Genomic DNA, 60,948 nt, shown 5'->3' with positions numbered 1-60,948 from the left:
ACATTTTTCCTAGCATCATTCTAGCATAAGAATAGCACTCACCAAATTTTACCTTTACTGGATCTATAGAAAAATTATGAAAATTCCCACAAGATCCATCCATGCAAACAAGAGAATTTCCTAACTCCTACATACAGTGTCCAAAATATATGAAAATTTAACTACATGCTATTCATGTTATGAGCAGTGCACCATAAAAATTTCATGCTATTTGGAGCTACATAGAAAAAGATATAATTACCCCTATTTCCTTCATGATTAAAAGAGATAATTAGCAACTCCATTTTTCATAACAGAACAAGGCATAAATTATATTTTTAATATAAACTAGACATTATCATGAACTCAACAAAATTGGAACCACATCATTTGGATCTATCAATTAAGAGATACACATTTTTGAATATGTACTCAAATCTATGAAAAAGAATAAAACAAAACAAATTTGAAACCCTAACCCTACTGCTGGGCCGGCTCGAAAGAACACGGCGGCCCACAACGCATGTGCCCGCAAACGCTAGCGTAGCCTAGAAGCGGCGCGGCCCACGCCGGTTCCCGCCTGAGCTCAGCGACTGACGCGCGGGTCCCGCATGACAGAGAGACAGACAGGGGAGGGAGAAGGGACGATGGCGTAACACGTCGCCGGTGGCAGCTCCGGTGAGGCCATCGGTGCTAATGTGTTCGCCTCACCCATGCGCACCTAGTTGTACCCTCAATTGAAGCTATTTCCGTGGCTAAAGGAAGTGGCGACGGCCATGGCGGTGCACGGCCACGGGTTGGCCGGCTCTGGCGAGGCGACGGCGTTACGGCCCTAGTGGCCTACTCTTCGAGCATCTATAGCACTCATAGGACCTAGCGCAAGGGAGAGAGGGGATGGTAAGAGGCTCAAGCTTGGCCAGCGGCGATCATGGCGACCCGATGGAGCCGTCTTCACGGTGAGCTCTACCTGAGGCGAAAATGGGATGACGGTGGGGTCAAGGACGTGGAGGAGCTCACGGTGGTGCTGTGGCTCAGAGGAATCGGTCAATGGTGCTCGGTTGAGGGGGATTTTGGCTCGGCGGCTACCACGGCATCTCGATCACCGCGCTCGCGGAGGAAGGAGATGGCAGAGAGTGAACTAGCGAGATGAAGAGCGAGTGGCAAGGCGCTGGCTTTCATCAGGAGCACGGACACGCGACGTGGAGACGCTGGCAGAGCATGCGCACCACGCGGTGATCAGCTCCTGAGCCGGTCGGCCACGGCGTGCTCTATCGGTTTTCTGAAACGGCCTGAATCGACGCCCGATGACATGACTGACAGCATGATTTCGACAATCCATAACTCCTAAACGGTGGTGATCTGGTTCATGGTATAGTTAACAAAATTGAAGATCTAAGTGAGTACAACAACTTTGTCAATTGGAGCTCGAGTTGGTTCGGCCTAGTTAGGGAGATACAAGGCTCCAAACAATGACACACGAAATTGAAAATCGTCTCAAGGACTTAGAAAAATTCTAAGTGTAGAATTCAACCCCAAATTTGACTTGTGGGCCATGTTTGAGACTGTTCCACACATTTTCATGAGTTGGTCATAAAACCACTTTTGTTCCTTGATAAATTGGCTACAACTTTGGTAAAGGGTGCACAGCCATGCAAGGTCTCTAGGTTGGTCTTTTGAATCAGTCAAATAGTGGCACTCTATAGATCATTCTAAGTCAAACCTCCACTAGAGGGCATTTTTGTCATTTTGATCCACATGAACAATGTCCCATCAATTACCCTAAGCGTAGTTAAGGTGTATTAGACCCTAATTAACCACTCTACACAAGTGCTACACCAACTTCTAATGATCACATGTGATGAAGCAACAAAACAATCAATTTTACTCTAATGTTGCAATTCCATGTTTCACATGTTTCATGACTTTTGTTGAAATTTTAAACTTGTCATATCACTACCTTGTTGCCATGTTTCAAGGTATGAGCAACTCATGTTTCAATCACATGTTTCATTACTACCATTCACAAGCAATCAAGTATGAAACAAACATAATTGCGAATGTTGCATATGCATGTTTCAGTGACAATGGCATGATGATATAGATGATGCACATGTTTATGAAATGAAATGCACATTTTGTGGAAGCCAAACACCTAGGGTGTTACATTTATGGGATCGTATATAATTTTAAATTGAAAAGTCATTAAAAAGAAAGTTGTAGAACTAATCGAGATCTACAACTTTTGTTTTGCTCATTCTATCCAAGTTTGTTTGAATAATTCAAATTTGAATTTCAAAATATAAGAACTTCAAATACAATCTTGGGACAGTAAATGATTTCAAATAAAAAAGTCATCAGCTATAAAGTTGTATAAATCATCTATATATACAACTTTTATTTTGGTCATTTCTTCATCCAAATTTGTTTAGAAAATTCAAATTTCAAAATTCAAAATTTGAGAACTCTGAACAGAATTTTAGGAGAGTAAGTGATTTCAAATGAAAAGTCATCAACAACAAAGTTATAGAACTAATCGAGATCTAAAACTTTTCTTTTGGTCATTTCTCCATCTGACTTTGTTTGAACAATCTGAAATTTAAATTTCAAAATATGAGAACTTCGAACTAAATTTTGGAATAGTAAATGATTTCAAATGGAAAAGTCGTCAACTAGAAATTTATAGACCTCATCAAAATTGACAACTTTGATTTTGGTCATTTCTTCGTCCAAGTTCAATTGAAGAATTCAAAATTTTGAATTTCAAATTATGAGAACTACAAACACAATCTTGGGATAGTAATTGATTTTAAATGAAAAGAGTCGTCAACTACAAATTTTTAGACCTCATCGAGATCTATAACTTTTGTTTTATTCGTTTATTCATTCGTGTCTAATGGAAAAGTCATCAACTAAAAATTATATGGACACGCTGGCCACATGGCGCCAACGTAGCAAACATATTTAAAAAAATGCAACAAAAGTTTTTGTGACATACATTTTTTATCACAGGCTCAGCTAACGTGGCAAGGAAATTTTAAATAATAAAATAAAATGTTTTGTGACATATAATGGGTGTCGTAGGTTTATGACATTGCAAATTAACCGCTATGGCATAGCAAGTATTGTCATAAGAGCCTGGCGACATGCATCATGACATTTTTTGTGTCAATAATTTTTTCTACATCATTAAGTAGAAAGGCCAGAAGGTTAATGTCATAAACTAGATGATTTAATGTTGTTCTCACTCTTTGTCATGGTGAAAATGTCAAAATGATCGGTTTGTTGTAGTGTAGTTACACATGGACACGCATCTATCATGGGTTGGCAGATGACCATTCAGCTGTGCCATGTCTCGGTAAGAGCAACTCTAAGAGCATAGGTAAATTTGGATAGGTAAACTGGCTCTCCAAAACAACTTAGCTTGTCGAAGTATGAAAGTTCTGCAGCAGCTTTTCTAAAACCAGCTCGTTATTTGTTTTCTAACCTATCGCTAGTCATCAGGCCTACATTGAAGTGCAACGGCATCACTTTGGAGCACACCGTCGAACACCTTCATGGCATGCCTTGCTTCTCGTCGAAGCGTCATGCCTCACTACGAGAATAGGCCGCCGCCGCAGTGTGCTTGTGCGGGTCGAGCGTGAGCAGATCGATGACGTTTGTGTTCGCGACGGCGATAGATCCATGTTTGCGACGCCATCTGCCTCCAGCTTCTCTACGCCACTACGGACGAGATGGCCAGCCATCGAGCACCTCGTCACAGACCATCTTCCAAAGCCTGAGGCCTGAGCTAAAACGTTGTGGAAGCACCAGAGCTCCACTCGAACATGTGCACTTCCTTGGGACCGTGTTGCTTGGCGGCAGCTGATGTAGTACGCACTGCTTGCTCGTCGAAGCTCGATGTGGCCACAGAGTCGATTGTGGGGTGCAAAGAAAAGAGATCCGCCGCCCTGACATGCACACGGGCGCGCTATGCAGTAGCGCGGCGCCGGCGGCATAGAGATGAAGTCGGCATGTGCGAAGCTGGATGCATTGGCGGATCCGCGGGGGGGGGGGGGGGGGGGGGGGGACGGGGCTAGGGGGGCTGCAGCCCCGTGAGAGTGATTTTGCTTTATATTTACGGTAGAAAAAAACGTGATTTCACCATTAATCTTTGACATTTATTCTAAATCTCTATTGATCAGCCCCCCGAGGTGCTCGTCTTGGCTCCGCCCCTGGCTGGATGCCTGGATCCCTAGGGGTGGCATTATGTGATGATGACGAGGTGCATCCTGTCCTACCCATCTGCCCATAGGCCCTGTTCGGTTTACCCTATATTCGGTTTGTTCGGCTTCTTTTTTCAGCTGGAACAGTGTTTTTCTCTCACAACAATTCAGCCGGAACAGTGTTTTCTAGCTAGTTTCAGCCAAGTTGCAGACCAGCGAACGGGGCCTATGACGAGCGAGACTCAAGGAATAGCTCGTGGCTATTTTTACAAAGCGAGATAGATAATCTGTTGGAGGCTTGTTTTACACCAAATTATCTAAATGGGACTATACATGACCGGATGACAAATCTCTTGGAGTTGCTCTAACTACTTGAGAGCGATTGTTGTGCCAAATTTAAGACTTGCATAAGGTCAAGTTGTAATACTAGGCCAAATTTACCTAGACAAGCCCGCATTGACTCCAAGAAGGAGACACCGTCCACGTCGCTCCAATTGATTTCGGCCGTTCGATCTATCATCGTGTGCCTGTGATCGTTCGGAGCGGATTCGGCCGGAAGCGGCTTCTTCTTCTCCTCCGTCGCTTCCGTCCGCTTTCCCTCTGCTTCTCTCGGTGTCGTGCAGCTTATGCTCCGGAGCTAGGCCACACAATATATACAGGGCTTCCGATTCTGATCCTTCCGGCAAAAAAAAGGCCTCTTCCTTATCTCTTCCCCGTCCTCCTCCGCTCCTCCCGCAGGTCGCCACGACGCCGCCGCGGGTGCCGCCTCCGCATGCGCCTCCCTTCCTCTTCCTCTACTCTCTCCTTCCTCTCTCCATCCCCGCGCTCTCTCTTCCTCTCGACGAGCGCAGGGCGACGGCGCCCGCTGCGCCGCACCGGCTAGGGTGGGTCCCGCCGCTGCCCGCCAGTGTGCAGCCCGCCGGCGCAGGCAAGTCTACACACGGAGGCTGCCGGCGCCCCGCCGCGAGCAAGCCCCACGCGTTGCCGCAGGTACGGGCGCCCGGCGACGAATCTGGCGCCACTAGCCCCAGGTGAACGTGGCCTGTCTTCCTTGCTCCTCCTCTCTTTCACCTGTGCAGCCTTACCCGCTGATTTCATGTGCCACAGGTTTCTGTTAGTTAGGTTTAGGAAAAACTAATTCTTAAATATCTTTATAATGCAACAGTCATGTTCTTAATAGCATATTTCTTCAAATGAGTCCCTGCTCAAGTGCTCAATGACCAGACGGACCATCCAGTGTTGTGGATTAGAGTGGTGTACTTAACTGAGCCATACAAATTTGCATTAAATAAGTTTACATGAAGTTGGGTTCTATGATATGATTTTTCATTATAAATTTGTTTCAATATTATATACACTATTATTGTCCAAAAGCAGCAGATGGAGCGATGATCCTCGAGATTGTATGGTCAAATTGAGTCGTGCTTCAACTAATCCTTTTTTTTATCTCGTGCTTCAACTAATCCTGATATCAGACAAATGGTATGCCTTGATCTATGCCACATTGGTTGTATAGCATTACTGGATTTTCCATATTTGTGATGTGTGGCTTTTTTCTATTTCTTGCAGTTTGATTATTGGTATGTATATGCAATGAGTGGGTTTGGAGTGGTTTCTTATAAGAGTTGCAGTAATAGTTGTGGTCATGACTCCAATTTGGGTATGCATGTTTGAGGTTATATATCTACGGATGTTGGCTTACCAGTTTCTTTCTGAAGGTTTTGGTTCAGCAATCGTTATTTTTTGGTCCAAGGAGCTGTTGCATGTTGGCCTTGCTTTCAGCAATCGTTATTTTTTTACTGTGGATTTGCATCTGATTGCCCTGCATATTTGCATGAGTAGGCTACAGAAAGTGCAAGGATTGCTGGAGCGTCCAGGATAATTGGTGTTGATCTGAACCCAAAAAGACTGAGTATGTTCAGGTACGCCGTCTTTGTCATTATAGTCTGACACTGCCTGCAATTCTGAAATTATTTTTCCCGGGTTCAATCTGCTATAGTACAGGAATTTGTAAACCTCATTTGCCTTCCTGATTATTTAGTGGATGTTTTTTTTCCCAGTATAATATGGAAATCACTATGCTAATACACTTGGTAAACTGCGCTGTTATGATCTATCCTTTTCCTTCAGCTCAGTCTAGGGACATATTTGGTTTCCCTTCTGTTTTTTTTTGTTCTCATTGCCATTGTGATTCGCCCGTTTATACATGGAATTATTCAGTTCAAGGGACATGGTTGCTTCAATCCTCGCCTCATTCCGGTTTACATAAAGCCTTAACTATACCTATAGTAATATATGTAATTTTGTCTTCTCATATTATGTGCGCTTCCTGATTCATTAGACCTCCACCTGGTTACTTATGCATGGTTGTCTCAGTGACCATAGAAATTTATACATTATTTTGCCTTATGCAGGTGGCAGGTGTTTCATTGCAGCGAGTAGGGGCAAGGCAGCCGGGCCAATGGCGCGAGCGGCGCTAAACTTTCAAAGGTAAATAAGAAAAAAAAAACTTGGTCCTAGCATTAAATTTCCAGTGTGTACCTTCATGACGACTCAGCAACAGGCTTACCATGACAATTGTGTTGCCTTTGGATCGATGCAAGTGCCAACTGTCTGATTGCAGCAAGTAGGGACAAAGCAGGCAGGGCAATGGACCAAGCGGTACTGCCTGCAGTGATCTGCAGAGTAGTAAAGCCAGTTGGGCTTCCTAGCAAGGTAATTTATTACTTGGTACCACTGCAAAATGAGAGTATTTCTATTTTTTTTTCTTTAGATTTCTGAACTGAAGCTATGCATCCTTCTATGATTCGTACTCTATACCTACTACACTGAGTATAGCTTTGCTATCTGAAATGTGACTTTCCTTTTACCTAATATGAACTTTGCCGTGCAATCTGGAGTATAGCTTTGCAACCTGTAAGATAACTTTGCAATATGGATATTTATATTCTGTTTCCCCTTGCGATAAACTGAACTCATATTTCTTCTGCGGTAAAATGAAATTCATTGTACCTCGTCAGTGCTAAATGGTACCATGTACACTCTCTAGAAGTTGTAGTTAGGTAAATAGTTTGAAAACTACAGTTACAGTTCAGTAATCCAATTGCTGGTGATCATAGTTTAAGGCACATACATTTTTCATGGTTAAATCAAATTTGCCTAAACATTTGATCTCATTGTATTTTTTTAACCGTGCAATAGTTTCAGTTTGGAATGCAGGTACGCTCTAAACTCCATAAGATAAACTGGGAGTTAGCGGAGTCACGAGAAATCAACGTTCATCTGCTAGGTTGGCTTAAACTTCACTGAAAAGGTTGGCTTTCTGCTCCTAGGGCACTGATATGTTTACTGTTATTTTTGCTACTTTTCCATTTGTGCATTTGGGCTGCACAGAGAGATCTACTTTTGCTACCACCAGCTTCTGTTGTTCGGCAGAGATTAATAGTCTGGGTGGCTCCAATGGCCGCCTATGTTTGAGCTTCCTATGGATCCAACTTCTATCTTTGTTTTCTCCTTAGGTATGCGTTTTGGTTCCGTCCTCCTGGTCCATCTGCTTCGGTGGGTGATTTTCTTTGCCAACGATAAGAAGAAAAAGCATTGCCTCAAAATTTACATGCCATATGAATTTTGATGTAATGCAACCCGCATATTTCCTAATTGACTACTTCAAATAGGTGACGAAAAATCAAACATTCTCTAAATGATCTTCTGTTAGGATTGTCTTCTCATCTCTGCCGACAAACATAACAAGAAAAATCATTGCTTCAGGATTTACATGTCATATATTTCCTGATTAACAATTTCAAATATTGCCATACGGATCTAAAATCACATATATGTTTGATTCTAGCGAATCTGAAACTGAAATTGACATTGCTGTATTTCCCTCAAACTACCCCATTATTGCCTATAAAAAATCAAACCAACAATTATGCAATTATAGGGCCGATGATATAATCCCACATTCTCTTGATTATTTATTTGATTGGACAGTTTCTAATTTCTCTAATTGAAGATGCTAAGAAGTTTTGCCAGTTCAAACTATGCCTATTTAGCTATTGTGCAGTACATACCCCTTCCTGCTGCCCCACCACTATGGTCAATGAAGCAGCTGTGTTGTTTCGCATCATTTCTGCGAAATGGAAAGGGTTACATTTGCACGTCAGAGACCTTGATCATCGCCTTACAATCTCAAGCCTGTGCATATAACGACTCATCAGAAAAAACGGCGCCCTTTGTGAAATTTTCCAAAAAAAAAACAATTCAGTGTCTGTAGATTATGTCATGACTGACCAGTTCTATGCCAAATGATTCTACGCATATGTTGACACATTGTCTCTTATATACTATACTGAATCTTTATCTATGTATTTGGATACCACTTTTATCTGATCTTCAGACCATGAACCAAACATATATTTTTCCCCTATATAACAGCCATACTTTGTTCACCCACGCGCGCGATGGCGCGTGCTTTGTACTATGCATATATGTGTTCTGTTACCATCTTTTTATTCTATATAGATGTTCTGGGTACCATTGCTTCGATTGACAACCCCAAGACTGTGCCTCTCAAGGACAAAGAGTGGCTACAATTAGAGAGGAGATGATAAAAAATCTAAGGTACGCTGTCCTAAACATACTCTGTGCCTGTTACTGGATTTACATGTGCTGTACATTCTCGTCTGAATTCACCGGCTTCGTTAGACTAACAACATTGCGTTGCTGATGTCTGATGCCTCTTCATCATCTAGAAGTTGCTGGTCTGGCCAGTGTCACGAAGCATCTAAAAATTCCAGGCAAATTGTGAATGTGAAGGTACATTTTTGCTGCAGGTCATCTCTTGGTTCTCCGACAAAAGTGTAAATCATAATTGTAAATGTTCAAAATTGTCAAAACAAAAGCTTTAGGTCTGCCTGGTGTAGCACTAACCCATTTAATAATGTCCGTTCCTGTTGCTGAAATCCATGGCCATCTACAGCTTTGTTAGCCTATATTTAGATGTCTTGCGGGCTAGAATAAGGTAGCTCATTGCTAAATTCTAGAGCTAAATATTAATTGTTAAATCCTAAAGTTAAATAATTGTATATCGTGTGCATGGCCATGTAGCCCAGTGCCTCGTAGATACTTTCCATGGACATATGGTATTTCATTAGAAATAGGTTAACAAGATGCTACCTGTAGCATTCAAAGCCTCAAGCCTTACGTTTGAGCCAGCTATGTTGGAGTCCGAAAAAAAATATGTTTTTGTGTTTGAGCAGTTTTCCACGTTCCAGGACTCCATGATTTGCAAAGTTAAGAGTTTGCTTCTTTAGTTCACAAAATTAATTTCTTCATACAAACATGTCGTTCTAATATGCTCCAAATGGAACCACTCCTGTCATACATGCTTGTGGTTACATCTACAGAAATATAAGTACAACAAACATTCTAGCTCGTGTATGAGTACTTATCTATTATTCAATTTACCAAATGCACTATGAATCCAACTTTCTCTGTCATTATACGTCTATTCTGATGCCTTCATACTCCAGCATCTTCATCAAATCATGATTTATATCTTTCTAAGGCCTCTAAAATTTTAAAAGGTTTCCTTTTCTACTCTTCTTTTCCTATGATCTGGTTCCTTCTAATCAAGTTGGCGCTGCCTAAATCTGTGTTGGGTTTAGCTGTTTTATACTATTTGTTTTCCTCACTTCACCTTTGAATCAGTTTGGCCTCGCCTACATCTGTATTGGGTTCTTTCTCCAGGGAATATTGAGCCTCCAGTTTTTATTATGAATTTTTGTCATCTAATTTTGCAGACATATGCTTGCGTCCTTATACTATGATTTTATACAGGTATGGATTCACAGAACCAAACAACTGAGTCCACCTCCACATGTCAAACCTATGCATCTATAATTCTATATATAACGCCGCCTCGAGGACAGAAAATGACAACATGTTTATGGACTTTTACAACTTCTTAGTACTATGTATACTACATGCTTATCTGCACGCTTCCAAATACTGCTCAAATCCTGCCTATTTTCTCTTTTTATCAGAAAATTAAGTACAGATCTTTCCACTCAAATATTGCTTCAATCCGTTGTGCTCTGTGTTACTATTTATCGTGTAATGGCGATGATAACCATGAACTCAAAACATATAGGACCACCTTACTTCGCCTTGTTTACATTCGGTCGCAATTCCAAATACAAATCCAGTAGTACCTTCTTTCTGTGTGGTTATTACACGCTGTGATTCTGAATGGAAATTAGACCATGCTACTTATGAAAACCTACAGCTGTTTATTACAGTCTATATACTCCATATTCTAGATCTTCTCTACACCTGCCTACGCGCGCAATGGCGCGCGCCTTCCACTAGTGCATGAACAAAGCCCAAAAGGGCCGGCCAAATTTGTTTGCTCCGTTAGACCACACGCCAACGCCCTCATGATCTATGTCTAGAATTAGTATTTTTATTTATTTATATATTTTGCTAATTCATGCTCAAATAAAATCTAAGGTTTGTTTTTTTAACATGGAAGTAATCTCCATTAGGCAATAATTGATGCCCAATCTTTGGCCACCAGATCCTGAATACAAGCTAGAATATTATCTCGGTCTGAGGCAGTATCCGGACTCAGACTTGCCCCTAGGGCTGCTAGACTATGAACAACCAGATTACATGAGCGAGGATTATAAGCCACTGCTCTCGAAACATTATTACACAAAAGTAGGTCTTTTAGTTCCTAGATTAGACCACTTGCCAAGCAACAATCGTAGTCTCATGATGTTGTTGCCTCAACCACCAGCATGACATCTATCTCTAGCATGACCTTTTGAATCCCAAGCTCAGCAGCTCTCTGCAAGCCTACAGACAGGCAATAATCTCTGCGTGAAATGACTCCAAGGCTTTCCCAGCCTATGATCGCCTGAGCTAATGACAACTCCACCACCACGCAGCACAAAGCCTCACCCCCTAGAACGATCACAATGTTTAAAGGCTCCATCGCAATTGAGCTTCACAAAGCCTTCAGGTGGCCTACACCATACTACTACTTTGGTCAGGGTGGTGCAGGCTCCATACCATTCTGTTTCAGAGATGACCATTCCTCCGCATAAGACCTGATTAGTTGTGCACTGCTTCTCGACCCTTGTCCTTCACGAACTCCACACCTCTCCGCCACCAGAGGTACATGATAATGATCACCAGCTTGGCGTTATGTTTCTTCCTTTAGTTTTAGTATATCATCCACCACTCCTTTGGCTGAGAGCATGGATGACATATGTGCTCTGGCATGTTCTACCTACAACTCACTCCACAGGCTGCATACATTCTTGCACTTGAAGAACAAATGTCTACCATCTTCATCAAATCTGCCACACATGATACATCCGGTATCTAAGGTTTGTTAGGGGGTGTTTGGTTCCTCCTCGTAAGCTTTAGTCGCTGTCCCATCGGATGTTTGGACACATGTATGGAGTATTAAATATAGACTAATTACTGAAACTAATTCAATGGGCATGAAGACCACAGTATAAAAACTATCTATCTTCGATTAGTCGATCCTTTAGTTTTATGATGCATCGCACACTAAATCTCTAGTTTTATGATACCATGGCATGCTTAAATTATAGGAGTATATTATATATATATATAACTAACCTTGGCTAGCCTAAGCAAATGACTAGGTGGGAAAGATGGCTGTCTTGGACGACCTCTATCCTTATTTATAAGGCTATTACACAACCCAAGAATACCTCTAGATATTTTCCCTCAACCACTTAACCATAGGGCCGAAATGGTCCAAGTTGAGTTCCTTGCATCGACGACTGAAAGCATCTAGGTCCTTAGTTGGGTTTTCGGTGATTAATGACAATACATGATTACTATGAGTAACGTGTGTTTTACAGAGGCAATTAAGTTAGGTCATGGTAATGGAGATCGATTGGGCTATCATGGTGGTCATGCCCCTACGATGGAAATTGTTTTGGTTTTCAAAGGATGAACGATAAGGTTAAGGATGGACTAGTTCTAAGTGTCGATTGGAGTTGAAGAGACACTTAGAGTAGTTTAGGACTTTGTTTTTCCTTTAGCCATACTATTAAGGGGGGTATGGACGGGTAGCTTGACCTAGGTGAGTCTAGTGGGTTAGGTGTGGTGCACACTTGCTAAACCTAGCACTAGGTAGCTCCTAAAAAGCCCTTAGATCTATTGGAGCAAACTTCATTCACGTATGATCGAAAGTTGGAAGTGAATGGAGGGTCAAATGCTGACCGGACGCTAGCTTCGGTGTGACCAGACGCTGGCGTAGAGTCCGATTAGTTCATTTGATCAAGGTGAAGTCGTCTAGAAGTGACTGGACGCTGAGAGGTGAAGTGACCGGACATTGAGGGCCAGCGTCCGGTCGACTCCAGTAAGGTTCCAGAGAGAGAAAATCTCGACCGAACGCATCTAGTCAGTGCTGACCGGACACTGGCCAGCGTCCTGGTCACACTATAAACACTAGAGTTCGGGGTGAACTGACCAGTACGTTCGATCAACATTACCGGAGCGTCCGGTCATCCCGCAGAGGCACATAACGGTTCATTTTTCAGCCCATGTTATAAATACCTCCTCCATTCGTGTGTGGGCGTACTTTTGCTTATTTCAACAGCTGAGAAACATCCTTGAGAGTGCCAAGAAGAGTAAGGTCCTAGTGAGGTGATTGAGATTTAAGAATCCCAAAGAGAGCCCTTATTATGAGATCAAGAGTAGCAAAGTGTGCATCCACCCTTCTTATTAGGCTTGTCAGTGGTCAAGTGAGAGTTAGTGCTTGTTACTCTTGGTGATCACCATCACCTAGATGGCTTGGATGGTGATTAGGGAGATTGGTGATCATCCGACGGAGCTTGTGGATGACCCGACTCAAGTTGTGAGCGGTTGTGGGTGATTCACTGCGACGGAGTGTCGAAGAATTAACCCGTAGAGAGCACTTGATCCTTGCACGGATCAAGGGGGAGCTACACCCTTGTGCGGATGCTCCAACGAGGACTAGTGGGGAGTGGCGACTCTCCGATACCTCGGCAAAACATCGTCGTGTTCCTCCTTCTCTCTTTACTTTGAGCATTTACTTTGAGCAATTCAATTCTTATCATTTACATTCCTAGAATTGCCATGCTAGAGTAGGATTGGAACTTAGGGTGCTAAACTTTTGTGCGTTAGATCAATGAAACACTTTCTAGGCACAAGGGGTTAATTGGGCTAACCGTAGAGTTTAATTATTGTAAAGAAATTTAGAATTAGCCCAATTCACCCCCCCCCCTCTTGGGCATCTTGATCCTTTCAACGACCACCATCCCTCCATGAAGAAGCTTCGTCTCGACACAACCTCTCCGATGATGCCACATGCCACCTCCCCCCCCCCTCGAGATCCTCGCCGGGTTTTGAGGCCCAAACTCGGCAAACCCATCGCCCGTGGTTTTGAGGCCCGAACCACCAAACCCACTTGGAGTCACGTAGCCACTATGCCTCCTCCAAGATCATGACACATGTCCTGCTCATCCTTGACCGTCCCATCACCAAATGCTCATGGCCTCGCCACGACTTGGTCAATCGCCGTATTGACTTCAGGCAACTCCGTCTATGCTTTCATCCTCGCATGTATACTTGGTTGTCGACGTTGCTAAGTGCTAGCTGTCCATGGTTCATCCTCCACCCATCGGTCCCTCGGTCAAACCTCCACGTCCATCCTTCACCGCTCCTAGTCCATCGACATGAACTCACTTGACCTTCTCCATTGCCATTGACCGGTCTCTTCGCTCAACACCTACACATCACAAGACAAGAGACATGTTGCACACACCACTACTCATGCCAAGGTTAGTGTCAACAAACTAAACCAAAGCTCGATCATCTCTTGACAATCACTCATCCACGTGGGCACATATCCATCATGTGTTCGCAGTAGTTTATGGTTTATTGAATTAGTTTTTATAATAATTTATATTGATATTTAGGCAATAGGTTTGGATGATATTTTAATTTATTTTTATAGCTACAAAGGTAGGTTCCTTAAATACATATCCAAGATTCCATTTTTATTATCTTTTTATTATGATATATATGGATATTTGTAAAAAAAACAATTTATGGTTACTTTGTATTATCTTTAATGAGTAGAGGTGAGTAACTATAGATACAAATAATACATTGTATTACTTTATGTGTTTTCATAATAGCATACGCGGATTTTTTTTAAACATGGTAGATCCAATAGCTACTATTATAAAATTGAAGGCCAAATATTTTTTTATATTTGTAAAACATGTGTTGAATTGTTTTTTATTAGCGTGTCTCATACGAATAGATGCCTGTTTGAATTAGTAATATTAATATAAACACGTTGAAGATAGTGTAAAATAAGCATGACTAACACCACGTGATGATGGTGCAATGCAAAGTGGGCGTTAGTTTATGAAATTGTGGTGAAAAAGTACATGGAGCAATTGGTAATAATTAAAGTATATCATACTGGATAAGATATGAAATTAAAGCATCAAACTGAAGTATCGTGTTTGAGGCCCATACTCTTTTTTCCTATATACTAGGAAACAATCCAAATCAAAGAATTTTCTTCTTGCTTGATCCTGTCGGTGATTTGATTTTGATTGAACTGAAATGGCACGTCTTGTTGCGTTTGTTGCCATCAGATAACCCAGAATCAAGATGTTCCAAATCGATCACTAACGACTACTCCGTACGTAGCTCGCTAGCTGCTAGGAGTCTGTTGGATGATAACTGTGTCTAGTCCTTTTTCTCCTTTCTCCTTACGGTTGTGAATTGTGACCGAGCTCCAAGTGATGATATATGATATAGCCACCAATCGATTAAATCCTCCATGGCTAGCTTTACCACACGCGGCACCGTGTAGGCCCTCTGAATATGCAACCATGCGTATATCTGATTATAGATGTTTATATGGCGAGCCATTGCATATGAAAATTTGCTTGGATCGGAGAGTTCTCACACAGTTGATGTTTTATTTAAAATAAAATAGCCTCCTCATCACAAAAGCAGAGATTAGCCGCTCAACTCTGAAGCCGGTATCTGTCGCCCCGATGTAGGGGTATTGTATCCAAGTTGTAAGGGTGCACATATGGTCGTTGTACTGGTTAGAGAATTAGGCATTTTTATGGTTAATTTAATCTAAAAATATAACATCAGCAGTTTTAGTGACGATATATATGTGTATGTGTATATCACTAACGAACGCTACAGCATGCAGACATGACATACAGATCGATACACTAAGAACGCAAAGTGCGGTAATCACAGAGATAAGATTGTACCCAGCGGAGGGTCCCATGCCGAGGGCATCGGAGGCTCCATTCGTACTAGTCGATATAGTGCGTTGCTCGAAATCGTGGACCACAGTCGATGTAGGACGGTATTCGCAGTGCAGTCCCACGAACGGATCACCAGGAAGAAGACGGGTTCCGTGAGTAATCACCAGGAAGAAGATGTCGAACGAGCAGTCGCGGAATCGCTCCTAAAAAAACTAATCGCCGCACACCCCGTGCAAGGTTCGTAGGTGGACGAGGGTTCCGGAGGCACCTGCTCTCCCGCTGCTCCGTGCGCGCAGAGGTACGGGACGGGGAAAGCCCAAGGGCGGCTGAGATGTGATCTCTCGGAAGCGAAGTGGAAGTGGAGAAGACTGACGGAGGATTTCAGATTTATGGCTGGGACGGGAAGGGAGAAAGGCTACGGAGGATCCGAGGAGACGGAGACAGCGGAGAGACGATAACTGGCGCAATCAGTTTGCCTCCACCATAAAGGAGAGAAACTCCCGTGATTATGTGGATTAAGTGGCAAAACCTGGCCACGCCCGCTCGCTCGCCGCCCACCTGCTGGCCTCGGCCTCACCCCGGCCCACTGGCCCGGCCCGACCGTCGGGGGTGGCGGTGCGCGCGTGCGTGTGGCACTCCTTTGTCCTTTTCTTAGCTTCTCAATTGAGATGGATAATTTCCAACCAAATAAGTTGAGTGAACGTTCAGTCAAAATCACATACGGTATTAAATCATACAACGCTTAATGTTACGTACCATAGAGTTTTATTTGATTTATTAAATATTATACAGGCCAAGCCCATAATATATCCAATAGTACTAAGAGAGATTCTATTCTATGAGTGGTTTAAGAGCTCGTTGAAGTAGGTCCATGACGGTCAGTGGCGTATGCAGAACATGACTGAAGAGGAGTTGGTCTCTTCTTCTTCCTCTCTCTCTCCATTTTTCTTCTTTCCTCTATCTCTTCTTCTCCCTCACCCTCCTCATATTTCCATTGATGCACCAGCTGTAGGGGGCTGCCCCCAGCCCCCCTGTAGATCCGCCCCTGATGATGGTTATGCACATGGAACGAGGGCAAAGCATGAAACGGGTCGCATTTGAGGCCCATGCTCTTATTTTCATTTGGTATATATGTAAACTCGGAAACAAATCCAAGTCAAAGAAGTTGCTTCTTGCGTCATCCTGTCGGTGATCTGATTGAGATTTTTTTTAGCAAGATCTGATTATGATGCAACCTGTTCGGCAGGACTTATTGTTGTTATGGTTGATTTGTAGAGCTGAATTATCATGAGGAAAAAAATACTATTCCCATAGCTGAAAAGTAGAGCTGATTTCTGGCCCGTAAACCCGCATCTATGACGACCCCAAAGCACTGCACACTGCACTGCCAGGCGACAACAACTTTTCCATGGCTTGGACGTACTCCCTCCATACTGGTATTAGATGTCGTTCTGGCGTCCGCAGAAATTGAATCAAAGGAAGTCGTTCTGGGGTCCGAGTGAAGAATTGGACGCTGCTGCCCCTCGCGCTTCGGCTCCCGTGCCGCGCGTTAATAGCCTGCAGTCGATCTCGTTTCCCCGGCCGCGCGTTAATAGGCCACTGCAGCCGCACGCCGCTCCCTTTATTAAATCGCGTTCCTCTCGTAGTTCGTCGCACGCCGCTCCTGCTCGCTCACGCCGCCGTTCGCCGTTCGCCGCACGCTGCTCGTGCTCGGCATTCGCTGCTACACCATGGATGCCTCGCTGGACTCCAAGATGGAGATGGAGATGGTGCCGGACTACAAGATGAAGATCGCGCCGGACTCGGAGGAGGTCGTCGCGGATGACGTCGTGCCGGACTCGGAGGAGGTCGCCGCGGACGACGTCGGGCTGGACTCGGAGGAGGTCGCCGCGGACTCCGTCGACCTGCTGTTGTCCATGGAGGGGCTGGACTCCGTCGACCCGCTGCAGTCCATCGAGGCACTGGACTCTGTCATCGTGCAGGACTCCATCGAGATGGTGCCAGGACTCCATGGAGTCGGCTATGCTGTCCTCGGAGATGGAGGAGGTCGCGGACTCCATGGCCGCGGACTCGAAGGTCGTCGCGCCGGAGTCGGAGGAGGTCGTCGCGCCGGAGTCCGAGGAGATCGTCGCGCCGGAGTCCGAGGAGATCGTGGCGCCGAATTCTTTGCCGTCGGGCGCTTTTATTTGCCGCCGCTGTCAAGTCATTCATCTTAACCGCGAAGCATGGGATCGTGTGCACACTAGGCGCTATCCATGCTCTCACTGCGGATCTCAAGCACAGCAGACTACTTGATCTTCGCTGTTATTCATGGCTTCTACGAATTCGAGTGCGAGTTTTTCATTCCAGATGTCGACAATATCGTGTTCGATGGTGATCAAATCGTGCTGCCTCTAGACGTGCTCAAGACGGTCGAAGAGGAGGCTAAGGAGAGGCGCAAGCGTAAGCTCACTGCCAAGAAGGCTATGGAGGACGCCAAAGCAGCGGTAAGATCATTAACATTGAGTTCTAACTAACTGATACAGCAAGAGTAATTAACAAGATTTGTCTCCATTACTAAAGCTAACAACCATCAATCTACTTGTTTCATGCAGCAAGAGTAGCCTCGGCTTCATCTAGTAAAGATGGATCACAAGGGATACAAGATGGCAGCCGACCTTGTCTTTCCAATGTTCTTTTTTCATGTGAGGTATCTTGAAGTTGTTGCAACCTTTCTTCTTCATAGCTTCCATCAAAACACCTTGTAGTGTTAGAAACATTCGGTTTGCAAGGTGTGGTGAGTACTCCATGAATGCCTACATAACAAGTGTGAACAATTGTTGTGGAAGTTTAATTCGGTTTGCAAATTGTTGTGGAAGAAAACATCGAAACATGTGTGAACAATTGTTGAGCAAATTACCTCTTGCACGGCTGGAAGTAGAGCCTCCATTGTTTTTGCATTCTTCTGATATTGAATTGCTTGTATAGCTCGAAAAAAACCCAAGTCAAGAATGTTGAAATCTGGAGAGTTTGGTGACTGACATATTAGGTGAATATCAAATCCTCCTAGCTTAGCGGACTCACAAAATTGTGGGTCATCCAATTTCAAGTGGGAAGGTGCATTGTCCTGTTGAATGAATATTGGTCTACCCACATCTTCTCTTGGCCACTTAGCTCTAATGGCGGGCAACACTTGGTTGATCATAAAACCTCTAATCACTTCTCTAGTGATCGAAGTTATGGGCTTCATAACCAAGTCTCCACGGACACGACCGGTCCTCTCATTTCCTCTTTGAGCTGCTTCATATTGAACAAGTGGAAAACAACCAATCCTACCATCAAAAATACAATTTCCATCCCTAAACCTTGGCCGAGCGCAAACACACAAGAACATGAGCCTAGGGATGTAGTTCTTATTCTTACAAGTCCGATGGGGTTCATCTTCTTCGGATAGCAAATAATATCTTTCAGATTTTTTGATGTAGGTAGAACCATTTCTCATCAATGAACACAAAGTCATACAACTCCTTAAACCTTGGATCATCAAGCAACTCCCTATTAACCATGTCAACACACCATTGTAACCTAGACTCCTTGTTAGGTTGAGTGAGATATGGTTTGATGCTACTAGAGTGGCGTCCTAATCAATCCTTTTTTCAAATACCTTTGAACCCTCCATTTGCTCATGTTTAGTTTGGCGCACACATCCTCTATAGTCATTCTTTCCTTTAGAGGAATGTTTCGCAATGCTTCCAAATCAAAAGGTATTGCTTTACGTCCAACTCTACCCTTCTTTAGACTAGAAACCACAACCGGAACAGAGCTAGAAAGTTGTGTTTTACCTTGGTTCCAAACACGCTGAGCTGTCCGTTTATGAATGTCAAATTGAGCAGCAACAAATGCAGTGTCTTCCTTGTGTAGTGTACCATTGTTGCTTCTAGCCAACAAAGCTTGGTAAACTTGTTTTCGGACCTCTTCACTCATTTCTTTCCTTCGGTTGCGTGGTTGAACTTGTTCTTCCACGGTTGGGTTGTCCACATCATGTTCTGTTAAAAGAAAACAAGCATTCATATTGTTCTGCATGTTCTAGCTTTCATAGGAGAAAAAAAAGCTTGGCCACGGCATGTTCTATTTATAGGGAAAAAAACACAAAGACATTCCTCCTATGTCATGTTGTATTTTTAAGATAAAAAGAAACACATTCACGGCATGTTCTATTTATAGGGGGAAAAACAAACACTTTCATGCAATACTTATTCACGGCATGTTCTAATTATAGGGGGGAAAACAAACACTTTCATGGAGTAGCATCATGAGCATGGATCTAGTACAAGAATGTGATTGTGACAAAAAAAATTACCAGCAAGATTTTGTACAAAGTCCAAATCAACTGCACCGAACTCATCTAGTGGTAGGTTTAAATCCAGTACTGTAAAAAACAATAATGAGATCTGAAATAATATGAACAAGCAACGAACGGATAGATCAAAGTGATGCATTTACCGTCGTCTTGTTGCCCTTGGAGATCAAACACGTCGTCGGCATCATTGGCGCCGTCGTATTCTGGCTCGTTGAAATCAAACACATCATTCGGGTTGGGGCCGTCATCTTCTTATGCCGGAAAGTTGAGATCACCTCACGTTAATGCAGTGAATATCAAAAAAAAATGAAAGAAAAATGAGTAAGAATGAGCACGTTACCATTGTTGTTGTGGTCCTCCAGTATAGGCTCGTTGAGATTGAAGAATGAGCCGTCGTCATCTTCCTCCATACGAACGTTCAGATCGAAGCCATGGAGGACATGGCTGGATGAACAAGACATGGCTGGATGAACAAGCAAGTGAAGAGAAGAAGCTAAGCCATGGCTGGATGAACAAGCAAGTGAAGAACAGGCAAGGCAAGGCAGTAGTACCGGCGTTTTAATGCAGCAGGCAGGCGAGCCTGTCGGACCAGCTGGCTGTGAGCGCGCTCCAAACGAACGAAAATGTCGCGCCTAAACGCGCCCAAGCGAAACAAACCAGCGAACGAAAAAATTCAACCAGCGAACGAAATATTCGCGCGGCCACGCGCCATCGGCAAAAATTTGTGCGGCATAGGGTTCACAGACACGCCTAAACGCGAGCCAGCCTAGCCAGCGTGCACGCGAGAGCAAGCAGCGACGTGCACAGGGCCATGCAAATTCCCCATGCAAAATCCACGTAGAGGTCAAAAATATAATGGCCGCATGGAGTTCGATCCCTGGACTCGGGCCGTGGAGAGCTTACCAGTCGGGCTATTAAGAATTGTTGTATAGGAGACACCCGCAGGCCTATTTAATAAGGGCAAAGAAGAAAAACTCCATTCTAATTGATCACTCTTTGACACTCCTTGGTATGCGCAATCATGTCCTAAACGACTTCTAATACCAGTATGGAGGGAGTATATATACAGAGCAGTCTCTTTTCAGTTGTAGCCTGATCTCGATTGCAGTTGAGAGAGACACAGAGTCTGGACCCGCCACCCGGCCACATGAATCTTATCGTCGTCGCTGTCTCCTTCCTTCTCATCTCATCTCTTATTTGTTTTGTCGTCTTCCACGCCAACTAAGCCTGTCTGTGCAGTACTGCAGTGTGACTCTATCTCCATGACTCCATGCCATTTTTTGTGGGCCGACGACGTCTCAAATGGCCAGATCGAGATACAGCTGCGGGCCGCGTTGCCGACACATGAGTTCTCATCTCATGTACGGAGTAGCTACTAGTAATTAAGTTAGCTATGCTATGCTTGCGTCGTGTTCAGAGGCTAGCAAATACTCCACAGGCTTACTTTGTGCTTGTTGAACTTGCATGCGAAACAGCTAGCTAGCTAGCTGTCAGACGCGAAAGGCTTGTGTGTGCACAGGACCGCAACGACGACATGCATGCATGCTCCATGCATCGGTGCAGTATGTAGCACGACGAGAGGCGGCCGCGCGTGGCGTTCGATCGATCTCACGAGCGCGATAGACCGCGCGCGCGCTGACTTGATCCTGCAGACGTCCGCGAGCTACCAATTGTCTACTACAGTTCGTTCGCCGCCTAACAACTCAGAGAGAGAGAGAGAGAGTAGTACGTGTTTTCCTGCTTCGGAGTTCGGACTAATATTTGGAACTCTCAATATATGACTCAATGCAACAAATTGAGTGGAAGTCCATCGATTGCAACGATTTTTGTGAGTAGCTACCTAGCGCTGCTGGAATGCATGGAAGACTCGTACGCGCCGATCGTTTATGCATGCACTAGTGGAAGGCGCGCGCCCTCGCGCGCAGGGTAGCTATAGGGCAGTTTATACATAAAGGATTGCACAATAGCATAGGGTGAAGCCATATTTAATTTCATAAGACACATTCAGGCTGACAATGCACTTCGAAGTTGGCATCATAAGAAGCAGTTGTAGGTTTCATGAGCAGCATGTCATAATTTGCATCTAAAATCACGGGCTGTATTAAGCACGGACCAAATGTAAACAAGACGGAACAAGGTGGGCCTGTATGTTTTCAGATCATGGTCATCATCGCGATCAAATGATAGACAGTAACACGGGGCATGATGGATTAAAGCAATACCTGAGTAAAAGATCCGTACTTGCATTTACGATACAAATGCAGGTCTTCAGGTATTTTCAAAGTTACGTTCATGTACAACTATTATGTCTTAGAATCATGAATCGAATGAGTTCTTACAGTTTAATCTCACACAAATCCAACCTATTGGTGTTTGATCAAACACCTTGGACACAATAATGATGAGATCTATGAGCTGGAGATCACACCGCTGGGCAGCACCTATTCTGGTACGAAACAGAAGCATAGAATGGGGGATTAGAGGAGGAAGTAAATCTCTAGAGTAAATTTGATGCTCTTAAGCATTGTCTCTTGGGTATCTAAAAAGCAGGAAATCTAAGAAACAATCATTCTCTGATAACCTACACCACACTCCCTTCAATAAAACCATTCTTTGGAATTGCACTTTGTAAAAATAATAATAATTTTACAGGCTTCCTCAAGCAGAAATAATACGACAATTGAGAAGGGTGGTAGTAGATCTATGTATAGGAAACTAAACAGCGATGCAAGGTGGACATAATAAGATTGGAAACTAAGTATTTACTCATTTCATCAAACGCCCATAGCTATACCACACTATTGGCATTGACTCACTTATATTGTCATAAATACCACAGCAAAGTGCAGTGCAGTGCTTGGGTTTTTTATGGTGATACCTAATGCCTCCATGTAGACATTTTATTGAACACCTTGAGGGCCGTTCACTAAACATACGACTTGCAGATCAATGCATATCAGTAGGAATGAAATGCATTTAGTGCAGGAGGGGATGAACCACAGATGAAGAATCAATATTGTAATGAGTGGAAATGCGCGCAAATAAGTGTACAAAAAAATATTAAGGATCAATGGTGCAATTCAACTGTAATTGACATATTCAACATATGAAACAGAGATCAACTCAGAAATTATCTACCTGCATCTATAATGAGCCAAATCCACCTTCTGAATCTAGAATACTTATCAAACCTTCTTATCCACCCATGATAGACGCAATAAGGGACTCCACATAAGAGATAGAATCTCTGGCAATTTTGTTAACCTACATTAGAGACAAAGATAGATTCACTAATTAATATGCCAAACACGGAAGAGAAGTGCAACTCTATAGACTTCCATGTTTAGGCTTACTGTGGTAAGATGTTGATGATAAAAGTAGAGTTTTTTAAGGCTTCCATGTTTGGAGAGTTGGCTCTCAAGCTCATCCACACATCTGCAGAATATGTTAACTGTAGTCAGATTGAAATGATTCTTAAAGAATTTTGATTCAAATTCAAGTATTTGAGTTCTTGCCAAAAGCACAATAACAGAGAACAAGAGCTACGCAGATGGATGCACGATAAACAACTACTTTAGTTACTCTACTTTATCAACTGTATTTGTAGCAGTGTAAAATATAGGGATAAGGGACATGCAACTAATGGCACGAAGATGATATGAAACAAGGTGTAGTTTTAGGAGCATCAAACAGGATTATTTATTTATGTTGGGCCAATTATGCTAAGCACTAGTGAAAAGGAGGAAAGCATAAAAGATTTCATGAGCTTCTGAACAAAAAGCACAAGGACTACTTTAACCTTGACTTCATCATATGCTCCACCTGTAGATGTTATTAGCATAATAATTGCGATTGCTGAAACTACCATGTACCTTTTCATTCACAATTACAAGGTTGACATTAATTCTGCCATGAAACCCAAACATATATTGTGGCATGTCTAACATGAGGATGCAAGTGTGGGGAGATGGAACGGTATCTTGAAAATCCACCAAGATAGCACGTTGAGTAAATATAGGAGTATATAATAGCGAGAATTCATGAGCAAGTGGTAATCCGTAATTTCTGAAATAACAAAATTGAAATAAGTGTACCAAAACAAATAAGTCATCCAGGTGACCTATTGTTTTATCCATCATAATATGATATTTTAATATTTTTTAGATAACTATGCACATATGGTATGAAATTAGCACAATAGTGTAGTACAGCAAAGAAATGTGTACTAATATATTCTTGTTTTTTCTATGAAATCAACATAACCAACATAACTACCTGAATGTAAATAGGGTGTTTCTCGGTACATCAAAACCTGAAAATTACAAAGAACTTCATACTATTTGCATTTTTTGTATCGATATATAGGGTTGCATGCCCAATAGATCTGTTGGTGCAATAACCTAGTGAACAATGGACAATAACAAAATATACAGTTTGAATCTTTCTCATGGAAAACAGGAAGAGTGCCAGGTTTCTCAAAAGAACTTTTGTGATATAATGTTGGGAGGACTATTATTTTGAATAATAAAATCACTTCTGTGCAACAAAAAATTGTAATGGCCTATCAACACACACTATAGTTTGCAAGAAGTACTTGCAGTTATGAACTATTTTGTGTGGCTTCATACACTAAACAGAGTAGAAGTTGAAGATTTGTAGAAAAAAGGTTTATTTTCAAACTGTCTGATTCTGAAGTATCTAGCATGAGCACCAGGCAGCATCCTGTTCATCACAAGAGAAATAGGAAGGCTGATCTATATAAGAAAGTTTGGGACGAATTAGCAACTCTAGAGCTATGGTTGGCAAGTACATGTAAAGCGTACATAATTGACAAATAATTTTGCTCGATATATTAGCAATTGCAAAAGTAGCCTGTAAGTAATATCTGTGACATTTTGCATGAGGGTTAAAACAGAAATGCACCATCCACTCACTTTTGAATCATGGAAGACAGCATCCACATCATCCAATGGTATGTCATATTTCTGGTCAAACTCCAGGTGCTTGTAGGCCTTTCTGAACCAGCCATCGTCTAGTATTCCAGGGATTGTTATTCTCTGTCACTATTTCTGGGGGAAAAAAAGAGCAGCAATCAATTAGGCCTGATGAATCCGACCAAACTATATGCATCGAGCCATTAAAAAAACAAGGCACCCAACGCTATAGTCAACATTAGCCTGAAGAAAGTTAGGGTCCGACGGAAATGAGCAAATAGGTGGCGCCATAAAGTAATCAGCAAAATAGGCCCCGCTCATATCGGTATTCATAAGAGTTTGGTAACCATCTGTTCCACCCCAAACTATATAGCTTTCGCCATCTAGGAACTGAGTGACCTGTAAGGAGATAAAGTCAAAAAAAATGTGAAAATGAAGGAAGACCAATGATGAGGATCACAGATAATCGACCTGAAAAGCTTTGCTGATTTGGCTAGGTGCATAAGCATATACTCTAATATCTGGTCTGCAACATTAATGAAGTGTGCTGTTAATTTCTACCCATACTGTGAGTCCATAACTCTATGTATATCTATTATAACACACAAAGCTCATAATCCAAGATAGCAAATAATGAACCAACACTAAATCCATCATCCCTGCAATGTAGGAACTATACCAAATAGCTAGAGCATCAGGCGACGAATCCGACAACACAAATAGGGATAAAGTATCATGAGATACCTGATCGTGAACAACCAATCCCAATAAATAGATCGTGTCGAACAGAGATCGAAAGCATAGGACTTTATCAGAAACATAAGCAGATCATGTCCAATATAACACGTAGCAATTATTAGGCAGGTAAGAACCATCTATACAGCGGCTCTTGCAAAGGTAATGTAACCATCAGTGAGGCAGAAGACTTTAAGTATTGAAGCGAGATACAAAGCAACAGTATGAACAATAGAGACTATAAGTATAGCAGTGAGATATAAAGCAACACTATCGATAATAGTAAATCCTAGAACGCTAATCATGCAAAACCTAGATCCACACAACAAAGATAGAGAGAACGAGGGCAGGAGAGAGAGAGATAGAGAGAGAGAGAGAGAGAGAGAGAGAGAGAGAGAGAGGAGATGGGAGTTTACCCCGTCATCGACGCAGTCTCCAGAAGGACATCGACCTGGTGGCCGCCGGTACTGTCGCCGGCGGGAGCGTTAAAAGAGTCAAGGTTGCCATGGCCTGAGCTGTGATGGTTATTTTTTTCTAATGCATGAGTGCCATGTAAAAAAAATATCATTTTCCCTATGGGAATGAGGTAAAAAATTTAAGCAACAAAGTGAAACTCGGTGGCCTGCCATCCAGTCTGAGTTCCATACGATACTTTTGGGAACAGGAGAGGCTCAACCATTAGCTCCAAGCAAGCGATCTTTACATAACTTTTAGAGACAGAGGTACAGCAAAACGAAATAACTAATGTGGTCCACAGGTGGCCTTCATGTATTTGGTGAACATTAATATGTTGGCTGCTCTATGTAGATGCTTACTTGTAGATGGGAAAATACTACCAAGAAGCGAAAGAAGAGAGAAAGATCTGTGAACACCCATGGCAGGTTTAGAGAGGAGCAAGTATGAGACTGGTCCAACACGCACTGGGACTGTATCATTGCAAAGCTGCATGAGGGGGCAAAAAAGGTGTGCAGCCATTTTTTTCATAAAAGAAATTAGCATGTCCCTTCCTTTACATGTTGAAAATCACCAACATATAAGAAAAAAGAGCACTGCAGGGGATCCTATCATATTGCTATTAAACTTACGCAGTCATAACTAGCATAACTACAAAGAAATAAAAGCAGCATTAGTTGATGGGCAAATAATTTTGCAAGCAGCCAAATTAGCATTAGTATGCACAAAAAAATTAACAGCCATGTAACAAAGGTTCTGAACATGCTGAATCGTATCCCAGAAGGATGCATGAATACACGAACCTCTTGTCGACTGGCCATGCTTGACAGAGCGTACCAAATCAGGAACCTGCAATAAACAAATCGAGGTACATCTAAAAAAATACACAGGCATAAAATCGAAATACAGCCATAGGAGGACCTCAGCTAGCTGCACACGCCACAGTGAGAGAAAGGAGCTAGGGGTGGGTTCGGCGTGCGAGAGAGAGAGAGAGAGGAGTCGGGGGCGAGGTTCGGCGCTAGGAGCTCCCGGCCTAGGGTTTCCTGTAGCACATGAACGCCCGCGGGCTAGAGGAGGATGCGGCGCCGGGGGGCAGCCACCAGCAGGGCCCGGCCACGTTGCGCCGTGGCCGGAGACAGCCATCGCCACCGGCGACGCGCGTTGGCGCGGCAGAGGCCGGGGAGCGGCGGCGCGGCCTGGCAACGCGGTGAGCCAGCGACACTTGCCCGGCCTGCACGCCGTGGGCAGGTGGATGAGGAGGACGAGGGCGACCACAGCCGCGCAGCGCTGCTGGCGCCGTTGGCCGCCCTGGTCGCGCGTCGGGAGAGATCGGGAGAGGGAGGGAGCAGACGAGAGAGAGCGAGGAAGGGGGATCAGGAGAGGGAGGGAGCGGACGAGAGAGAGCGAGGAAGGGGAAGGAGAAGCAGAAGTCTTGGGAAGGGAAATCCGAAGCTGGGTATCATATTCGTTTCGCTGGATTCTGAGAAGAAGTCGTATAAGGTAAATAAGAGTGCGAAGAATTCGAAGAAGCTGGAGAGGACGACGGGAAGCTGCTCCGGAAGAGAATCAGCTTCAAGAGACCTAGGCCATCGATTCGAAAATCCGACGGAGGAAAAAAATTCGAGCGACGTGGCCGGTGTCTCCTTCTTGGAGTCCTTGCGGGCTTGTCTAGGTACTAGTGGAAGGCGCGCGCCCTTGCGCGCGGGTAGCTACAGGGCAGTTTATACATAAAGGATTGCACAATAGCATAGGGTGAAGCCATATTTAATTTCATAAGACACATCAGGCTGACAATGCACTTCGAAGTTGGCATCATAAGAAGCAGTTGTAGGTTTCATGAGCAGCATGTCCTAATTTGCATCTAAAATCACGGGCTGTAATAAGCACGGACCAAATGTACACAAGACGGAACAAGGTGGGCCTGTATGTTTTCAGATCATGGTCATCATCGCGATCAAATGATTGACAGTAACACGGGGCATGATGGATTAAAGCAATACCTGAGTAAAAGATCCGTACTTGCATTTACGATTCAAATGCAGGTGTCTCAGGTATTTTCAAAGTTACGTTCATGTACAACTATTATGTCTTAGAATCATGAATCGAATGAGTTCTTACAGTTTAATCTCACACAAATCCAACCTATTGGTGCTTGATCAAACACCTTGGACACAATAATGATGAGATCTATGAGCTGGAGACCACACCGCTGGGCAGCACCTATTCTGGTACGAAACAGAAGCATAGAATGGGGGATTAGAGGAGGAAGTAAATCTCTAGAGTAAATTTGATGCTCTTAAGCATTGTCTCTTGGGTATCTAAAAAGCAGGAAATCTAAGAAACAATCATTCTCCTGATAACCTACACCACACTCCCTTCAATAAAACCATTCTTTGGAATTGCACTTTGCAAAAATAATAATAATTTTATAGGCTTCCTCAAGCAGAAATAATACAACAATTGAGAAGAGTGGTAGTAGATCTATGTATAGGAAACTAAACAGCGATGCAAGGTGGACATAATAAGATTGGAAACTAAGTATTTACTCATTTCATCAAACGCCCATAGCTATACCACACTATTGGCATTGACTCACTTATATTGTCATAAATACCACAGCAAAGTGCAGTGCAGTGCTTGGATTTTTTATGGTGACACCTAATGCCTCCATGTAGACATTTTATTAAACACCTTGAGGGCCGTTCACTAAACATACTGACCTGCAGATACAAAAAAATATTAAGGATCAATGGTGCAATTCAACTGTAATTGACATATTCAGCATATGAAACAGAGATCAACTCAGAAATTATCTACATGCATCTGTAATGAGCCAAATCCACCTTCTGAATCTAGAATACTTATCAAACCTTCTTATCCACCCATGATAGACGCAATAAGGGACTCCACATAAGAGATAGAATCTCTGGCAATTTTGTTAACCTACATTAGAGACAAAGATAGATTCACTAATTAATATGCCAAACACAGAAGAGAAGTGCAACTCTATAGACTTCATGTTTCAGGCTTACTATGGTAAGATGCTTGATGATAAAAGTAGAGTTTTTTAAGGCTTCCATGTTTGGAGAGTTGGCTCTCAAGCTCATCCACACATCTGCTAGAATATGTTAACTGTAGTCAGATTGAAATGATTCTTAAAGAATTTTGATTCAAATTCAAGTATTTGAGTTCTTGCCAAAAGCACAATAACAGAGAACAAGAGCTACGCAGATGGATGCACGATAAACAACTACTTTAGTTACTCTACTTTATCAACTGTATTTGTAGCAGTGTAAAATATAGGGATAAGGGACATGCAACTAATGGCACGAAGATGGTATGAAACAAGGTGTAGTTTTAGGAGCATCAAATAGGATTATTTATTTATGTTGGGCCAATTATGCTAAGCACTAGTGAAAAGGAGGAAAGCATAAAAGATTTCATGAGCTTCTGAACAAAAAGCACAAGGACTACTTTAACCTTGACTTCATCATATGCTCCACCTGTAGATGTTATTAGCATAATAATTGCGATTGCTGAAACTACCATGTACCTTTTCATTCACAATTACAAGGTTGACATTAATTCTGCCATGAAACCCAAACATATATTGTGGCATGTCTAACATGAGGATGCAGTGTGGGGAGATGGAACGGTATCTTGAAAATCCACCAAGATAGCACGTTGAGTAAATATAGGAGTATATAATAGCGAGAATTCATGAGCAAGTGGTAATCCGTAATTTCTGAAATAACAAAATTGAAATAAGTGTACCAAAACAAATAAGTCATCCAGGTGACCTATTGTTTTATCCATCATAATATGATATTTTAATATTTTTTAGATAACTATGCACATATGGTATGAAATTAGCACAATAGTGTAGTACAGCAAAGAAAGGTGTACTTGATATATTCTTGTTTTTTCTATGAAATCAACATAACCAACATAACTACCTGAATGTAAATAGGGTGTTTCTCGGTACATCAAAACCTGAAAATTACAAAGAACTTCATACTATTTGCATTTTTTGTATCAATATATAGGGTTGCATGCCCAATAGATCTGTTGGTGCAATAACCTAGTGAATAATGGACAATAACAAAATATACAGTTTGAATCTTTCTCATGGAAAACAGGAAGAGTGCCAGGTTTCTCAAAAGAACTTTTGTGATATAATGTTGGGAGGACTATTATTTTGAACAATAAAATCACTTCTGTGCAACAAAAAATTGTAATGGCCTATCAACACACACTATAGTTTGCAAGAAGTACTTGCAGTTATGAACTGTTTTGTGTGGCTTCATACACTAAACAGAGTAGAAGTTGAAGATTTGTAGAGAAAAGGTTTATTTCCAAACTGTCTGATTCTGAAGTATCTAGCATGAGCACCAGGCAGCATCCTGTTCACCACAAGAGAAATAGGAAGGCTGATCTATATAAGAAAGTTTGGGACGAATTAGCAACTCTAGAGCTATGGTTGGCAAGTACATGTAAAGGGTACATAATTGACAAATAATTTTGCTCGATATATTAGCAATTGCAAAAGTAGCCTGTAAGTAATATCTGTGACATTTTGCATGAGGGTTAAAACGGAAATGCACCATCCACTCACTTTGGAATCATGGAAGACATCATCCACATCATCCAATGGTATGTCATATTTCTGGTCAAACTCCAGGTGCTTGTAGGCCTTTCTGAACCAGCCATCGTCTAGTATTCTAGGGATTGTTATTCTCTGTCACTATTTCTGGGAAAAAAAAGAGCAGCAATCAATTAGGCCTGATGAATCCGATCAAACTATATGCATCGAGCCATTAAAAAACAAGGCACCCAACGCTATAGTCAACATTAGCCTGAAGAAAGTTAGGGTCCTGACGGAAATGAGCAAATAGGTGGGCGCCATAAAGTAATCAGCAAAATAGGCCCCGCTCATATCGGTATTCATAAGAGTTTGGTAACCATCTGTTCCACCCCAAACTATATAGCTTTCGCCATCTAGGAACTGAGTGACCTGTAAGGAGATAAAGTAAAAAAAATGCGAAAAATGAAGGAAGACCAATGATGAGGATCACAGATAACCAACCTGAAAAGCTTTGCTGATTTGGCTAGGTGCATAAGCATATACTCTAATATCTGGTCTGCAACATTAACGAAGTGTGCTGTTAATTTCTACCCATACTGTGAGTCCATAACTCTATGTATATCTATTATAACACACAAAGCTCATAATCCAAGATAGCAAATAATGAACCAACACTAAATTCATCATCCCTGCAATGTAGGAACTATACCAAATAGCTAGAGCATCAGGCGACGAATCCAACAACACAAATAGGGATAAAGTATCATGAGATACCTGATCGTGAACAACCAATCCCAATAAACAGATCCTGTCGAACAGAGATCGAAAGCATAGGACTTTATCAGAAACATAAGTAGATCATCTCCAATATAACACGTAGCAATTATTAGGACAGGTAAGAACCATCTATACAGTGGCTCTTGCAAAGGTAATGTAACCATTAGTGAGGCAGAAGACTTTAAGTATTGAAGCGAGATACAAAGCAACAGTATGAACAATAGAGACTTTAAGTATAGCAGTGAGATATAAAGCAACACTATCGATAATAGTAAATCCTAGAACGCTAATCATGCAGTACCTAGATCCACACAACAAAGATAGAGAGAGCGAGGGCGGGAGAGAGAGAGAGAGAGAGAGAGAGAGAGAGAGAGAGAGAGAGAGAGATGGGAATTTACCCCGTCATCGACGCAGTCTCCAGAAGGACATCGACCTGGTGGCCGCCGGTACTGTCGCCGGCGGGAGCGTTAAAAGAGTCAAGGTTGCCATGGCCTGAGCTGCGATGGTTATTTTTTTCTAATGCATGAGTACCATGTAAAAAATATCATTTTCCCTATGGGAATGAGGTAAAAAATTTAAGCAACAAAGTGAAACTCGGTGGCCTGCCATCCAGTCTGAGTTCCATACGATACTTTGGGGAGGGGAGGCTCAACCATTAGCTCCAAGCAAGCGATCTTTACATAACTTTTAGGGACAGAGGTACAGCCAAACGAAATAACTAATGTGGTCCACAGGTGGCCTTCATGTATTTGGTGAATATTAATATGTTGGCTGCTCTGTGTAGATGCTTACTTGTAGATGGGAAAATACTACCAAGAAGTAAAAGAAGAAAGAAAGATATGTGAACACCCATGGCAGGTTTAGAGAGGAGCAAGTATGAGACTGGTCCAACACGCACTGGGACTGTATCATTGCAAAGCTGCATGAGGGGCAAAAAAAAAAGGTGTGCAGCCATTATTTTTCATAAAAGAAATTAGCGTGCCCCTTCCTTTACATGTTGAAAATCACCAACATATAAGAAAAAAAGAGCACTGCAGGGGATCCTATCATATTGCTATTAAACTTACGCAGTCATAACCAGCATAACTACAAAGAAATGAAAGCAGCATTAGTTGACGGACAAATAATTTTACAGACAGCCAAATTAGCATTAGTATGCACAAAAAAAAATTAACAGCCATGTAACAAAGGTTCTGAACATGCTGAATCGTATCCCAGAAGGATGCATGAATACACGAACCTCTTGTCGACTGGCCATGTTTGACAGAGCGTACCAAATCAGGAACCTGCAACAAACAAATAGAGGTACATCTAAAAAAATACACAGGCATAAAATCGAAATACAGCCATAGGAGGACCTCAGCTAGCTGCACACGCCACAGGGAGAGAAAGGAGCCGGGGGCGGGTTCGGCGTGCGAGAGAGAGAGAGAGAGAGAGAGAGGAGTCGGGGGCGGGGTTCGGCGCTAGGAGCTCCCGACCTAGGGTTTGCTGTAGCACATGAACGCCCGCGGGCTAAAGGAGGATGCGGCGCCGGGGGGCAGCCACCGGCAGGGCCCGGTCACGTTGCGCCGTGGCCGGAGACAGCCACCGCCGCCGGCGACGCGCTGGTGCCGCGGCAGAGGCCGGGGAGCGGCGGCGCGGCCTGGCAACGCGGTGAGCCAGCGGCACTTGCCCGGCCGGCACGCCGTGGGGAGGTGGAGGAGGAGGACGAGGGCGACCGCAGCCGCGCCGCGCTGCTAGCGCCGGTGGCCGCCCTGGCCGCGCGTCGGGAGAGATCGGGAGAGGGAGGGAGCGGACGAGAGAGAGCGAGGAAGGGGGATCGGAAGAGGGAGGGAGCGGACGAGAGAGAGCGAGGAAGGGGAAGGAGAAGCAGAAGTCTTGGGAAGGGAAATCCGAAGCTGGGTATTATATTCGTTTCGCTGGATTCTGGGAAGAAGCCGTATAAGGTAAATAAGAGTGCGAAGAATTCGAAGAAGCCTGGAGAGGACGACGGGAAGCTGCTCTGGACGAGAATCAGCTTTAAGAGATCTAGGCCATCGATTCGAGAATCCCATGGAGGAAAAAAATTAGAACGACGTGGCCGGTGTCTCCTTCTTGGAGTCCTTGCGGGCTTGTCTAGGTAAAAATGCCAAACTCTACTGTATGTGTAACCCGATCGAATTGTTGTCTGTCCAAGACGCAACAATAGTAGGATCAGCGGGGAATTTAGGGATTTTTTTGTCATTTTGTATCAAAGGTAGAAAAACGCTTCAAGCGATCGAGTACAGAAACCAACCAAAGGCCACACTCAAGATCCAACTTTGAGCTACGGTTGCAAGCCAGTTTTATTGTTTATCTTCGAATGCATTTGACTCGGTCCGTATGCCCAGCCCGGGCCCGACGGAGGCATGGCCCACCGGGCTCTGCCGGCCCAAGCAGCATACAAAGAAGAAAAGAATCCATTTTTCAGAAAGAAAAAAAAATCGAAACATTGCGCTGGCTGTGGGAGCTTGGAGGCCACTTCACCGACGGTCGCGCGCAGGATAGGGGTCGCTGCGCGCTAGCCTAGGGTGGCGTCAATATTTTGCGCTAGCCTAGATGAGAGAGAGAGAGAGAGGAGTCGAGTCAATATTTTGCATCGACCCATCAACCGCAATCAACTATAAAAATTTGGTTTGTTGCTTTGTAAATAAAGTTACGTGATGAGTCGATGTGGGTTTAGAATCATTGGAGAAACAATGAATCGGTTTGAGAAAAGCGACTCCTACGCATGCACATTAGTTTTTTTAGACAATGGATCGACTCAGGTGCCCTACTTGTACAAGCTAGCAAGGATGCTTCTATTATGTATGTACTATGAATCCTGACCATACAGGAGACGTTTAATTTGCACTTACAATAAGTGGAGCCACAACGCATTGAAGAATGAATAAGATCAGGAATGAACGAAAGGAGCCGGTATGGAGAGATGAGCTTGTTGACAGATCGAGAGGGACCAAGCACCAACCACACTGTGCACTTGTAGCTCTGTATACTTCGTGCAACTATTCTTGTGCACATGCTTCTTGTCATGTTTGGCGCTGTCAGATAGTACTATACTACTATGAGTTCACCTCCCTATTTCATTTCTTGGTTGCCCAGGCATTTCAGTAATAGGCTACAAGCCGACAACTGCTGCTTATTTGTCACCAAATATACCTAGTTTAGAAAACATTTATTATTAGCATCTGACTACACCTACTTTCCTTCAACCAGGTTCGATCTAACTTTTGAAATTCTGGTCATCAGTAAAACAAAACTATTTTAAAATGTGAAAACATAAAACCATGCATGTGATTATTTTTATTTATTTTAAAAAAAAATCTTCCATGAATAGTAAAAGGTAACTAAATCTTATAAAAATGCTATAATAAAACATCTTTTAAATTAAAAGCAACATATAATATTAGAGACATTATCATTGTTCTGTTTGGATCTGGTTTACTACCATGGAAAAACCAGATAATAGTGTTAATTGTGTAGTTTGGTGGTAGGTAAAACATTAGCTGGTTCATTAACTGAGGAAACAAACGTGATCTTAGCTAATTTTTAGCAGCTAACTATTAGGGCCTGTTTGGCAGGGCTCTGGCTCCTCTGAAAATGGCTCCGGCTCTGGCTCCTCTGAAGGAGCAGCTTCTCTGGAGGAGCTGAAGCCGTTCTGAAAAACGTTTGGCAAAACGGCTCCTTCGCACTAGACGACATGAACCCACAGCAAGGAGCCGCGTGAAGCTCGTTTTTTAGGCTTCTCTTGCGCAGGAAAAAAATGGCTCCGGCTCTTGACCGGCTCCCCATGCGGAGCCCTTTCCAAAACAGGCGTTTGGCACAGCTCTTGTAAAAGCCGGAGTTGAAGCCCCTGCAGGAGCCCTACCAAAGAGGCTCTTAGTTGTATGGAGTTGAAACAGACCCTGTGCCCATGACCGGAAGGAATATATTGCGACTGAATGAAATGATTTATTAGTGCTAATTAGTGACATGTGCAAAAGCACCAATTGAAGAAATCAATTATTGACCAAGTTTACACAAATTGATTGGCCTATGTACGTCGGTTGAAGATAATGACGCATACCTATGCTATGCATCCATAAAGAAGTATGCATATGCTGTATTACAAATATTTTCTCTGCGTGCTATAGCTTATACGATACCAATTAGCAGCAATGAATTCGACACCATTTTTCTGAACCCTGGAAGACTTGAATTAATCCACGCGCTCCAACCTAATTGACGTGTCAAGTAAAGCTGGCATTGTACTAGGCAGAACTAGACTGGAAGATGCACGGCTGCAGGTGCCAAAATGGCGCACGTCGTCTGCCAGCAGAAGCTGAAACTGACGCTAGCGGCCGTTCGGCAGCGACCGCGCCGCCCTGTCCCTGTGCGACGATTCGATCGTCTCTCTCGGCAAGTCCTTATAACCCCGGCCCGACGCAAGAGTGAGACAAATGCCGGCCACAACGACCTAGCTAGCTCGTTCGATCGCGTCCGTTCCACACCGACCACCTGCCGTCGGAGCGCGAGGCATGGCGGCCTCCGCGAAGCTGTCCGTCCCGAAGGGCATCGGCGGCATGGACAAGGACGACGTCACGGCGGCGGGCGGAAAGAAGGCGGGCAGGTGGGGGTTCGTGCAGTTCTTCTTCGTGCTCGCCGTCGTCCTCTGCGTGCTCCTCTACGCGCCGCGCGTCCTCGTGCTCAGCCCGTACGGGTACAGCATCGACGTCGGGCTCTTCGCGCCGACGACGACCTCTTCGTCGTCGGTGCCGCTGCAGCAGCGCGTTTCTGGCGGCGGCAATGCGGGAGGCGACGGCGGCCGCGTCCGTGAGGTGGTCCTTGACAACGAGGTGCACTCCCCGTGCTCGCCCATGCGCGACCACACCATCTGCTGCGACCGCTCAAGCGTGCACACCGACGTGTGCTTCATGTCCGGCGACGTGCGCACGGACGCCGCGTCGCTGTCGCTCCTGCTGTTCCCACCGCACCAGCACCGGCATGATCAGGCGCGGGACGGCACGTCGGAGGAGGAGAGGGTGCGGCCCTACCCGCGGAAGTGGGAGAGTTTCATCATGGACAAGGTCCCCGAGGTGCGGCTCCGTGTGGTGGCGCCGCGGCGACCGGAGGAGGAGGAGGATCACCGGTGTGACGTTCGGCACGACGCGCCGTTGCTCGTCATGTCCGCGGGTGGCTACACCGGCAACCTGTTCCACGCATTCAGCGACGGGTTCCTGCCGTCGTGGGTGACGGTGCAGCACCTCCGCCGACGCGTCGTGCTGGGGCTGCTCTCGTACAACCCCTGGTGGGCCGGCATGTTCAGTGAGGTCATCTCCGGCCTCTCCGACCACCACGTGGTTGACCTCCTCCACGACACGCGCACGCACTGCTTCCCGGGCGCCATCGTGGGGACACGCTACCACGGCATCCTCATCGTTGACCCCGCCAGGCTCCGCGACAACAAGGCCATCGTCGACTTCCACCAGATGCTCGCCGACGCGTACGAGAAGCCGCCGCCACGGGAGACGACGACGACGACAGTACAGCAGCAGCAGGACCAGCAGCGCCGGCCAAGGCTGGGGATCGTGTCGCGCAAGGGTACGCGGGTGATCGAGAACCAGGCGGCGGTGGCGCGGCTGGCGTCGTCGGTGGGGTTCGACGTGGACATCCTGGAGACGGCCGACGGTCGGCCGCTCTCGGCGTGGTACGCGTCGCTGCGCGCCTGCGACGCGCTGGTGGGCGTGCACGGCGCGGACCTGACCAAGTTCCTGTTCCTGCGGCCGGGCCGCGCGTCGCTCACCCAGATCGCGCCGCTGGGGGTGTCGCCGATCGCGCAGGAGGACTTCGGGGTCCCCGCCGCCCGGATGGGCCTGGCGTACGAGCAGTACGAGGTGCGCGCCGCCGAGAGCTCGCTGGCGCGCAAATACGCGGCGGACGACGCGGTGGTGGCCGACCCGGAGAAGGCGATGCGGGGCAAGGGGTGGGACCTCGTGGCGCGCGTCTACCTCGGCGGCCAGAACGTGACCCTCGACCTCGCCAGGTTCCGCCGGACGCTGGCGAGGATGCACGCGCACGCGCTGCGGCAGCGGCGCCCTCGGGAGAGGCGGTGATGGCCGGCCGCGACAGTTACGTGCTGCTGGCCACCTGGCTGGCTAGTGACAGGTGCGTACTACGGACTGCAGTGCGCCGGGCGGCTGTGGCAGGGCATCGGTTGCTTGACAGGTGTTGAGGCATCGCCGCATTTTGGATGTGGGTGCAAGCAACAACAGAGGCGTGTGTTATTGTATGTATCCTTTGTCTTGTGCTGTGCGCGTGACGGGGTCGGAAATACCTGGAATGCCGACGACCACTAACGTGACGGTAGCATACCCGATCGAATGTCCGCATACATATGGTATGATGCACCGTTGACACATACGTACTGTATCTGCTACATTATAAATAACATATCTTTGTAATATCTGCATGCTCCATACATGCATGCATAGTACTCATTTTTTTTGGGAGTATTATGTATGAGAATTTCTTTTATGATATGAAGTCGTCTATACATATGGGTGTGATTCCCTATCCTACACTAGCCTTAGAAGTTTTAGAGTCGTTTTAATTTTTTTAGATAATTTCATATTTGCTTTATTTGCCGACCCGATTGAATACATACTCCCTCCGCCGCAAAAAAAAAATGGAAGTCTTGGATATTAAGTTTGATCAAATATGTATAAAAACTACTGATATTTATGACATGTAATAAATATTATTAAGATAATTATGTAATTTATTTTAAAAAATATATATTTAAAGATATAAATATTGGTACTATTTTTTCTATAACCAAGTCAAACTTATGATTGCTTCACTGCTCGGTATGCGAGCTTTTCGTTCTTTTTGTGATGGAGGAAGTATATTAGTTCTAGGTTTCTAGCACATACTCCTAGTGCTCCCTTTCGTCCCAAAATAAATGAACTTCTAGAATCACTCTAAATCAAACTATTTCTAACTTTACACGGTGAAAATAGCAACCTTTAGGACATTAAATAAGTAGATTGGAAAAATATACTTCATGCTGTATCTAGTGATACTAGTTTCATGATATAAATATTGATTTTTTTTTCTATGAATCTGGTTGATTGTAAAATGCCTTGATCTAGGACAACTTTAAAAGTTGATTTATTCTGAAACGGACGACAAAGTAGATAAACAGTCAGCAAAAAAAATTAACCTACGCGCCTAAACCAAAAGTTGGAATGGGCAAGAACTAAGACAGATTTTTTGGGGAGTGGCTAGTTATCTGTCGAAAGGTTTTATGTGGTCAAATTTATCAGATTTTTTAAAGCACAATCAAACATATAGATTTCTGACGGATTTAGTAAAAAATCTGTCAACAGATAAATATTCCCTCCGTCTCAAACTATATGTTTTTTTTTGAACACGGTCTCATGCTATAAGTCATTCCAACTTTCTTAAAGGAGTCAAAGCATCTCAAATTTGACCAAATTTATATAATAAAATACTAGCATTTATGATACAAAATAAGTATCATTGGATTCTTCATATTTTCAAAGTATACCTATTTGATATCATAACTATTTGTAATTCTCTCTATAATTTTGAAAAAACTTAAAATACTTTGACTTTTTAAAAATGTTGGAATGACTTGTAATTTGGAACGGTGCAGAGTAACCAAAGTCTCTCTTTTTTAGGGCCTGTTTGGTTGGCAAATTTTTTGGCGAAATGCTACTGTAGCATTTTCGTTGTTATTTGGTAATTAGTGTCAATCATAGTCTAATTAGGCTTAAAAGATTCGTCTCGTGGATTTCGTCTAAACTGTGATAATTAGTTTATTCTTTTTATTTATATTTAATGCTTCATGCATGCGTCCAAAGATTCGATGTGACGGGGAATCTTTGAAATTTTTGGCAAAATGAAGTGAACTAAACTGGCTCTTCAGCCTGTTTGGGAGGCCGTATCGTATCGTGGATTATTTACTGCTGGCTGGTTTGGTGTGAGAGAAAAACACTGTTCCCGGCTGGAAATTTACGATCGTTTACGAGCAAGCGAACAGGCTGCTTAGTACTCCAGATTCATGCACACGGCCGTACCGTTCTTTCCTGGATCTCACCAGATTGCATTCATAGGGAATGTTCCCTGGTACTCGAATTGAATGAGCGCTCAATCACGCATGATGAGTACAGCAGCCGGCGTACGAAAGTGCAAGTACCAGGTCAGTGGGCTTGGCCTGCGTGGCGTCCGGACGTGTACTGGATCTCCCGGTTTCCAGCTGGCCTGCGGGCGCGGCACCTGTTGCGCGAGCGGGACACCGCAACAAGAACTGCCGGCCCAGCTGGGCTTGCTGGGTGGCTGGCCTTTCAATTCATCCCACCGAAAGGAAATGAATGAATGTGGCTCCGGGCTTGGGGCCCAGTACGGAAGCGCCTGGCCCAACTGATGCACATAGAGAGATAGTTGCAGACTTGCAGTAGCACGGGTCGTGGTGCTATCCATGCTGACATAGGCGTCGGCATGTTTGGTTCTTGACTCTTGAGTCCACCGAACGCTTACAACTCTTCTACACAGCCTGTTCGTTTGGCTGTACCTTATCATAAACGATCGTATATTTTCAGCTGGAACAGTATTTTTTTCTCACACAAACCAACCAGCAGTACTTCTTCACAAACCAGCAACGATACGAACCAGCCAACCGAACATGCTGCTAGTTAAATAAAGGGACAATTGTTCATTTGGAAGCGACGGCGGACATCTATTTTGCAGCATTTTGTCAGAAGATACTCTGGTTCGATAAAATTAGGCTACAGGATACCGTGAACCGGTTGCAGCCGGTTGAGAAGAGAGAACATAGAAAGCGTCAGGGGCAAGAATGTCATTTAACCGCTGTTCTCTCTGCTCAACCGGCCCGCGGTGTCCTGTGACCTAATTTCACCGAACCAGAGTGTCTTCTGTCAAAATGATCCAAAGTGGGTGTCCGTCAGCAAAGAACCATCACTTTAGATGCCCAACAGACAATTATCCCTTAAATAAAAGAGAGTGGTGTTGTTCAAAAAAGCTAATTTAGTTTATTTTCTCATCCAGAAATTAATTAATAAGTTTTATAAAAATGTCGTATATTAGATTCTTTAGATTTTTTTTGACAAATAGATCCTTTTTGTAAGTTTCGGATCTATCTGGCATCCGTGGTAATAAAAGGACATAATGTTTAGGCCACGTTTAGAGTGGAGGATTTTTTTTTCTTTTCCGTTTCATTGTTTTTCATATGAAATTCCTGCGTCCAATCAGGCTTTTATCGCGCAATGCAAAAATTAATTATGTCCAGAATACATCGGAAAAGACTACCCTTGTCTTAGAACTCAAGCGTTTTTTTCGGCGAGGATGTTGTCTTCAGTTTTCTTTGGATCCGGAGCTGTCGCTCCTAATTCCAGTTCAATTACGTACCTACATATCGTATCTGTTTTAAGTTGTAAGTCGTTTTAGTTTTATCCTTCCTTAAATCTACATTGTGGTTCATAAGAAAAATCAAACTTCTCCAAATTATCGACTATTATGTTTTATAAAAAATATAGAAATATATATAAACGTCTATCAAACTGTACTGATCAGATACATACCGTGCCGTGACCATGAGTGTGCCGCGGAAGAAGCGAAAAGCTATTGAGGCACTGAGCGCAAGGCGGATGGAACGCCAATGCAGCAGGCGACGATACGGGCTGGAAACATTGAAAGGGCCTCCAGTTTACGGCAATGGGCTCATGCTTCAGCTGGGCCAATCGGCATATATACACATATAACTGCAGCCATGCAATAGTCTTTTTCTTTTAGATATGACCAAAGTTTATTTATTTTAAGGATGTGTTTGATCCATTAGCACTACAAATAAGTAACTAAAATTAGAACTAGTGGATCTAAATAGAGTTGCTAATAAACATGCTAATTATTAACTGAAGAGCCGCTAACTATTAGTTCTATTAGTAGTTTTAGATTGATAATAGGTGCTAATAGTTCATATACACCTTCAACTCACGGTCAAACCACCTATTAGCAGAAATAGCCTCCTACTAAAAATTAGATAACTAAAAAATAGCAGCTTTTAGATATTAGTTAGCTAATTTTAGTGCTAATAGATTCAGACAGGGAATTTAGGGGGTGTTTGGTTCCTCCTCCTAAATTTTAGTCGTTGTCCTATCGGATGTCTGGACATATGCATGGAGTATTAAATATAGACTAATTATGAAACTAATTGCACAGTTTGTGACTAATTTGCGAGCGAAATGTTTAAGCCTAATTAGTCCATGATTTTAGAATGTGGTGCTACAGTAAACATATGCTAATGATGGATTAATTAGGCTTAATAAATTCATCTCGTAAAGTACTGACGAATTCTATAAATTATTTTTTATTAGTATTCGAACACCTCATACGATATCCTCATGTGACACCTCCTAAATTTTTAAGTCACTGGATCAAACACTGCCTTGTTCGATGGGCAGACATGACATGTACACAATGGGATAAGTCGACGTCATAATATGCATCACTCATGACGTCCACGGTTGTTATGGAGCGGGCCAACTAGCCATGAACAAGGTAGGCTTAGGCTCCACCTCCACGGAAAACAAACAAAAACAAAAGCTGGTGCTATTACGCGCTGGTATTTAAATCCAATGCTACCAGAGGCAAATACGTGTATATATATAAGCCTGAGCCCGTAAGCTCGGCATGAGGCCCTTTTTTGGCCCGGCTCGGTGGACAGCGGGCCCGGCCTGGCAAGGTCCAGAGGAGCAGGCCGTGCCTAGGCCTCACCCTAGGCACGTGGGCTGGCACAGTATGACCCGCTCCTCAACAGTAGGCCCGGTGGCGGCCCGGTGTCCTCAGCGGCTCCCTGCCTCCCCCTGATGGCCTCATTTGGCCCAGCCCAGCTCCCGTCGCACCCCTCCCCCCCCGCTCCATATATAAGCCGGCGCCGTGGCTCCTCGCTCCCACCCCGAAACCCTAAATCACAAATCCCCCTCCCCCACCGTGGTGCCTCTCTCTCGCAGTCTCGCCTTCACCTCTTGGCTCTTGCTTGCACTCTGACTCTGACCGTTCCCGTCATCCATCGACCATCGTCCCCGACTCTGGTGACCTCGTTGTCGCTCCCATACCTCACCCTTAGTTCCCTGATCCTCTTCCTGTCACCTCCCTTCTCCCTATCTCTCCTGTACCCTTTCGGTGGCCATGTGAGTTCGTGTCCCTGTCTGTCCCTCCGCCGTCGCTAGCCCTCTGTGCTAATCGGTGTGTCATTGCCTCTGGATGGCCCTCGTCTTCTCCGACGCCGGGCTCCGGTTGCGCAGGTAACCCTAACCCTCGCCCTCTGTCTCTGATCTGTTCATCCTTCCCCTATTTCTGTAGGTCAGTTGTCGATGCCTCATCGTCTAGTTGTGGCATAGATCAGGCAAGGCGATCGTGCGGACATTGAAGAACGGTGCTGGAGATCTGCCGTCCATGGTTGAGGGTGCCATGGCGGATGACGATGGCATTTATCCTATAATCGGCAATGAGGACCTAGTCGCGGTAGGGCTTTGTCGATCTCTCTGCTCTGATCGATCTGGATGGCGGTGGTGCAGGGGTGGCGGCGACGGCAATAGGGATGCCAGTGGCCTCCAACACCAACAGTACTAATGATACTCCAACCTCCTCTATCGATAAGCGTAAATCTGATGTTTGAATTGATTTTTGAAGAGATCTATGAGGTGGTGAATGGTAACAAGATTCTAACACAAGCTATCTATAGAATGTGTAAGGCCACATTGAGTGCTAAATCTGCTGCTGGTACTGGTCATTTGATTAGGCACCAAAAATCTTATAGAGAAAAGACTGATCATGCTACTAGGGTTCAGTCTAGGTTTGCTTTTAATCTTGATGGTTCTTTGCATAACTAGGACTATAATCTTGCTATTCCTCGATCTGAGTTATGTCGATTGATTGCTAGGTTTGACCTTCCATTTGGTATAGGTGAGACCGAGGCCTGGGAGGACTATACTGTTAAGGCTCATAACCCTAGGTTTGTTAAGTGTTCTAGAAGGACCACCACTAAAGATCTTGGTAAGCTATTTACTGAACGTCGTGATACACTTAAGAATTCTATGTTGTCTGTTGCTTCATCTGTTGCTTTGACTTCAGACATTTGGTCTGGTAATGCTAAGGAGGACTACATTAGCGTTGTGGCTCACTATGTGAATGCTGATTGGGAGTTGCAGAAAAATGTTATTGGTCTTAGGTTGATTGAAGTGAAACATTTTGGTGAAAACATTGCTGAAAGAGTTGCTGCTACGGTTGAGAAGTTTGGTCTGATTGATAAGATTTTTGCTATCACTTTAGATAATGCTTCTTCTAATGCTAAGGCTATGGAAACTTTGACACCCATGTTTGTTGGTTATTTGGGTGCTGATACTTCACCTGAGCCTTTAGATCCAAATAAACATAAGTATAGTCATGTGCATCAACATTGTGCTCGTCATATAATTAATCTGATTGTTAAATCTGGACTAAAGAGGTTGAAATCTTACCTAGAAGATTTTAGAACTACAATTAATTTATTGAATTCCTCTAATCAAAGAATTGCTATGTTCAAGAACTACTGTACTACTAAGGGTGTTAGACCTAGAAAGTTTGGCTTGGATATGGATGTTAGATGGAATGCTACTAATCTTATGTTGAATCACTTGGTTCCATATAGTGAAGTTTTTTCTGTGTTCATTAATTCAAATTATGGAACTACACTGTTGTCTCTAAATCACTAGTATGTTGCTGAGAAGATATTGGAGTTCCTATAACTCTTTTATGACTGCACTGTTATTTTATCTAGTGTTTATTATCCCACTAGTCCACTTGTTTTGTAGCATGTTTTGAAGATTGCATCTCATTTGAATGCATGTGAAAGATATCAGAATCTTAGAAATATTGTGTATCCTATGAAGCTTAAATTCCTTAAATACTGGCAGGACATCCTTTGTTATACTCATATGCATTCATTCTTAATCCTATAATTAAGATGAGAGGTTTTCATAGGGTTCTACAATTACTTGCTGAAAGCACTGGTACTTAGTATAATTCATACTATGCTGATGTGAAAACTAAATTATATAAATTGTTTAACAAATATGAGAGCAAATATGGTGCGGCTAGGTCTCAAAGGGTTACATAGCCATCAAACCATATAGGTAAGAGAAAACAAGCTTGGGGATGAATCTTTGGAGGAGCAGGTGATTTTGGTCCTTCCCCTATCACCACTTCATCTTCTTCTACCTCTCCTACTTCTGAACTCTCAGTCTATTTAGACAATGACAATGTCACTTCTTATAAGAATGATTTTGACATACTTCTTTGGCGGCGTGACCACAAACTAACATATCCAATCCTATCTATAATGGCAAAAGGTATTATGTCAGTTCCTATGGGGGTACGACACCGGATACCCATGGTAGACCACATGGGCTGCGCCCCTAGGGCAGCGCATCACGCAATACACTGGGAAGATATCCTGAAGATACAATGAGATCTGTTAGGATACGTATGATTCCATGATTTCTGTAATCTGTTATTATTTTCCGGTTATCTCCTAGATCTAACCGACTTGTAACCCTGCCCCCCGGACTATATAAGGTGGGTAGGGACCCCCTCCAAACACACATGATATCATATGATAGCCAATACAATTCAATAGACCATAGGAGTAGGGTATTACATCGCGCTAACGGCCCAAACCTGTCTAACTCTTGTGTCTCTGTTGCCTTCTTGTTCTCGATTACACGCACCTCTACCGATCAATCTACCTTCGTGGGATACCCCTCGGAGGACTGCTGAGCATCTTTTGTCGACAGTTGACGCGCTAGGTAGGGGTGTATGCTTGATCCCATGGCAAGCTAGATGGCAGACCTTGATTCCACCATACGGTGGCAACTCAGTGACAGAATCAATCTACTACGACTCCACTCTCCCACCAGAGCCGCTAAGCAAGCCACCTGGACTACTCGCTTTGACCAACTGCCACGTCGCAATGATGATCGCCGTGAAAAATGGCGCCATGATGACTACGACCGTCGCCATAACGACAGTATGGAAAGCATGAAGGTTGGACAAATTCATCGATGCCGAACAGATAACGCCATATGCCACCGACTATATGTTCTATCTAAAGCTAAGTCATGCTTTAATATTCTTCTAAATATTCTCTAATCTTCATATATCGTCATGATGTTTCTTTGAGCTATTTTCTCTATGTATACCATCTTAAAGATGACATACAACTAACTCTAAGGCAAATCCCCATACAGTCATGACGCTCGGATGTCCCCAAAGACGGCCCTGTCTCTGGCTTCTCCCTACACGTGAACGAGTGTCTGCCCTCTGTGTTATGGGTGCTTGGCAGTGGCTCCTTGGCGACGCTTTGTTCTTCCTACATGCACACGGGCCCTGCGCTCCGCATTATGGTTAATAGGCTAGTTAGGGCTGGAGACTCAGCTACACACTAACTGGTCGGGCGATTTATATTAAATATAAACACATCTTCAGAATAACACTAAGTGTTCACACCAACTGATCGCCGAGCTGCATACGTTATTTCATCACCATTGCTGATTCTTCTTCGGAGTTCATATATTTTATTTTACATCATGTACTACCCGTTCTACATATTTGTATTGTAGGATCATCGTCCAGGTGGTCGGACCACCTGGTGCTCGGACTTCTCCACCGATCAACTGGTCGGACCGCTAGGTTTATGGACTTCGTCGCCGACCAGTTGATCGAACTATTCACCGATCACTTCTACTCAATGCTCACTTCGCTGCCGACCAGTTCGTTGGAGTACTCATTGCATGGGCTTCATCGCCAACTATGCCAGGGACTTCTAGATGCTCGAATTCAACGTGCACGTCTCGCCAACTACACCGTGGACTCCTCGGTGCTCGGATTCAACGTGCACGTGTCGCCAGCTACGCCATGGACTCCTCGGTGCTCGAATTCAACGTGCACACGTCACCAGCTACGCTAGGGACTCCTTGGTGCTTGGATTCTTTATGCAAGCATCGCCAGCTACGTCGGGGACTCGGTGCTTGGATTCTTCGTGCAAGAGTCGCCAGCTACGTTGGGGACTCCCTTGGTGGTCAGATCTTGCTATGTCTCATTGATGTTCTATCAAGTTGCTCCATGCTATTCGGATTAGGGTGCTGATCTTGGGCAGCACATCTGGGGTCTTGATACGCGCATGTCAGATGACATCGGCAAGCTTTCAGGCTTCTTTTCTTTGACCCTGCTACAAGATTCATTCTTCATCTTCCAGTAGGCTCGAAGACTAAGTGGCTACACTTCACCTGGCAATGAATGTAGTGCTTACTTCTTGATTTACCCTCCTTATTGATGGAGTCTAAGTAGCTACACTTCTCCTAAGTGGAAGAATTTTCAAAATTTATCTTAAGCCCCTTACATCCTTCTAGCAAGCCTTACTTAGCTAAGTCCGAGGTCTCCTAACAAGTTAAACTGGTTGGTATTGACTATCACCGCCCAGATCACCAGTTAAACTGGTCGGCTTTAATTTTCACTACCCAGGCCATCAGTTAAACTGGTCAGTTTTGACTTCCACTACTCGGATCACTAGTTAAACTGATCGTCTTCACGTCAAACTGCTCGAACTTGTTCAAGACAACGTTGCTCGAAGGATACAAGGCGCTCGAGGACTAGTTGTGGGGGATATGACCCCCGGTATCCACAAGATAAGACATGGGCTGCACCATTAGAGGTGCCCTAGCCTATAAGATCAAGGCATGTGGCGCACGACACTGGTCGACATGTACCGCAAGGCTACAATAGGATAATACCAAATAGGATATTTTTCTTGTAACCCTACCCCTCCAGAGTATATAAGAAGAGGCAGGGGCCCACTAGATGATATATCAAATCTGATACACAATCAATATAATACACCAAAGACACGTGACATAGGGTATTACGTCGATCAGACGGCCCGAACCTATCTAAATCATTGTCTTTGTGCTTTGTGTCACCATCCAGTTCCTGATTACGTGTACCTCCACTGATCAATCTTCCTTCATGGGATACCCCTCGGAGGACTGTCGAGCATCTTTTATCGACAGCCACGTTCTCACTTGTGTTATCCAGAAGCGGCCCTGTTCTCAGTCTCACTCTTACACGTGCATGAGCACCAACCCTCTGCGTTATGGGTGGTCGGTAGTGGCTTCTCGGCGACGCCTGTGCTCTTACGCGTACACGGGTGCCAGCCACTTCGTGTTATAGAGTTTGGGCTAGTTGGGGCTGGTGATGCGATACAGAACCAACTGGTAGGAAGTTACTCATATTTAAAATATGAACACTTCATACAAACATAATGTTTATCTACTCCGCTCTGTTGCCTTCATCACTGAGTTCATATATTTTACATCATATACTACCTATTCTACACATTTGTTTCATAGAGGCACGACTCAGACAACGAGCCTACGCTCAGGGACTGGACAAGATGATCATCGTCTGGGTGGTCGGACCACCTATCAGATGAACTTCACCGCCAACCAGTTGGTCGGATTGCTTGGCACTCACTCTTGCTCAACGTTCCATCACTTCACCGCCGACTAGTTTGTTGGGCTGCTTGGTGCATGTTTCTTCGCCAACCAACTGGCCGGATTGTCCGTTGCTTCTTCGTCAGCTACGCTGGGGCTCACCAGCTAAGCTAGTGACTCCTCGGCATTCTGTCACTTCACCGCCGACTAGTTGGTTGGGCTGCTCGGTGCATGTTTCTTCGCCAACCAACTGGTCGGATTGTCTATTGCTTCATCGTCAGTTACACCAGGGACTTCTCGGTGCTCGGACATCGCCAGCTACGCTGAGGACTTCTCGGTGCTCGGACATCGCCAGTTACACCAAGAACTCCTTGGTGCTCGAACATCGTCACGTACACCAGGGACTCCTTGGTGCTCGGACATCGCCAGCTATGCCAGGGACTCCTCGGTGCTCGAACATCGCTAGCTATGCCGGGGACTCCTCGGTGCTCGGACATCGCTAGCTACGCCGGAGACTCCTTGGTGCTTGGACTTCGCCAGCTAAGCTAGGGACTCCTCAGTGTTTGAATTCTTCATGCAAGCGACGCTAGCTAAGCTGAGGACTTCCTTGGTGATCGAATCTTGCTATGTCTCATCAGTGTGCTATGAAGCTGCTCCATGCTGTTCGGGATCAGGGTGCTGATCTTGGGCAGCATATCTGGGGTTTTGATACACACATGCCAGATGACATTGGCAAGCTTTTTGATTTTTTTGACTCTACTATGCCTAGGAACTGCCTGCCTGCTCGGCTGGTCTTCTGCTTTTCTTTTACTTTAGACCCTGGCACCACATGACCACGTCACCTACTGTCAGGCTCAGGGACTAAGTGGGCACACTTCACCTTGTGGTGAATGTGTTTTTCTCATTTCAATGCTACGTCCGGGGACTGGCTGCTTGCTCGGCTGGTCTTCTGCTTTTCTTCTACTTTAGACCCTGGCACCACGTGACCACGTCACCTACTGTTAGGCTTGGGGACTAAGTGGGCACACTTTACCTTGCGGTGAGTGTGTTTGTTTTAATTTAGACGACTCCACGCCTCTTGAAGTTGAAGAAGTCTATCTCCCTTTCTCATGGTTGGACTCTAAGTGGGCACACTTGGTCCACTATGAGGAAATTTTCAATTTTGAACTTGAACTCCTTATATCCTTATGGCAAGCCTTACTTGGGATACGCTGCTCGGCGACGGTTCATAACTGTTCGGCGATGGTTCACAGCTGCTCGACGACAGTTCACAACTGCTCGGCAACTCATCACGGTGGTCGGATCATGAGTCTGATTGCTCGGCTTTGTTCACACCTGCTCGGATAACCTCAAGACGGCATTGCACAACGGATACAAGGCGCTCGGGGACTAGCTATGGGGGGTACAACCCCGGATACCCACAACAGACCACATGGGCTGCGCCCCCAGGGGTGGCCCAGCCCACAAGATAAAGCCTTGCGTAGCACGACGCTGCTCGGTGCGTCCTGCAAGACACCGAAAAGATATCCTGAAGATACTACGAGATCTGTTAGGATATGTATGATCCCATGATTCCTGTAATCTATTATTACTTTTCGGTTATCTCCTAGATCTAACCGACCTATAACCCTACCTCCCGGACTATATAAGGTAGGCAGGGACCCTCTCCAAACACACACGATATCATACGATAGCCAATACAATCTAACAGACCACAGGAGTAGGGTATTACGTTACGCTGACAGCCCGAACCTATCTAACTCTTGTGTCTCTGTTGCCTTCTTGTTCTCGATTATACGCACCTATGCCGATCAATCTATCTTCACGGGATATCCCTCGGAGGATTGTCGAGCATCTTTTGTTGACATTTCATGTGTCTACTTGTTCTTTAGAATCTTGTTTTAGCTTGTCAGACAGGATCATTGAAGAACGGCGCCAACGCTTGTTACCTGAAACTGTTGAGATGTTGACCTGCTTGAAGGACTGGGAGTTACGAGAAAAGAGGGAACAACATGCAGCTGCTGACAACAAAGAGCTTGAAGAAGCACTAAAGAATTTGTATCTTGATGAAGATGAAGGTGGTGCTACTGCTGGTGATTGAGAGTGAGACTGAGGTTGAGACTAGAGTGGACTTGTGCTTTTGTGTGAGTTGAGAGTGGACTTGTCACTTGCTCATTTGTGTACCATTTGCATTTGAGCAATGGTCTATAATAACTTAATACTGTTTTGAACATTGACACGGTCTTTAAGAAACGACTTTGACCACTACTTTTTGCTATAAAATATTTATAAAATATAGTCAATATATACTTTTATGAAACTACATTTCGAGATGAATCTACTTGCATCACTTTCATATTTTCAAACTCAACCCAAAAGAAATTATTTGTAGTCAAAGTTTAAAATATTTGACTTAAGACAACATCAAAACGACTTGCTTTAGAGAACCGGAGGGAGTACAATTTATGAGCTAGCTGTACTCTTTTTTCTTTTCTAGACTAGAGTTTCTCACAAGGGTGAGTTTTACCTAGAAATATTTTTAATGAGGCAGCATTGCACAAATAGCTCATTTTGTTGTCTAAGTCATTCTGCGATCTGTTCTTACTGCTTAGTTGATGAATGAAAATATAAAACTGTGAGTTGATACTTGATAAGTTATTCTGTGAATGTTGATTGAAATTTGAAACTATAGCTGAACTATTAAAGTATTTGAGGAGATGTTTTCTAAGTTGTTTCATGTGAACCGGGCTGGCACCACACGAAAAAAGACATATAATATTATGCCTGGGCCGAAGTTCAGACCCGCATGCGTGAATGTCACGGCCTGCGGGGTAAGGCGTGCCTTCGGCACGACCCCCATCGGACGTGCCGGCTCTTGCCCATCTATATGTATATATCTCTCTCATTCATAAATAGAAAGCCATGCATGTGAAACGAGCATCAGCTGTGGAATCGTCCATGGAACTAAAAAATTGCCGTGGTCAAAGTAAACGCTACGGCATGGCGCACAAAACGCGATCAGTGGGACTTTGAGATAGTCTTGCTCGTTGATTTCAATCATGGCTTATCAGCTATGGTATAGTGTTTTTCTCTCACAATAAATTAACACTAGTCAGATTTATCAGTCTAAAAACCAACCAACGAACAGGCTGAGACATGTCAGCAGCAATCATGACTCCCAGCGTAATCTTGGCAACGCACCTAGTTAACCTAGTTAAATAATTAACCTGCCAATTAGGCATTACGTCCGACTCGGTCAGTTAAATAACACGTGAACGTCACAGAGTACACGTTAACTGATCACATCAGGGTGAGCCGCGAAGGTCAATCGGGTAAAAATGAAAAAAAAAATCGAAGCAGAGTGCAGCAAGGTGTCAACTGTCAACGCCGACCTCGACAGTCACTTACTGTGTACTACCCATTACTGTTCATGTTCCTTTTGTCTCTTTCGGTTGCAGCTCGCAGAGAAGGACAGGAAGTAGAACAATGCCTACTCAAGTGACGGCTTCCTTGTCACGATTAGGCGGTCCAACTACTTGGCTACTGAGGAGAGGAACCTCAGCGATCAGGATCATCAGCGTGGAGGTCTGGAGGATAGCAGCCGTGTGAAGTGACACTTGGATCATTGGATGCCTGATGCCTCCACATCTCCTGCTCTTAAATTTCCCAACCACCTGCCGTCAGAATCACCCAAGTTCAAAGTTCAAAAGCAAACAGATCATTATCCGTCCCCTGAAAATATCCACACATACCCCAGTGGATGTACTTTTAACACGACTATTTGGAACAAATGCGTCCCGAAAAATCCAAATTCCCAAGAATCCTTGAGCATTTGCCAAAAGGAAGGGAAACGGGAAAAAAGAGGTCTGAACACATGGCGGCGTGCGCTCCGAAAGTTGAAGTGCCGTAGAAATGTTCAACGCCACGAGCCACGAGCCCACCAGGCCAACACCATCGAAGATAATAACATACCAGGCAGAAGCAGGGGGGAAAAACGAAAAAAGCTTCAAGAACACGCGCGCGCGCGGGAATTGCGTCCCGCTCACTCCATTCGATCCTGATCATCGCCGCCTTCCGGCCCGGCGTGCCGCGTGCGTGCTTCCCCACCACTCCACCTGCCGCGATCCGCCACCAAATAACCAACAAAAACCACCTTCTACTCCAAGCTCCCGCAGACGGCTCCAGAACCGAACCCGCCGCCCCTGTCTGCGCGCAACTCCTCCCGCGACACCGACAGCGATGGAAGTGAAGGCGCACACGGCACGGGTCCTGGTGGGCCGCCTGCGCGGCGCCGTCGCCACGCTCGATGGAGCCGCAGCGGCGGCGGCGGTGTCCGAGATCCGCCTCGCCTCCAAGACGGACCCCGAGATCCGGGCGCCGCTGGCGGACGCGGGCGCGGTGCCCCTCCTCGCCTCGCAGCTCCACCACGCGTCCTCCGCGGCCGTGGACGCGGCGGCCGCGCTCCTCAACATCTCCATCTCGGCGCGGGACCAGGTGGCGACGGCTCCCGGCGTGCTGGACGCGCTGACGTCGGCGCTGCGATCCGGCCACGCCGCGCACCACGCGGCGGCCGTGGTCTACAGCCTCCTCTGCGGCGGGGAGTCCCACCGCGCGGCGGTGTGCGCGCGGCGGCCGCTGCTATCGGCGCTGGTGGCGCTCCTCCGCGCGTCGCCCAAGCCCAGCACGCGCGCCACCAAGGACGCGCTCAAGGCGCTGTTCGGCGTGGCGCTGTACGCGCCCAGCCGCGCCACGCTGGTCTCCCTCGGCGCCGTGCAGGCGCTCTTCGCGCTGGTGATGACGGACGCGCGGAACGGCATCGTGGAGGACGCCACCGCCGTGGTCGCGCAGGTGGCCGGGTGCGCCGAGAGCCTCGAGGCGTTCCGGTGGGTGTCCGGGGTGCGGATCCTCCTCGACCTCGTCGAGCCGGGCGGCGCCGCCACGCCCAGGGCAAGGGAGAACGCCGCCGCCGCGCTGCTTAACCTCGTCGTCGCCGGCGGCGAGGCGGCCGCTGCTGAGGTGGTCGCCGTCGGTGGCGCTGAGGAGACCGTGCGCGAGCTCGCCGAGGACAGCGCCGCTAGCCCCCGCGGTAAGGCCAAGGCAGAGGCGCTGCTGCGCGCGCTCGAGGGCGCCGGTCCCGCCGCCAGGAGGCGCGAGCACCGGCTCTCCGATTTCCTCGACGGCCTCGTGCAGTCCGATCCCTACATCTCGTCGCCGGCGTCGGCGTCCACGCACGGCTAGTCAAAGGCTGACGTTTCTGGTTTGATGACCGTGCACTTCATCGTCTAGTCCTCTTTGTACAAAAAAATAGTAGCATCGTTCGTAGCGTAGCCTGGCTAAAAAAAATACCTAGTCTAATACATTTGTTGATCGATGTGAATACTGCATGTCGTCAAGTTTGTGCAAGATTTGTTCAAACTCTGCCTGCATTCAAACCTTCAAATTAAACCAACCGAATCATAAAAAATTTGGATCTCAGTATCTCACCATGGCCATTAGCATCTCCGTTCTCTGCCCCTCTCTCTCTTTTTCGGTCTCTTCATGCAAATCCCAAGCTCGTTTTTTAAATATATATAAAAAAAGAGAAACAGAATGTATGGTCGCATTCAAATTGTAAACTACTCTCTGTTTTAGCCTTATTTAGGTTGAATAGCACCAATAATTGCAGGTGCTTCATTTTTATCGATTTGGAAATCAGATCACTATACGAGGAAGGATCCTAGGATTGATCCCGTCAACCCCTCGAGATTTTTCTCAGCAATCTCGTCAGCTCCCACTGACCCACTCCCATGCAGTGTACCTGACCTGTCAGTCTGTCACCTGCGGTGGCATCGGCGTCGGCAGACCCTACGCTGGACTGGGCCGGGATCACACCATCACAGGCATCTTCCCAAATAGGACCCATTTTAATCTCACCTCATCATGGGCCAGACACTCGAGATAAAGAGGCGGTCACGTTTTTTTTTCGGTGATATTGAAAGGATAGCTCTATTGCTTTAATATCACAGATTCACTTCTCCTTGTTCTCTCTTCTCTCAAGTTATTATCTCTATTGAACGATAGCAAACTACTCTATTTCGGTCTCTTCAGGCAAATCACAAGCTTAGAACGATAGCTCTATTGCTAACTTATTTCTTTACGTTCATATTGCTTTGTTGCTTGTAGCCATGCTTATTATTTACACTTAAAGCATACAAGATCTAAATAAATAAATCCTAATAGAGCACCAACACATAGATAGCATTTTTAGAAGGAAATCACAGTAGTTTCTTAATTTTTGATTTAAACTAAATTACTTACGAAATTTAGAGATTAAGCCAGTGTTTTTATTATTTTTAGAAAAGAGCTACCTTTGAAACCAGCGAGAGGACTATCCGCTACCCGGTTGAAAGCCAGACCTCGCCGTGCAAGTTGAAGTTGGAAGAATATATAGAGAGCGACACCAAACCACAAGAACTTTGCATAATTATACAATTAATTGAAGAGCATGTCGAATGGTTTCCCGCTTACTACAAATCGTAGAGATTGGCTAGCTCATGCCCTACCTAGTTGCACCGTACTGAACAAAAATATGTACGACTATACTACTTGTATTAATCTAGGACTACCACTTGTTGGAGGTTCATTGCATCCAGGCGGCCGCAACCTACGGGACAGGTGGCCGCAACTCTGCATCTTTGGCTGTCATTTTCAATTCTTAGGGTGATGAAATGACGAGATCGGCCGGATGCCAAAACACCTTTAGTAGCTTATTACTCCCTCCCTCTCTGTGTTCCTTTCGAGAAACAATTTTAACTAAATATATATTAAAAAATATTAATATTTATATTATATAATTAATATTATTAAAAAGATCTTTAAATCTAGTTTTTTTAATAAATACATTTGAAGATACAAATTTTTATACGTATTTTTTTATAAATTAAATCAAACGTGCGGCACGTGCAAGTCCGTCTCGGCGAAAGGCTGCCTGCAGATAACCATTTCATCTGTCATCTCCAACCCGACTACTGCATCATACAGTAACCCCAGCAACTTTTCTGTCGTCAGAAAGGAGCCGCACTACTTGCAGCTTTGCTCTGTCTCAAAACCCAAATGCTCAGCTCTTGCTACAATTATTGAGAGTTTAATATATATATAAAATGGGTTACCACTTGAAGTACGGAGTAGCTAGCTAGCTGGCTGTATATCTAACCATGGACCATGGTTCAATGCATCCGGCTGCTCACACGACCATCGCGGTTTCGTACAGCAAGTTGCCCTGGAATGTTCTCTCGAAAGCAATGCAGCTTGTTTAGCTAGTGATCCACGGGCAAATTAAAGATTAGGTACCTGATCAGGTGAAGTGAATCTCTCTTTGTTAGAAGTTACCCTCAAAAGAGAGACAGGTCAAAGTGAATATGCCCCGGCCCGTGCATATATCCACATTTATATATTTCTTTTTTTTTATCTAGGAAGCTTTTATTGATATGAAAACCAGTAATAACGTCGAACACAATTAGCTGATTGTGGCTTATTATCGCAGAGAGAATGGCTTAAGCAACCACATAAACATAGTGTTAGTTGCCCTACTATATTTGGTTTAAGTTTTCTCGTTCATATCGAATATCGTTGAAACTTCTTTGTAGCGTTTTATTTTATATACCTACTATCAAGAAACATCGTACCAAGTTGCACGAGGAAGTTAGCAGGGTTTTCACAGCTAGCTAGGTGCACTGAACATCATTCCAAGCACTGAAGCACCTACTCTCTCTCAATTTATAGAAAAAAAGTATCTTTAAATAAATTTATTAAAAAACTAGATATACACATCTATTAATGATATTATTTAAGTACCATAAATATTAATACTTAATATATATATTTAGTTAAAGTTATTTATCGAGAGATGAAAATGACAAATATTTATGGACTGAGGGAGCAATAATCACGCAGGCAGGATGTGATGGCCATGCTTTGGCTGAGCGCATGGGAATACCCGAACTTGGGACACAAATAAAAGAAGGGACACAAATCGACACTTACCACGACCACGACCTGCTGGTAAAACCTTTATCCCATTTCTTTTCCATCCAGTAAATATATTCCAATTCCTACCCAAATTGGCAAATTCTAGCTAATTCCCAGCGTATATGTTTACAAGATCACTGAAAGCTGACCTGCTGCATTGGCACCCACGTGAACCGGTTGCGGATGCATATGCCCTTCAATTGACGCCATGAACATATATAAGACGGTGGCGGTGGATAGCACCGGCCTCTTCCTCCTCCTGGTCTCCTCTAATCTAATCTCTCAGTCTCAGCCTCTCAGGGCATGCACAGTACACATCATGCTCGATCTTGCAGCTTCTTCTTCTACTACTAGCAGCTAGCCGGTGGCCAACGATGGAAGGAAGCATGGTGATGCTGCTCCTCGCGACGGCGGCCGTGGTGCTTCTGCTGCTCCCGCTGCTGCTCCCTTCTTCCCTGCCGCCACCGCCACCGCCGTCACTGCTGCTGGTCGTCCCTGTCGTGCTGCTGCTCTCGCTGCTTTACCTCGCTTTCCTTCCCACCCGCGACGACGATGATGCTATCTACGAATCACTCCAGATCCATGAAGTGATGGATGGCCATGGGCACATATGATGCGTGGTTTAACTCGATCGGCAGCTGCAGCAGGCATCGAGGATTGATCTGCGCCGCCTCTCTACGCCGGGCAAAAGCCAGCTTTTGGCTACAATGAGGACGCGGATCGGAAGAGATTGATGCGGCTATATAGATAGTGTACGTCCTGGCTGTAATTCTAGTAGGGTATCTTGGTTTCTCTTCTCTGATCTTCTATGAGTTCTAGAGGTTGTAGAGCGAAATTTAATGTGCATATATATGGATCAAACTAGGCAGGGTTTTTAGGTGAGTTTGAAGTGGCTACTGGCTAGCACTGCGAATGAACAGCACTGTTCTCCTTCACTATATTACTAGTACTTGTTACTGCAGCTTTTGGAATATTATTAAGGTTAATGTATGAAAAGTTCAAATCAAGAGATGGAAAATCGAAGGGCGGCTGATGATCATCAGATCAGTGAGCAATAAATGTAGATCGAACAAGTCGTGTTATATTATGGTATGTGTAATTTTCTTTGCATAATATTTTTAACCAACGGCCATCTTTTTTAGTGACCCTAATTGAGCTATAACACTACTACACAAATGAATTTTCCCTATGGTATTTTTGCTTCCAGATCTATTATAATTGACCGTAACAATATATCACCGACCGTCCAGACCGACAAATAATTTTTACCACCGGTTCATGGCTTCGACCGGCGTTGAAAATTATCCTCATATATAAAATGAAAGTCCTACCCACATGATCACACCCGTTCACACTCACTTTAACCTCGAAGCTGCCACCCCCCTCTCTCTCTTCTCTCTCAAACACACACAACCGCTCCCTCTTTCTCACCTCGGCCTGACTGTGGGGGTACGACCCCGGATACCCACGGTAGATTACATGGGCTGTGCCCCCAGGGTTGGTCTAGCCCACAAGACGAAGCCTTGCGGAGCACGGCGCTGCTCGGCGCGTCCCGCAAGATACCAGGAAGATATCCTGAAGATACTACGAGATCTGTTAGGATACGTTCGATCCCATGATTCATGTAATCTATTATTACTTTTCGGTTATCTCCTAGATCTAACCGACTTGTAACCCTACCCCCAGACTATATAAGGCGGGAACGAACCCCCTCAAAACACACGCAACATCATATCATAGCCTATACAATCCAACAGACCATAGGAGTAGGGTATTACATCGCGCTGACGGCCCGAACCTGTCTAACTCTTGTGTCTCTGTTGCCTTCTTGTTCTCGATTACACGCATCTCTGCCGATGAATCTACCTTCGTGGGATACCCCTCGGAGGACTGCCGCCGATATTCTGTCGACAGTTGGCGCGCCAGATAGGAGTGTGCGTGTTGTTTCCATGTCGAATAAGATGGTACATTTTGCAGGCTCTTCGTCCTTCCCATAGCCCGGCCAGATCTTTATGGCCGGATCGATCTCCTAGATCATCAACGCTAACGGAGATGGAGAGATCATCGAGCCGGTGCAGATCGATTCTGCGCCGACTACCCCAACACCTACGAATGCAGATCCGATCTCAAAACCGCCTCTGAGGTCGTCTTCATCAATAATCCGCCGTCCGCTCACCCGCTACGCGAGGAAGCGGGTCGACAATGACGATCTGATCGCATCCATTGATCGGGTTGGCCAGAAGCTCACCGACTGCCTCTCCAACGCATAATCGGCTCTGACCACTCTGGTTCAGCACCGAACACCCTCCGATTCAGATCCATCGGAGGCCATTTAGGAAACTCCAAGGGTTACGGCCCTACCCTTTGGGCTCACCAGCGTCGCCGCCTCCTACAAAGATGTCCTAAGGGGCAAATTCACCGACCAGGTGGGAGATATCTATCCTTTTGCCGACCAGATCATCGACCAGCTCTCGCCGACTATCAACATGCTACACATCGGCCGATGTCCCGAAGATCCCTCCACACCATCCTAGAGGAGAATCTAGACTCTGAGTCCCAGGGCTCCATGGAGACTATCGTCGAAACCGCCGCCGTCCAATCTCCTTTCCCACCCTTTCGAGGAGATGGGATCTTTAACGTCAGCATCGATAGCCCTCCATAGGATGGAGAAGCCGATGAGGACCACGTCGCTCATGTCAACAGAACGCCAACCGTGCACAGCATCAAGCAAATGAGGCCGCCATTGTGCTAGGCGAGGCTGCTCGCAACGAACAACTTGACTCGCAAGGGAGGCCACGCCCACTCCAATGCAGCCTCGACGACGAATTTGTTCATGTTGACGGCCACGACGTCTACAAAGACCCCAAGCGCCAACTTGGTTGTGGCCGCCAATGAGCTCGCCCGGCTCGAGCAAACACCCGAGGTTGCCAAGGTCGTCACCGTGCTTAAAGCGACGCACTGCCTGGTCAACGTGATCCGCCAGGATCAGAGGCCTTCCTACTCGACAAGCTCGATTCGCCGATCCGCCACACCAAGATCCAATCGCCACCCTAGCCGAAGCCATTTCACTGACCAGCATCGCGATGATGGACAACCCCTCCAGGAGGGAGCTAGGGAGAACCGCATCGACTACCCTCACCAACACGACCAAGAAGTCGACCAAGACATCCAAGCGCACATCAACAATCTCTGGGACGCGCGATGTCATATTGACGGACACCGTTTCTCTCGCGATGAAGAAGAAGTACGCCAGCGTCTAGAATATGAACAAGTGTTTGGTAATCCGGACACAGCCCTCCAGCCACTCAACGCCAGCAACGCCACAGATCACGACGGTGATGATCCTATAGGGGACCGTGATGCCTAAGAGGGGGCTAAATTAGGCAACTTAAAATTCTAAACTATGGCCTCTTTTTCTAACCCTAGCAAAACCTATGCAATAGATAAACTATCTAAATGTGTAATTATGATTTTGCTAGTGTGTTGCTATCTCTACCGCAAAAGGAGTAATACAATCAATATAAATGCAGAAGCTAAAGAGCAAGGTAGAGATATGCAAACTCCCATCGATGACTCCGATATTTTTACCAAGGTATTGAGAAGCACGCAAGCTTCCCCCTAGTCCTCGTTGAAGCCCCTCGCAAGGGCCAAGCTCCTAGTCGGGTACCTCTGTGGATAGCCTCGGGCCTTCTTCATGCGCAAGTGGGTCTTTGACGTGCCTTTCGGCAAGCCTCTCCTAGATGCTCCATGCCGTCTTTACTATCAAGCTTTCGGCCAAAACGCCGTGTGTCTTGTTCCCTCCGGTGCACGGTGGTAGCCACACCACAAATGCGGTTGGTATGATCTCTCATGACTACAAGCCCCTTCGATGTACAACAATGGTGCTCGCAAGCACCGAGTGGTAAGAGATATGCAAACCTCACTAAACACTAGGCCAAAACCTAGAGCAAGCGCATAAGCGTTGGTCTAATCAACCTAAGCACTTTGCAAAGCACCTACGCTAATCACCTAATAAAACACTAAGCACTATGCAAGTGAAGATCACTAAAATGGTGTATAAACACCCTTGATGTGTTTCCTTAGCTCCACTCTCCTCAAATGGCTGGTTGGGGGTTGTATTTATAAGCCCCACTGAGAAAGTAGCCGTTGGGGATGAAGTCCCGCTTTTCTGCTACTGACCGGACGCTGATCACGTCTTGACCGAACATGTTCGGTCGTCCCAACTGTTGGAGCCATGAATAACTGATCGGACGCTGCCAGCGTCCGGTCACTTGCCACCGGACGTGTCCGGTCGCAAGTTTGCTGCTCTAGAACCTCTTTGTACTCGATCGGACGCTGCTGTCTTGCGTCTGGTCGGTTTGCTGTCAGCGTCCGGTTGCCGAGCCTCCTGATAGGAGCATCCGGTCGTTTTCCATCAGCATTCGATCCATCGTCCAGTCGCTGCTGCTATTGCCGAGCCTCTTGATTGAAGCATCCAGTCGCTTTCCTCCAGTGGCCGGTCACCTCTGTGAGCTCGTTTCTTCGTAATCTTGCGTGCGGCTTGGTTTATATCTTCATGCTTGGACTTTGCTTTATATCTTGGGTCTTCTCTTGTGCTCCTAAGGTCTTGCTTAAGGTGTTGATCATCGGATTATCACGTCGCATTTGTACAAGTCACGTCTTGCATCCTATTAAACTACAAAACAATCACTTGCAAATTCATTAGTCTAATTTGGTTGTTTTGGTCATCAAACGCCAAAATCCAAAGTAAATGGGCCTAGGGTCTATTTTCCTTACAATCTGCCCCTTTTTGGTGATTGATGACAACACGATCAAAGCAAGCAAATAATATAATTTTAAAATTTAAAAACTACCTACTTGCTAGGATGTAATGCAAGGGGCAAGATTATATGATGCTAAAAGATACTACTTGTAAGACTATATAAAAACTTATCTTACCCTTGTAAATGTCCCCGTGTGGTATTATGGATTTAAGCCTTGCTTTCTATAAATTCTCCCCATTACATAGGCTAATCCATAATCCACTATCCTCTCTTTCTCGGACCATTACCACT

General features: G+C 44.9%; 3 protein-coding genes and 2 long non-coding RNA genes across 14 annotated transcripts; 4 read left to right on the top strand and 1 right to left on the bottom strand.

Moving 5' to 3' along the window:
• Positions 1 to 4,800: 4,800 nt before the first annotated feature.
• On the top strand, positions 4,801 to 10,084 carry LOC136454040 (uncharacterized). Of its 10 annotated transcripts, none has more exons than XR_010759105.1 (10): positions 4,805 to 5,212; positions 5,559 to 5,663; positions 5,751 to 5,841; positions 6,024 to 6,103; positions 6,596 to 6,671; positions 6,745 to 6,896; positions 7,383 to 7,494; positions 8,706 to 8,804; positions 8,936 to 8,999; positions 10,023 to 10,084. It is a non-coding gene; the product is annotated as an uncharacterized lncRNA (long non-coding RNA). The 10 variants fall into 10 exon arrangements; XR_010759106.1 differs by having other exon boundaries at positions 5,126 to 5,171; XR_010759110.1 differs by having other exon boundaries at positions 4,801 to 5,663; positions 5,751 to 5,856.
• Positions 10,085 to 17,229: 7,145 nt separating this feature from the next.
• LOC136455578 (uncharacterized) lies at positions 17,230 to 18,102 on the top strand. Its single transcript, XM_066455543.1, has 4 exons — positions 17,230 to 17,457; positions 17,504 to 17,701; positions 17,746 to 17,985; positions 18,094 to 18,102. The coding sequence occupies exons 1-4, from the start codon at positions 17,230 to 17,232 to the stop codon at positions 18,100 to 18,102; spliced, it is 675 nt and encodes a 224-aa protein (XP_066311640.1).
• A 4,894-nt stretch (positions 18,103 to 22,996) lies between these two features.
• On the bottom strand, positions 22,997 to 24,297 carry LOC136454039 (uncharacterized). The gene is made up of 3 exons (XR_010759100.1): positions 24,114 to 24,297; positions 23,192 to 23,273; positions 22,997 to 23,102 (listed from the first exon to the last, which is right to left on the bottom strand). It is a non-coding gene; the product is annotated as an uncharacterized lncRNA (long non-coding RNA).
• An 11,470-nt stretch (positions 24,298 to 35,767) lies between these two features.
• LOC136454038 (xylan glycosyltransferase MUCI21-like) lies at positions 35,768 to 37,819 on the top strand. Its single transcript, XM_066454587.1, has one exon. It carries the CDS (start codon positions 35,858 to 35,860, stop codon positions 37,430 to 37,432), a length of 1,575 nt encoding a protein of 524 aa, XP_066310684.1. The 5' UTR covers positions 35,768 to 35,857; the 3' UTR covers positions 37,433 to 37,819.
• A 13,814-nt stretch (positions 37,820 to 51,633) lies between these two features.
• On the top strand, positions 51,634 to 53,472 carry LOC136454036 (U-box domain-containing protein 1-like). Its single transcript, XM_066454586.1, has one exon. The coding sequence runs from the start codon at positions 51,800 to 51,802 to the stop codon at positions 53,123 to 53,125; it is 1,326 nt and encodes a 441-aa protein (XP_066310683.1). The 5' UTR covers positions 51,634 to 51,799; the 3' UTR covers positions 53,126 to 53,472.
• The last annotated feature ends 7,476 nt before the right edge of the window (positions 53,473 to 60,948 follow it).

Source organism: Miscanthus floridulus, chromosome 5 (genome assembly GCF_019320115.1).
Source record: "Miscanthus floridulus cultivar M001 chromosome 5, ASM1932011v1, whole genome shotgun sequence".
Classification (NCBI taxonomy): domain Eukaryota; kingdom Viridiplantae; phylum Streptophyta; class Magnoliopsida; order Poales; family Poaceae; genus Miscanthus; species Miscanthus floridulus.
The sequence above is the reverse complement of the archived record's forward strand: the minus strand, read 5'-3'. Positions and strand labels throughout refer to the sequence as shown.

Bases quoted from the DNA above. Each gene is read 5' to 3' on its own strand.
- LOC136455578 (XM_066455543.1), top strand. From the start codon at position 17,230: ATGGATGCCTCGCTGGACTCCAAGATGGAGATGGAGATGGTGCCGGAC. The intron at 17,458-17,503 runs GCACTGGACTCT...AGATGGTGCCAG, and splicing joins ACCCGCTGCAGTCCATCGAG to GACTCCATGGAGTCGGCTAT. The intron at 17,702-17,745 runs GTCATTCATCTT...TGTGCACACTAG, and splicing joins TTATTTGCCGCCGCTGTCAA to GCGCTATCCATGCTCTCACT.
- LOC136454038 (XM_066454587.1), top strand. From the start codon at position 35,858: ATGGCGGCCTCCGCGAAGCTGTCCGTCCCGAAGGGCATCGGCGGCATG.
- LOC136454036 (XM_066454586.1), top strand. From the start codon at position 51,800: ATGTTCAACGCCACGAGCCACGAGCCCACCAGGCCAACACCATCGAAG.